This window comes from Magnolia sinica, chromosome 1 (assembly GCF_029962835.1).
Source record: "Magnolia sinica isolate HGM2019 chromosome 1, MsV1, whole genome shotgun sequence".
NCBI classification, from domain to species: domain Eukaryota; kingdom Viridiplantae; phylum Streptophyta; class Magnoliopsida; order Magnoliales; family Magnoliaceae; genus Magnolia; species Magnolia sinica.
The window spans coordinates 111,347,406-111,419,494 of NC_080573.1; the positions used below are offsets into that span (position 1 = coordinate 111,347,406).

At 41.5% G+C, this 72,089-nt stretch overlaps 2 protein-coding genes across 6 annotated transcripts in view; one reads left to right on the plus strand and one right to left on the minus strand.

Annotated features, from left to right (window-relative positions):
* The window catches only part of LOC131254046 (type IV inositol polyphosphate 5-phosphatase 3), a 25,090-nt gene extending 5,516 nt beyond the window's left edge, over positions 1–19,574 (plus strand). For 3 of the 4 annotated variants that reach the window (XM_058255089.1, XM_058255092.1, XM_058255099.1), the window contains exons 6-11: positions 5,418–6,264; positions 10,622–10,806; positions 14,085–14,193; positions 14,359–14,501; positions 18,245–18,479; positions 19,247–19,574. In XM_058255089.1, coding sequence (XP_058111072.1) covers positions 5,418–6,264; positions 10,622–10,806; positions 14,085–14,193; positions 14,359–14,501; positions 18,245–18,479; positions 19,247–19,270 — 1,543 coding nt within the window. In that variant the 3' untranslated portion in view covers positions 19,271–19,574. Of the gene's footprint in view, positions 1–5,417; positions 6,265–10,621; positions 10,807–14,084; positions 14,194–14,358; positions 14,502–18,244; positions 18,480–19,058; positions 19,175–19,246 lie in introns of all 4 variants that reach the window. The other variant, XR_009175470.1, reaches the window with a different exon arrangement.
* Positions 19,575–27,248: 7,674 nt separating this feature from the next.
* On the minus strand, positions 27,249–52,762 carry LOC131254075 (chlorophyllase-2). Of its 2 annotated transcripts, none has more exons than XM_058255105.1 (2): positions 52,454–52,762; positions 27,249–28,174 (listed from the first exon to the last, which is right to left on the minus strand). In XM_058255105.1, the coding sequence occupies exons 1-2, from the start codon at positions 52,697–52,699 to the stop codon at positions 27,446–27,448; spliced, it is 975 nt and encodes a 324-aa protein (XP_058111088.1). In that variant the 5' UTR covers positions 52,700–52,762; the 3' UTR covers positions 27,249–27,445. The 2 variants fall into 2 exon arrangements, with proteins under 2 accessions (XP_058111088.1, XP_058111089.1); XM_058255106.1 differs by lacking the exon at positions 27,249–28,174 and adding an exon at positions 47,011–47,785 and having other exon boundaries at positions 52,454–52,749.
* Positions 52,763–72,089: the final 19,327 nt, after the last annotated feature.

Consider the following 72,089-nt stretch of genomic DNA (forward strand, 5'->3'; position numbering starts at 1 on the left):
CAGCCTTTGTTTGGCTTTGATTCCAAAAATCAGGCAGATTTAAGTATTCAACACTCAGGTGGGCCACCCCAAAAAATGAGACCTAAAACCTCTAAATTCATGTGGTATGGTCCGCCTGAGCTTTAGAATACTGTGATTTTGGGCAATTATTTCATCCTGATGAGGCAGGTCAGATGAATGGATTGGATGGCATGTAAACGCCATGTTGGGCCTGACTCAGTTGGCACTCCATCCCAATTGTCACCTATGGTGTGGCCTACTTGAGTTTTGGACTATCACATTTTTGGGTCCAATGGTTAACATGAGACAGCACACATGATGGATGGGTGGATCTTATGGAAGTACCCCAATGTGGCTTTCGGTTTGCGAAAGTAACCCGGGTAGGTACCTAGTGCAAGGTACAGTAGCACAGTCTTTTATTATCCCTAAAATGTAAAAAAATAAATAAATAATAATAATAAATAAATAAATAACAAAAAAAAAAAAGAAAAAAAGCCATCGAGTAGGTTTAGAATAGTTAGACCAGTTGCTCAGATAGAGGACACTACTAGATTGTGAGTGTATGAGGCACCTCCAGTTTCTTCATCTTTCTTGCCCTTCTACTTTGATATCTGAATAGGTGGTACTGTATCAATTATGTTCATTTGGGCCTGTTTGCATGTGAGGCAGCACTGATTGAATCGGAAAGGGTAGCCTTATACCTTTCAGTTGAAGTGGGATTGGTAAAAAAGGGTACTAATCTGTTTCCGCTTTGCTCAGGACGTTTTTGTAGAAACTGAATATCTGACATTCGGATGGAGAAATTCTGAAAACTAGGATTCTTCCCTACTCCAAATAGGCCATCCATTGACTTTGGGTCCTCTCTACTCGTGTCGTTATAGCCTTGGGCTTCATTTTGTTGCAGCAGCAAAAACATTTATGCTCATTTTCTACCAGGGTTGTTCCTATTTAATTGTCATCAGTGATGGGACTAAAGGCATTTAGCTGGGAAATTTCTATTCAAACAGATTCATGTATGTGAAATTAGGAGAAGAGATCATGAGAGGAGAGTTGTGTTCTCTTCCCCTCTCTTTAATATTATATTCCCAAGAAAAGGTTACAGAGGTAGAGAAGATGTTTTACAAGAAGAGACATAAGGAGATAAAGATAAAAACTGGATTAGATCCTCTATTCCTAATCAACATATGGCACTCGACATGTGTACATTGTAGGTGTATACTAAGTTTTGTACACTAGCACTCCCTCTCAAGCTGGTTCAAGAATATCGTTCATGTCGTGCTTGATATTGTTGGTCTTAAGGCACACTGTTGATGTGGCTTTGGTGAATACATGACATAGGGATGGACGTGATGAGGTTGATCATTGTCTTCCTCAGGGGTTATCTACTCCGAATCCAAGGAGCTCTTTGGACTCCTCACAGAGCTTCCTCGAATCCACAATGGATAAAAGTAGAAATAATTTCTAATAAATTCGAAATAATTGATTGATGGTAAAAAACGAAATTACAATCCTTTAAATAATGAGCTCAAACCTAGGACGGAGTTTTAGACTCAAATTCCAATTCAAACACCCTAAAAACGTGACTTACTATAAATAGTATTACTATTTATAGATGGTCTCCATTCCTACTAGACTTCATGTTTTTCGGCCAAAAATGGTTAGTATCCAATTTGGCCTAACCACATTATTCTCCTAACTTTTCTAAGCCCTTTTCATGTTGGGCACGACTCCTACAACTCAAAGGATTAAAAGTTATACTCAAACTAAAACTTACTATTTATAGTAAAAACGAAAATAAAATAAACTTTTGACCGTCGATAACCCTTCGTAGCAGGTTGGTTGGCTACAATATCTTCTCCTACACCAAAATCATATATGATATGTCGAAAAACTCCTCCCGGTTGGCGAGATACGACTGTTTCAAGGTTCTGACTGTCCGGATCATTTCTGCCTCCGATCGGACCTTCTCTGGTCCATCTTTGCCATGAAAGTGTCTGCGACCCACTCTACATCAAGACATCTGCTAACTGATCTTGTAAACGAAGAAAGGGTGTATGCAGAAGCTTGGCAATTAATTTCTGTTGAATGAAATGAGAATCAACTTCAATGTGCTTTGTGCGTTTGCAGAAGACGGGGTTGGATGTAGTATGTATGGCTGCTTGATTATTGCTATGTAGTGAATCCCATATTCTGAAGGATGGCTTTCACTTTTAGAATTCACACGCTACATGAGCCATTGTGTGATATTTGGCTTCAATTGAGAAGCGAGCAACAACAAATTGCTTTTTACTTTTCCAAGTAACTATATTCCTCTTATAAACGTGCAATACCCTATAGTAGAGTGCCGATTAGAGGAGTTGTCAACCCATTCAACATCGTAAAAACCACTTATATTCAAATGATCATGATTTGAATAGAGAAGACCATGACCAGGCGCAACTTTCAGATAACAAAGAATTTGTAGACTGTTTCAAGATGATGATGACAATGTCGTTGCATAAATTGGCTTACAATTTTAACCACATAAGAGATCTTAGGACGAGTAAAGTTGAGATAAATTAGTCAACCCACTAGTCGATGATACATGCTTGGATTATCAATTTCGTCTAATTGTCTCTCATATAACTTATGATTTATTTAAATATGTATGTCAATTGGACGAGCACCAAGTAAACCAACCTTAAAGAGAAGATCCGACACATACTTACATTGGGATAAAAAGATTCCTTGTTTTAAGTGAGCCACCTCAATTCCAAGGAAGTACTTTAACAGCCCTAAATCCTTCATTTCGAATGACGAGGCCAGGAGTTTCTTAACATTGTTTATCTCAGTTGCGTTTGTGCTAGTTAGAATGATATCATCAACATATAAGACAAGAATTGTCGTATTGTCATTTATATTATATGTTTTACAAATATAGAATAATCAATGGTGCTTCCTTTTAAATTCAATGTTGGAAATTGTATTACCAAGCTTTGAAAACAAAGGCCGAGGCATTTGTTTTAGGCCGTACAAAGCTTTCCAAAGACGACAGACTATGCCAATATCTCCCTTAGGCCAAAAAATAGGAGGAAGGGCCATACATATTTCTTCGTGAAGATCACCGCGTAGAAACGTATTTTTTATGTCCTATTGATGCAGAGGCAAATTACCATTCATGGCGATAGACAAGGGGATGCAGACAGTTTTTAATTTGGCCACTGAGGCAAAAGTTTCGTTGTAATCTTCTATGTACTTTTGAGTGAAGCCCTTGACAACCAACTGTGCTTTATATCTGTTTATCAATCCATTAGCGTTGTATTTAACGGTGAACACCCATTTGCACCCAAAGATAGTTTGCCATGTGGAAGAGTGACTAACTCCCCAGTATTCTTTTCTCCAAGGGCCGACATCTCTTTTACTAGGACTGCTTTCCATTTAGGGACACCTAGAGCATTTGTAATCTTGGTTAGGATAGATACATATGATATAGATGGAAGGTATGACCAGTAAGAAGGAGAGAAATATTTGTATGAGACAGTTACCAATGATATGATGAGTACAAGACCAAGTTCCTTTGCAAAAGGCAATTGGGAGATCCACTTGTTCTAGTTTCAACATTGAAGAGTACCAGTGTCGAGAAGAGTAGGAAGTTTCTTCCTTGGAGAGTTTACCCTGAGTTTGTTGGTCGGAGTGGGGTTTGGCACTTCAATATGAGACTCGTCTATGGCAGGAAGTGGAAGAGTTGCAAGAGTATGTTTATTGTTTAGTGAATTAAAATAAAGTACGTTCTCCAAGAATGTGACATCCTTAGAAACGTATCTTTTCCAATTTACAGGACATTAATATTTGTACCCTTTCTAAGAGTTTGAATACCCTAAGAACACACATTTTATTGATTGTGGTCCTAGCTTGGTGTGGGATGGTCCAAGAATGTGGACAAAGCAAGTGCAATCAAACACTTCTAGAGGTAGGATAAACAAAGATGCACGAGGCTGTAAAACTTGTATTGTGTAGTTGCTTTTGAGACCATTGGTTGGAGTTCAATTGATTATATAGCTAGCAAGGAGAATGACTTCATCCCAATACATTTTTAGTACTAAGATGCATATTAGTAAAGATTGGGTTCCTAGCTTGGTGCGGGATGGTCCAAGAATGTGGACAAAGCAAGTGCAATCAAACACTTCTAGAGGTAGGATAAACAAAGATGCACGAGGCTGTAAAACTTGTATTGTGTGGTTGCTTTTGAGACCATTGGTTGGAGTTCAATTGATTATATAGGTAGCAAGGAGAATGGCTTCATCCCAATACATTTTTAGTACTAAGATGCATATTAGTAAAGATTGGGTGACCTCTATTAAGTGTCGATTTTTACACTTAGCCACTCCGTTTTATTAAAGCGTGTAAGGGCACGAGGTGTGAGATTCTATACCATGACCTACAAAATATTTTTGTAAGTCATGGTGTAAATGTTCTGTTTGTCTACTCAAGGATTTAACGGGTCTCTTTCATCATTTCATTTGCATTTATGTTATTACACTTGTGATTTACTTGCGGCATATGCTAAGATTAGCTGGGTCATAGTTTAAAAACTCGAAAAAAAAAAAAAAAAAACAACAACAACATGACTCGACTCAATATCCACTGGAAGACTCGATATTTAATAATTAAACTATGAATTTAATTACACTAATAATAGACACTTAAAATAGTATGAATATAAAAATATGTTGTTTAAAACATGAAAACAGTGTGTGGTCATCTGGTAGATGCTGTTTGCTAGCTTGGTTGAGGTCATGGGTTCAAATCACACTACCTGCACTTTCCTTTCAATTAAAAGGCTCTCAACTCAAGCAAATGACTCGGTCGAGTCATACCGAGTCGTGCTGACTCAACAAGTCAAGCTGAGTTTGGACGAAGTCAAAATCCTCAGCAACTTCCACAGGGATTCGGCACGATTTCTGTTTGAGTTTGAGTTGACTTGGCCAAGTTTCTGGTCGAGTTACTGAGTTTTAGAACTATGAGGTGGAGATGCATGAGATGACAATGTCACTTTGAGGCTGAGTGTCTCATGTATATTTTTTTCCATTAAGGGGCTGTTTGGGGTGGATGTCCTATGGTATTGCAACCAGTTCTATCCACAACATCTAAATCCTGTAGAAGACCAAAAAATGCTGCAAAAATGGGAGAAAAACACTCAGATAATGGCACTTTATTACAATAGTATTATCTTCGTGGCAGTAAGTATTAGAACATTCTAATATTTTGGCGGAAGGCAGGAAAACCATCACATCTCATGACCAAAGGGGTCATAAAATCCACAAAATTAGAAATATGAGAACATTCAGGGTTTTTTTCTGTTTTATATATGCTCATCAATATATATTTCACAAGCATTTCAATCAATACTTTAAAATTTTATATTTCTCTTATTGCAGTCTTCAGGAGATCGTTCCATTAAATGCCGGCAACATCTTCGGCGCTGAGGACAACCGACCAGTTCCAAAGTGGGAATATATTATCCGGGAAACATTAAATAAAATTCAACCTGTCAAGAAAAAGTTCAAATGTCACAGTGATCCTCCTTCTCCATCGAGGTTCAAGCCATCAGATGATGTTCCGGTTATTGAAGACGAGATATTGCTTGAAACTGATAGTGACAGTGATAGAGAAGTCCATCCGGTGGATGAAAAATTTTTTGGTTTTAATATGAACAACGATGGATCTCCCACAAACGGAAAGGAATCCAGATTCTGTGAGGAAGCCCACCGCTTGGGAGAGACTGATTCATGCCTACCGAAAGAAGTGGATATCGAGAAGCAATCTTCCGGGAAGAGTTTGAATAGGTTACATTGCCTTAGGTTGACGGACTACAATATGAATTCAGAAACATCAGTGGCCCAAACTAAGGCGTTAACCAGAATGCTTAGCGGGTCTGAAAGGATTGGTCTGGTATGGCCAGAGATGCCATTGAACTTGCTTTCTCAACGTGGACTAGATAGGATGAATTCCTTCAAGTCAGTTAACTCTTTCAAAGCATCTAAGTCTTTCAAGTTGTCGACTCGTGGTGATGATAATGGACAATCAGACATGATTTTGATACCGGATCTTGATCTAGAATCCGTTATGAATAGAAAAAGGAGATCAGCTTATGTAAGGGTTGTTAGTAAGAAAATGGTTGGAATTTTTCTGACTATATGGGTTCGTAGAAGCTTACGGAGGCACATCCAAAACTTGAAGGTATCTACTGTTGGTGTTGGTGTTATGGGCTATATTGGCAACAAGGTCAGTTCCTTCAATTTTCCATGATTAGGCATTGGTATCTTTTGCGACTTCATGAAGATGTTTGAATTTTTTTGAAATTTCTTCCATTGTAAATAGTGCTAATATCTTCTTCTTCCTCTTCTTTTTTGAAATTATATGCTCTCTTCTTCACATAGCATCTGATGATGCTCTTAGGGTCCATTTGGTTACTGAAAGAATTCCGTTCGGTCAGCCTTGTCTCAGCAGGGAATATTTCTTTGGTTCATCAACAATCATTATTCAGATAGTGGCACTAACTTCAATAAGACGTTTCCTCATTTCTTAATAGTGTGCAGATTCTAGGTTGTGTGGTAGGCTTGTCATCTTAGCCTGCCTTAGCGTCTACTCATTTTTTTTTTTTTTTGTTAGCACGTTAGTACACACACACCCCCACTGTTAGTCACACCCCACTTGGGAATTGATACCAAGGCCTTAGTGTTGATACAAGGTAATTCTAGGTTGTGTGGTAGGCTTGTCATCTTAGCATGCCCTAGCGTCTCTTCATTGACTAGCTTTTTTATGCTTGTCTTATGTTCTATGCTTGGGTGCCATTTTGATAATGTTTTTGCTTTTTTCCTTGGGCTATCCTTGTGCAATGGGGCTTACACCCTTATCATTAGATTTGGGCTTTGGCCCTTGTTGATAGTAATTGGCTTTAGGCCCTGCTTGGTTGGTAATAAAATTTTTCTTACCTTCCAAAAAAAAGAAAAAAAGAAAAAAAGGAAAGGAAATAAAAAGCGCTTAAATAACACCAAAGACAAGGCCATCTAGAAAGCTAGCCGTTAGCGTGGATTGGGCAATCTAGATGCTAAGTTGGTTTTAGCCCATTTTCCATAAACTTTGAGGAATACAAATCTTTTGTACACATGCATGGCACCCCTAAGCCGCACGTGTGAATGTCCCACAGGTGAGACTGCTCATCTTCAACCATCCACATTTGACCTTTAGGTGCCCACGTGTCCATACGCATGTGTACATACACTACATGTTGCCAACATGCATGCCCAAACATCATCAAGTAACCCACGCGTTACATATGCCATTATTGATTTGAGCTACATATGCTTGTCTAGAAAAATTGTTTGAAGAACAGTAGAAAATACAACAAAATAGTCCATTCATAGAAAGCCTGTTCAGACCACCTTGGTTGGACATGCGCTTAAAAAATTCTGTCTAATCACAACTTTGATGATAACCAAACGGGCCCTTATAGATGTGGACATTCTCGTCATGATAGCCTTGAGTTACATTTACAGCATCCATTGTATGAATTAGAAAAGTTTCCATCTTCCAATCTCCCTTTCACTTTTCTCTGATTAACCACAAATCAGAAATTTCCTGTTATGTGTTACAGAATGCTTATCAGCTAAGTAACATTTTACAGTGCAATTGATTGATCTAAAATTTGATGATATCTGGTCCAAGAATTCGATTTCATTTAGACCAGTTTGATGTGAATGAAGCCTTCTAGCAGTACATGTAGCTGCAGGCAACCGCACATACTCATACAAAAATGTTTTTGGATCCCTCTTGTTGTACTGCTTTATCATCTCCCCTGCTTTCTTTGCACCTATTAAGTGGGATTTTAAAAATGATATCGTAGAATGCATTTTATATAGCTGTTTGAATGTTTGTCAGCGACCATAGTATGCTCCAAGGAAATCAAATGATTCTTAGTCAACTACATGCATACATTTTCTGAGTGAACAGGAATCTTACTGGTTTTTGCATGTCCTCTCGTGTTTAGACTTTATAGAGTCTGATACTGAGGTGTCTGTCTCCATCATGCTTGTCCTTATTCAAGTGTCAAAAAAACAAGCCAGCTCCAAATGAGATTGAACAAGCTCTAATCTTAACAAAAATAAAAAAATAAAAAACATCTTCACTAATGCGAGAAGGTGCATGCTTCTTTCATGCCACCTTGCAAATGAATGAAATTAACACTTAAAAAGCTAACAGTTCAAAGGTAAGGATAAAGGAACGAATATAAATTTTTCTAGAGAAGTTAAAGAAACAACATGATAGGATGGTCAACACCCCCCTCATGTGTGTACTTCTAACGAGATATGAAGTATATTCCTGATTTTGATTCTGCAGCTCAGGCTGAAGGAAGCATCATAAATAGCTGGATATTTTCTTCGTCCTTATCTTCAAAATGATTTTTTCCCTAATTTTCCATGTAATAATTAGGTAACTTTGCCAGTTATTGTTTGAATTATCTTCGATATTATCGTTATCTCCAGCTTGGCGATACCGATAACACTGGTAGTATTAGAAATTCCAAGCATCAGCAATGTATTGCTAAGTACTACCAACGAATCAATGTCGCCAATATTTTCAATTGTGTAAATTCCAAGTGTCGCTTGTATTGCTAATGTATCTATATTGCCAATGTATCGCCAATATTTTCGATTGTGTAAATTTTAGGTGACGCTTGTATCACAAGTGTATCGGTGATATTTCAATAATATTGCCAACGTAGAAATATCACAGAAAGTTTGTTTATTTTTTTTTTTTTTTAAAAAATCTATTTCAAAATTTTTTTATGAGCGCATTGTTGTATGCAATTTTCAATTTGTCGTTGCTAATATTGATAATATCTCAATATTATCATTATCGCAATGCCCGTGATATCAAGACCACAATCTTTTGTTTCCTTTCCTGTTGTTGATGATTTCTTTGCAAAATATCACGAGTTGTCGATATTCTGCAATATCAATGGATGTTTGGATGGAAGGTTGGATGGATGATTGGATGGTTAAATGGGATGATGGTTAAGACTGTTTCTTATGACGACACATGCTTTTAAGCCCCCATTAAATGGAAATTTATTGTGTATACATTCTTTTTGCAAATTTTTTATTCCTAAATATGCAAATATACATATTTTAGCATCTCCTAAAGTTTCATTGAAAATTCTACCATTTTTCCTATGTTTTCTCGTATTTCTGGTTAACAGCGATATTATCGGTGATATCGATATTGTTTATGTATTCCCAACTAGCGAAACTTGTAGCAATACTGATACTTCAAACACTGGTGTACCTTCTTTTTTTTTTGGGGGGGGGTTAGCATGTTAGTACACACCCCACTGTTAGCCACCCCCACTAGGGAATCGATACCAAGACCTTAGTGTTGAAACGAGGGTATCTTCACTCTGTCTACCACTTGAGCTATGGATCGGGGTGTGGCAGTTAGTGTACCTTATACTATAGCAATGTCTCTCTTTCAATCAGAGAATGAGAAAAATAAGACCTAAAAATCAAAGGCATGGAGCTCATGAATGGTTTCATTGACTCCATTGGTAGGATCCAGATAGCAGTTTTATAGTAAAGTTTAACAAATATAACAAAAGGCTTATGACTTCACAGAGAAGTGGCTGAAACATGAATTTTCAGGGGCTGACAACAATATTGTTCCTCGAAAGTGCCCTTGGAACGTATTTCTTCATTACATTTGAAATCTTTCATTTATCTTCACTTAATAGGCAGCTCCTGTTATCATCTCTCTCTCTTTTCTTTTCTTCTTTTTTTTTTTTCCAAATTGGTCTTGGTTTCAGTCATTTTGCCAAGAAATTTGTCAATTCAACGATTGTTTTAAATAGTTTAGTTTCAACGGAAAATATAGCTTGAATGAAGCTTACAGTAAAGAAAACCCACCATATTCAACCACATGCAGCTCATCCTCATGGGAAGTGCTCATTCTCTTACAAATCAATCCTTCAGGTGCCTTGGTGAATGTACATACCTATGGGTATTATTTAGATATGTAGATTAGAATCTCCAAAAGTGATTTGGAAATGATGGTGAACCTTTCAATAGGCCCGGTGCTCTGACATGAAAAAAAATAATTTAATTGATACAGTTCAATCATTAAAAATGAGGAAGTAGAAGGGAGAAAACCAAAAGTCCCATGTACATAATGCTTGAAATCCAACATTTTCAAAACCGGCCCCCCTCATCCAATCTATGCTGCATCAGCCTCTTTTACAATAAAATAGAGAATATAATCAAAAGACCCATGTCCATAAGAAACATGACAGCATAAATGAATTTGTCTTATTAACATGTACCTCATTCATCTGATCATCCAATCTAATTCATATGTTTTCTTATGGGCCTGTTTGGTAGACACCTATTTTAGTAGGTCATAATCATTTTAGTTAAAAATATGATCTCTAATACATAATTTGGATTAACTATATGAGACAAACTCATCTTTAGGCGTCTACCAAAGAGGCCCTAAGTTTTTGCTTTGTTCTGCATTGGCTGTTATCAGTTGATGAATGCAGAATTTTCAATTTTGGAAAATATGTTGATAGCTTTTAAGTGCATCCCAGGGATCAGTATCTGTCAGCATGTCTATATATCAAACACTGTTTTGCTTTATCTGTACTCACCTAACATCGGGGGAGAAGGAGGGGGATGGACATCGAAGAAATGCTGATGTGCATGAAATACAACGGAGGACGCAATTCAAGACTGTTCCTGGTATCAGATTCCCTAAAACAATCCATGACCATGAGTAAGTAAAGAGGTTGCTTCTTTATCTTGTGATGGCTCATAGACGTGAAAAATCATAGTTAGTTTCTCGTTAAGATTCATTTGAAGTCTTTTCTTTCTATTCCCTGTACCATTTGTTCTATGATTTTTATTTATTTTTGGGTTATCTCTCCTGACTTTGCCAAATATAAAAAGAAATTTCCATGAGAATTCTTGTTAAAACAAGTGCATGAAGTATAATGAAAGCTGTGTAGGTGGTTGCTATGGTAAATAGTATCATGATAACTGACTTCTCATGGCTTCACTTCACTTCCTATTTTGCTTGAGTTGTGGCTATGATAAAATCCTGTCTAAGTTGCTCATTACAAAATTTTCTGTTTTGCTTTTGTTCAAATTGAAGAACTGTATGTTTGTGTTAAAAGCAAGATATATCCTGTTTTGTATTATTGAACATTAAAATAAAATAAAAAATAAAAAATAAAAAGATGCTGCGATGTGGGTCTTTTATGTAGGCATTTTTAGTCAAAATGAGAACTTCGGTGAGCAGATGAAACTAACTAGTGTATTGAACCATGAAAAACTCTCTCATGTAATCAAGAATATCTCCAATTGTTCAGAACAATTAATCTAGCTAGGAACAGTTGTCAATCTAGAGATAATCAATGCTACCAATCACTCATGAAAGGTGCACACAAACGAGCAGACAGTTACATTGTGTGCATAAACTTTATTTAGATACATGCGTGCATGCATGCAGGGCAAAGGAAATGCCTATGGATTGATGCATGTGCATATGATAATGTGCACAGTTACTCATACCACATTGATTAAAGTCATTTTTATGTAGGAGTGAGGAAACCCATGGTTTGTGTAAGAACCTTAAATGTGACACCAATAGACATCAAAGCCTTACAAAGAACTTCATACAAAGGAAAAGTTATTTATGTCTGCATACCTTTGGAAGTAGATCTATGCTATCCCCATAGGTTCATGTTATATAGTTGTCTACATGCCTTTGGCAAAAAGAACTCCAGATACCATGTGACCACATGCATTTGGGCTTTCTTGCTAGAAAATGTAAACATATTAGCCCCCAAAACAAGAAAGGGTACACAGACATGCAGGTTGTGCATGTGATTTAGAAGTTGCATCTTGCTTGCAAACTTAAAAGAAATTTCTTATGGAAAGGCAGGGGAATTAGCAAGACAAGAGAGGAATTGGGCTCTCCTCTCTAAGCGGTGGTGGCAATTTGGTTGCACTGAGGAGTTTGATTTGAATCAAATATGGCATCAAGGGGAGGTTGGGCACCATGGGACGTGAGAGGAGCTTAGTTGCACAATCCTTCTAATCAGTTGCTACTCCCGCTTCCTAGCTGTTTGTACTTGCTAACATTTTGAAATAGAGATGTTTCCCTGCTCCGGCACCAAAATATGTTGCTGCCTCGATTGATGCTTTTTACAACTATAGAGAGGCACCTAGGGGATTGGTGTTGTGGAAGAATGTCGGTAAGTTGGGAGAGCTAACAGACTAAGTGGGCTTAAAACCTTTATGGGGGGGATGAGGTTTAGGGTGGTGGAAGGTGAGAAGGTTATATTTTGGGAGGATACATGGTTAGGAAATGAATATTTGGTGCTTGCTTTTTCCTCTTATATATACAGTGGCAAGCTGAAAGGAGCTCCAGGAGTGTGCTAATTGGGGGAAAGCATGTATCAAATGTTATTTTTCGAAGGAACCTTAAAGAGGAGGAGATTGTGGAGTATATTAATCTTCATGCAAGGCTTGAAGATATTTTCATTAATAGAAATATGTAGGCAAAAAGGATCTAGAAGTGAGCTCCTAAGGGCGAGTTCTCTTGATCAACAAATTCTCAATTGGGATCAAGGCCAACAATGTGCATCACCAGCTCCTGAGCATTTCTTTCATGTGTTAAATAGGCAAAGGAATCAATCAATAATCTATCTATAGAGTGTGTGAGTGGCTTCTGAAATTTGTGGGCTTTTTTCTGTCCTTTTTAGGTGGGTTGGGTTCTCCAAGTGAAAAAATTCCGGCCTTCTAAAAGGCAGCAAGGAGGCCCTTTCAAGGAAAGAGGCAATGTACTTCAACAAATACTTCCTCATGCATATATCATGGGGCAAAGAACAGATAATAAAGGTATCGTTGTTACAAAGGGTCAGCCGCTACCCGATCTTGATTTGGTCACTTTCCCAACGTGCTTTTGACCCAGCTGAATTTGTTCACATGGCCTTGAGAATGCACACCTATTGCGAACCTTGCCACTGCATAGAGTAATAAGGAGATGAGATTCACCTATGGGACTGGGTATACTTACACAATGACTAGATTGGAATCAATTCATTGCTTGTACGTAATTGGTCTCGCAGCATGCGTGGATCAATTCACATGCCATGGATGATCAAGCATTCGTTGTCTGCATGATCATCAAGGGGAATCCATCTCTGATCAATCAATGATCCATCCCCACTACAATATAGGCTTACATTTGGGTACGGATCTGATCATGCCAATCTCTGTGAGCCTCATCCAAGTCATCTCATTAATCAAGATGGAGATCCATCTCATATGTACATGCATCTCAATATGAGTCACTCCTGTCATGCATACCTACACAATGGTCTACACTGTGCGAGAAGTGGACCAAACCTTTTAACTGACGAATATTGACCACATCTCTTCACGATGGGCAATTTGAATCTGTGTGCACATGTTATCCTAAAACGATCACATCCATACATATAAACTCAAATATTGGAAAATCTCAATATAATCCAATGAATAAATACGTACATGTGTTGATAACGGTATGATGGGCTGCACAAAGTCTAACAGTGAATACATCAAGAGAGCTTGACATTGAAGCTAGCTTGCATCTTTTAGCTGACGGGTGGAAGTTGAAGAGTTTTTTGCTCTCTCTCTCTCTCTCAAATTTATTAAGAAGCTCGCACAATGCGAGAAAAGAATCTTTGTATCATAGATTATTAGATGCTAGGTAACTTTCTGCTTTTCCTCTTTTTTGAGGGCTTTAGTAAATCGGTGGTTATCTCTATTAAAAAAAAGTCAAATGCTGGGTGACTGATTGTTCATAAACTTCATGGATGACAACCTGTGTTTTAGATTGTTATAATTGCACATGGGAATTCCTTCCCATTGTTGTAGTTCTATTGTCTTTAATACAAGTATCCATTACCCATTAAGAAATCATCCTATCAAATCATGTGACTTCTTTTTTAATTTCCAAGTTCCTATGGGAAATTTTACCTGAGTGCATTGCTCTCTTTTCAGGCGAATGATATGGTTAGGGGATTTGAATTACAGAATCAACTTATCATATGATAAAACACGAGAACTCATCTCCAAGAGAGCTTGGTCCAGCTTGAGTGAGAGTGACCAGGTGAGTTAACTTACCCCGTGCATTGCAAACACAAACCCATGGAAAGGAAACTAGAATACTTCCTGATGTTTCCTTTTTCAAGTGACTCTTGATCCACCTGATTAATTTCTGAATTCTGACGTTGATTGATGACTGTCCTGAAGATATTTTGCCATCTTGTGACAGCTGATACGAGAACTAAAGAAAGGTCGTGCCTTTGATGGGTGGTCAGAAGGTACTTTAACTTTCCCGCCAACATACAAATATGAGTTTAATTCGGAGAAGTACGTTGGGGAGGATCCAAAGGCCGGAAGGCGTACTCCAGCTTGGTATGTCTCTACTAGTCATTGCTTATCCATTTTGATTGGTTTATCTTTCTGATTCTTTGTTATCTCTGTTGTTGAATTTCATCTGTTCATTTGTTTGTCCATCCACTCATTGATTTGGAGTGGTGTGTGCCTGTTTGAGTCTGAATTTGGAGAACACCCATAAACTACAAATACTCGTATACTTAGAGAGAATGCCCATAAATGGAAGGTAGTTGATGTCATCAATGCGTGCAATGGTGATGTATGTGGGTTCCCATGCGTAGCCTATGAAACTATAATTAGCACACGTCTACACATACATCTAGGGCCTGTTTGGATAACACCAAATAAGTTACTTTTTAACTTGTTATGTGATTAAGTTATTTTTTTCACTTAAGTTAGTTTGGAAGAATCATTGTAAAAGTAACTTATGAGTTAAAAGTAACTTATCTCAATTAGTTTTTTTTTTTTTTTTTTTTTTTTTAGCTTTTTAACTTATTACTTTTCTACTTCTCTCTTTCACGGTCCATGTCAAAGGAGGCTCCACATGATGGACCGTCCACATCAAAGGTGGGCCTCACATGATGGATGACCCCTCTTAATGTAGGCCCACATAATGGATGGTCCACATTAAAGGTCGGCCCATAATGATAAACAACCCACATCCAAAGCAGGCTAGTATGATGGACAACCCACTTCAAAGGTGGGGGCCCACATGATTGACAGTCCACATCAAAGGTGAGCTCCACATGATGGGCAATGGACATTGAAGCTAGGCCCCACATGATGGATGGCCCACAACAAGGTGGCCCCACATGATGGATGGTCCACATCAAAGGTCAGCTCCTAATGATGATAACCCACATCCAAGGCAAGCCCTGCATGATGGGCAACCCACATTGAAGGTGGGGCCCACATGATGGGCAATTAATAACGGTGGACCCCACATGATGGATGGTCCACATCAAATGTTGGCCCTAATGATGAGTGGCCCATATCCAATGTAGGCCTCGCATGATGGATGGACCTCATTGGAGGTGGGGCCCACATGTGGTCCACGTCAAATGTGGGCTCTACATGATGGGCGGTGGATATTGAATGTGGGCCCCACATGATGGACAATAACATTGATGGTGGGCCCCACATGATGGATGACCAACATCAAAGGCGGGCCCTACATAATGAATAGTGCATATTAAAGGTCGAATCCTAATAATGAATGGCCCACATCCAAGGTGGGCCCCTCATGATGGACGGTTCACATCAAAGGTGAGGCATACACAATGAACAGTCCACGTCAAAGGTTAGCCCCACATGATGGACGATGGATGTGAGGAGGACCAAACAGACGTGAGGGATAATTACTTGTGATGTTGGAAACGAAGCATGCTTTTCTACTTTTTGGCTGATAAGTATTTGCTGAATAAGTAGAAACCAAGATAAGCTACTTATGGCATAAGTAGCTTATCTAAAGTAACTAACGATCCAAACGCCCCCTTAATGTTAGGAGGGGGAGTTGGTCCAATGCCAACGGAGGCTTGGAAGGTACTACACTTCCATCTCATTACCACACACGTGGAATACATGGATTAGATGGGACCCATTCATTCAGTAGGTCCAATAGTGAGCCATCGACCAAAAAATGAAATGAAAAATGTTTGGATGCTCCTAACCCTTTAATCAGCAATTGCTTGCACTCAGTGAGAAAAGGGTTCATTTATTTGATGGCAAGGATCATTTGATCAAGGCTTTTTCCATTAGTGGCCAACCAATGGTGTAAACTGGATGATGCATGATTTGGATCATTATACACGTATCACATGGACAGTACACAATGCAGAAGCAGGAAACTTCCATCCCTTAGGAAGCATTTGATATCTTTCCATTAAAATTTAAAAAAAATAAAATAATAATAATAATAATAATAAATAAAAAACTGCGAGCTATAATCAAATTTAAAAACACCATCTCTTGATAAAAAGAAAAAGAGAATACATGAATATGATATATATATATATATATATATATATATATATATATCTTAAAGAATATTTAAAATGATTTATGGGGTTTTCCATGATTGCATGCATAGACATGCGTACTTCTACCAAACATGCATGTGAACTTTGCTAGGGGAAGACATCTTTGGCTAAATATCTTGTGTAAACTACTTTTACTCTTACCTCTATGTCCATGTTTTTTTATGAATCTCGTAAGTCTTCCATCTGTTTGGTTAAGATGGTGACATTTTTTGCATTTGGACAATTAGAGTTACGTGTACATCTGTACTTCGTGCCATATATGGGCTGTTTGTATTTGGGCAAACTTGTGTTGACAAGGAGTCGGAGCAACTGTACATCATCCATGGTTTGTCGACCCCCTTGTGCATGGGAAGAATGCACTTTTGGACCAGTAGTCATGGATATATGACCATTAGACCATGGATCGGATATCTCTGGTGGAGAGTTGGAGCTACTTGCTAGTGACCTGTTAAGGTTTTAGTGCATATGAGGATCACACTTGCGCACATGCATGACAGGTTCTAGTCTGCCACTTGTGCAACCATCCAAGTTCAAGCATCCCACATGTGCATATGTGCCATCATCAATCTTCAAGCGCCTAAAAATGCATCACATGTCAATGTGCACATGTTAAGTGTGCACTTGCACATGTGTGAATATGCCACCAACTAATCTTTAAGTTCTCCACATGTGTCACAATCTATCCTATCCATTTTCCAAGGCAACAAACAAGCGATGGAACAACTGGTCAGCAACAACATGCCGCGACCAACTAGCCTGACAACATGTCGTTGATTGCTAGTTGTAACACAGCTTTGCCCAAATGCAAACAAGCCATAGGGACACAAAGTAGTGAAATAAAGGAGCAATTTCAATCCCTTTCTTTATCAGGCTTAAAGAAATTGAAACAATGAATGATGAAAGCCGACCTAGATAGCTGGGACACGACTATGATACTGATGATGGATGTACCCTGCCACTTTACTTAAAGATTATTTGTACAACGCATAGTTCTAAAACTCGATGACTCGGCTCGATACTCAGTCGAGCAACTCAATCCGAGTCTCTTGGAAGATAAGTTTGACTCGGGCGGGACTCGACAAGAGTCATCGAGTTGACTCGAAAACTTGGTTGACTTGACATGACTCAGTGTGGCCTGATCAAATCACTCAGCCAGTTATTTAGTTGTCTTTTTCTTTTTCAAAATAAAAAATAAGGCAGGAGAGTTGATCAAGCGATCTTCTCGAGAGCAAATAGACCCATTACAAGTGACTATTAGATGCATTTGTGTTTTGTTAGGGATTTTTTTTTATATTACCACTATTTCCAAATATATTAAATTTTTTACACAACCTCCATACTTGATAAAGTGTCGAGTGGAGTCGAGTGAAGACTAAATCGATTCTTTGAGTTGACCTGACCTGGCTGAATATCAACTCGAGTTGAGTTTTCAAGTTTTTGAACTATGGTATAACGATCCAACTTACCATTCATTTCTCAATGAAGGACTAAAAAGCATGATTATGAATATTAAAATTATGAAAATGACATCCGGATATTCAGTTATGGATAGAACTACCAAAAAAACATGCACAAAACTGGCATGTCTTACCCTTTAGAAAATGATCCCACATGACATCATGTTTCCATATTTTTATTCACTTGAATTTAATAAATGATCCCACATGACATTGTGTTTCCATTTTTTATTCACTTGAGTGGAAGTGCTTGTTGTCCGTTCAGGTGTGACCGCATTCTCTCGTTTGGAAAGGGGATTAGGCTATTGAAATATAAGAGGGTTGAGCAGAAGCTTTCAGATCATCGTCCTGTGGCTGCCACTTTCACAGCCGAGGTTGAGGTCTTCTGTCATAGGAAGCTTCAAAGAGCTCTAACATTCACAGACGCAGAGCTAGAAAATGGCGATGTTATATCGGAGATGGATATTGATGCCGGCATGAGCCGTTTGAGGCTTGGAGAGGTCTGTTTTCTGCCTATATAAGAATTACATAACTGCCATGTGGACCACTGGGTTAAAAATCAATCCTGACTGCTGGGTTGCTTGTTGTCCACCTGAATCCTGGCTTGCCGGCATGGCCATTTACAGGGAGCTTTTCTAATCCCACATGCACCTCTCTCTGCATCGGGCACTTTTGTCAGACATTCAAGCCATGCATCTGATGGGCCCCATGTTCAAAAAATAGGCTGGCGCACGTATGAAAAGAATGGACGGTTTGAAAGAATTTGATGACTGTCCACCTTCTATGTACACATGACCGGCTTGTTGAGTTGGCCTACCTGTTGCTTGGGCCAGGTCATCTATACGGTAGTGCCTAGTGCCCACCTAATACGTGGCTCAGATGTCCAATACATGTCGGGTTGGCATATGTCTGTAAGTAGAGAGATGCTGAGGCAATTTGCCCAAGGAAAGATCGAAGATGTGATTCCAGACAGAGATGCTGATAATGAGGCACACGTGTATGATCCAGGCTACTCATCATGTGGGGCCCACTGTGAAAACACACGTTGGCCCACCTGATTAGCGCTTTGCAATGTTTAGGCCAGGCGCCCTGCTGGATGAGTGGCCAGGATTTCACGGACACATGCCCGTGACTCACGTCTTCAATCTCTTCCCTCACGAGTGGCACTTCTCATGTCTAAATCAATGCCCGGCTAGTAAGACACACTTCTCTAAATCTCCCAACTGATAATAAACTAAGAACTCAATTATTTTCTGTTCCTGTGCAGGAACTCTCTGGGTGGGATCGTTAGGACGGTGCGGCCTGCTGGGCAAACCTGAAGATACACCAAGGGAGAAGCGGGGTGAGTCCCCACAACTATCTCAGTTCAATACATTTTTTGTTCGTGAGATCCAACGGAGGAAATCACCCATTACTTCAGGTCCATCCCTGATCGATGATGTATATTGTTTTTTGTAGAATTTGTATATTCAAAACTCCTGATTGATTTCTCAAGAATGTAATTGATAGATCCCCTTTCCACTACAAGATTGTCCTCTGAACCCAATCAAATACATCCAAACAAGAGACCTTATGGTTGGTTGATGGCTGTCTAATCGCCTGTAACTAATTTTTCTAATGAACTCAGAAGTTTGGTAAAATAAAACACAAAATTAAAAAAATATAATAATAAATAAAATCAGAGAATGAAAAGTTTGGGTTTAAATATGGTTTGGACTAAAAAATTGGCAGTGAAAAAAGGCCATATTTGTGAATATGAGTGTATTTATTATATATGAAAAGGTTAAAATAGAATACCATGAGTGAAATAATTAAATTTTCTATGTATGAACAATAATGTATATAGATACTTAGATGGTTCTCTTTGAGTCTCAACTCTTCCTTTCTCAAATAATCCACATATAAATCAGTCAATCTCTATTAAAAAACTTCCACCTTCTATTCAATTTTATAAATGGGTGGTGACTGGCAAAAATCAAGCAAGCCTGATTTTTTTTTTTTCTGGCTCTGGACCTAAACTGGGATTATGCATCTAATCATTTGAGTGCATTTGGCATACACATCACAGTGAGCCCTGCCAAAATTCAAGTCCTGCCTCTTCGACCATACGAAAAAAGAAAAAAGAAAAAAGAAAAAAAAAAAAGGAATTGCATCGAATGTTGCTCTTGATTTTGACAGGCTACCATGATGTTTATGTAAGATCCACTCTAACCATTTATTTAGTCTCATATTAGGCCTAGAGATTAAAAATATCAGGTTGATCTGTGATTTTGATGGGCCACACCAAAAGAAACAGTTGTGAGAGAGACGTGCACCCTTGATTTTTGGAGGGCCCACTGCGAGAAGTATATGAAATCCACTCCAACCATTAGATTTCACCCAAAAATTTAAGCCTTTGGCCAAAAATATTCCCCTTTGTGATTCGTTTGGGCCACACTAATGGAAATAGTTTGAAAGGTGCACACTGTTTCCAATCTTGTGGTCTACTTGAATCACACGTGGAGCTGATTTTTGGGAACTTGGCCTAACATGGGGTGATGTATCTGGTGGTTGGGGTGGATTTTACATAAACATCATGGCGACGAACTCATTTGCTGATACGAATTAGGTAGATTTTTTTTCATATTTATATTAGTTTTTTATTTTTAATTTCTTATACCTATATCTCAAAATCCAATAATTCCGTCAATGTGGGGCTTATGGTGTGTTGGTTAGGTTCTTAATAATTGGTATCAGAGCTAACACCACGTCCTGTGTGAGAAGGGCTACCTAGGATGTCGGCTATGGAGCGTGGTGGAATGTTACGATCTCAGCATTCCATTAATTCCAGGGCTTTTAGTGTATTGGTTAGATTCTTAACATCCAACCAACCTTTACTGCCATTGTAGCCCTTCCCCATACCCTCTCTCTCTCTCTCTCTCTCTCTCTCTCTCTCTCTCTCTCTCTCTCTCTCCCCGGTTCACACCCTCCTACACTAGCAATTTCCCACTAAACACGCCGTTAAAGTCCTTGCGAGAGAGCAAAGTGGTGGGAGGCTTAGGTGGGGCCCATTCACCCTTTCCATCATGTCATTTGCCTCATGCTAGGCCTAAGGCCCAAATTTCAGCCCCATCTATGATTCTGGTCGTCCACATGATTGGAAACAATGCATGGGGCAATGCTCACCCTCTAAACCGTTTTCTTCCACCGGCCCACCTGTGTTGGGAGCGTTGCACAAAAACCTTAGGATCTCGCCTCTTAAAAACACCAGAGTTATAGGATATAATAAAGTAATGAAATAAATCAAAGCACAAACCACACGACATAAGAGATTTTACGTGGAAAACTTTCGAAGAGGTAAAAACCACGAGACCTTGTCCAGAATAACAATTCACTATGAAGTTGAACGTTACAACCGATCACAAACACACACCGCTTGGATCAAACCTTATTCACTCACGTAGGAATGGATTAACAATAAGAGAATAACGAAAACAGAGAGATCTCACCGATCACAAGGACGTAGAAGCGCTGAGACGTCGATTGCGCAGTAGATCACCTCTACGAGCAGAATCTTCCCTTCCACAAGCTTCCTCTCTCTCTCTCTCTCTCTCTCTCTCTCTCTCTCTCTCTCTATTTTGGTCTTTTTCTCCCTTCCACTTTGATAGAATAACTTTAGGAAGTCTTAGCATACCCTAGAATAGCCCTAGGGACCCCTATTTATAGTTTAGGAAACTTCTTTCTGCACCTTTATGAAAATCGCCTCAAATTTACGCAGTCCGCATCAAATCCGGACTGAATATGCGTACTCCTCAACTAGTCCAGCCGGGTTCTCGACTGGTCGAGCGAACCCTCAACTGGTCGAGCAATAAAAAACCTGGTCGCTGGAGTTTGAGTCGAGCAGTCCTCGACCGGTCGAGCAGCGCTGTGAAACATCTGTTTTTTACAATCGGCTGCTCTATCTCTCCTCTGAACTAAGGAGGAAAATCCCATCAAATCTTTTCCTTTTCGACTCAGGAGTAATTCGTATTCTTCAAGCTAGTCAGGATTCTACAAACCTCAAACTTGCCTTTGAGTAATGCCTTGTTCATCATGTCTGACTTATTATCGTCCGTGTGGACTTTCTCAAGCTGTAACACCTTCCGTTTCAAGGTATCTCTGATCCAGTGATACCGAATCTTTATGTGCTTCGACTTGGAGTGCTGACTTGGATTTTTGCTCAAGTGTATAGCACTTTAACTATCGCAATAGACCACGTGCTGCTCCTGCTTCAAGCTAAGTTCCTGTTGGAACCTCTTCATCCAAAGTATCTCTTTACATGCCTCTATGACTACAATATACTCGGCTTCTGTCGTCGACAATGCTACGACCTTCCGTAGCTTGCTCTGCTAAGAGACCGCTTCCACTGCAAACGTGAACATGAACCCCGATGTAGACTTCTTGGAGTCTATGTCACCTGTCATATCTGCATCTATGTAACTTTCTAACATAGTTTTTCCGTCACCATAGCATAGGCTTAACCTAGATGAGCCTCTTAAATACCGCAATATTCACTTCATCGCTGCCCAATGTTCTTTGCCAGGATTGATAAGATACTGGTTGACATCACCAACCGTATATGCTATGTCTGGGCGCATACACACCATAACATATATCAAACTTCCTACCACTGATGCGTAGAGTATCTTCCTCATCTCATCTACCTCTGCCTTTGTCTTTGAACACTGTTTGTCGCTCAATTTGAAGTGACCATCCAGTAAAGTACTGACCAGCTTCGCTGCATTCATATTGAACCGCTATAGGACTTTCTCAATATATCGCTCTTATGACAACCAAAGCTTTCTGCTATTTCTGTCACGGGTTATTTCCATTCCTAGGATCTGTTTAACCAGTCTCAAGTCTTTCATTGCAAACGACTTGCCCAACTCCTGTTTTAGCTTGTCAATCTTCTTGATGTCTTTACCCATGATGAGCAAGTCATCAACGTATAAGAGCAGAATGAAGAAATCACCATCTGAGAACTTGTGCGTGAACACACGGTGGTCCGACTCCGTTCTGTCATATCTATGCTTTAACATGAACGAATCGAACTTCTTGTACCATTGCCTTCGAGCTTGTTTCAGCCCATACAAGCTATTCCTTAGCCTACACACCATATGCTCTTTGCACTTGACTTCGAATCTCTCTGGTTGGTGCATGTAGATCTCTTCTTCCAGGTCACCATGGAAAAAGACAGTTTTAACATGTAACTGCTCTATCTCCAGATTCATGCTAGTTGCCAACCCAAGCAACACCCGTATGGATGTCATCTTCACCACTGGTGAGAATATCTCCTCGAAATCTATACTTTTCATCTGACAAACCCTTTCATCACAAGTTTGGCCTTGAACCTTGTTTGTGAATTCTTTTGCTCAATTTTCTTTCTGAACACCCACTTGTTGCTTAGAGCTTTCTTGCCCTTAGGCAATTTCACCATATCATAGGTGTAGTTCTTATGTAAGGATTTCATCTCCTCTTGTATAGCTTTCAACCATTCCCCCTTATGCTCATCGGCTAGGGCATCAAAATAATCTTCTGGCTCTCTCCCATCAGTGAGCATAATGTACTCATGCAGCGAGTACTTCTTGGACGGATGTTTGTCCCTAGATGACTTCCTCACCTGTGGCTCAACAAGTGGATCAAGTGGGGGCTGCTCCCCCAATCCATTTTCTGTAGGAACTCCCTCATCCTCTATACCTTGTTGTACTCCTCCGTCATCAGGCACCACAGGAGGAATAACTGGATCCATGTCCTCTAGCTCACCTGAACTAGGCTGGATCTTCTCTAGCTTACAAATGTCTTGTATACATTGATATTAAAAAAAACCACATCTCTGCTCCTGACGAGCTTCTTCTCGGTTGGATCCCTTAATCTGTAGTCGAACTTTTCATCACCGTACCCCAAGAACACACATTGTCTGATCTTCGATCGAGCTTGGATCGCTCGTCCTTTGGTACGTGAACGGATGCCCTGCATTTAAACACCCTGAGAAGACTGTATGATGGATCTTGTCCAGTCCACACCTTCTCAGGTACTTCTCCATTCAATGGAGCCGATGGAGACCTGTTTATCAAATACACTGCCGTGTGCATTGCTTCTCCCCAGAACATCTTGGACAACTTTGCATGAGATAGCATGCATCTGATTCTCTTTACAATGATGCGATTCATTCGCTCAGCCACACCATTATGCTGGGGGGTCTTGGGAACCGTCTGTTCATACCATATACCCAGGGACTTACAATACTCATGAAAGTCACCAATGTATTCACCACCATTGTCAGTGCGAATGCACTTTAATGATCTAACTGTCTCTCTCTCGACCATAACATAAAATATTTTAAACACACCAAAGATCTCGTCCTTGGATTTCAAAGCATAAACCCAAACCCTCCTAGATGCATCATCTATAAAAGTGACAAAATACAATGCCCCACTCAAGGTTTTTGTTCTCATAGGACCACAAACATAAGAATAAACCAAATCTAATACATGCATGTTATTAACATGGAAAGCAGATTTAACAAATGAAACTTTATGTTGTTTCCCTAATAAACAGTCAATATAGGTTTTGAAAGGTATACATGTCACGTCTGCAAGGAGCCGCTTTTTTGCTAGTAGCTGAAGCCCTTTTTCATTCAGGTGGCCTAGACACCTGTGTCACATGTTAGTAGTTGAATCTTCCGCTGCGTTATAAAGGGTGCAACACTTCTTCCCTCTGACTACGATCAACGAACCATTGATGAGCTTCCAGCGTCCATCAACAAATCGGCTTTCATATCCATCATTATCCAACCTTCCCGTCGACATCAAGTTAAGGCGAAGGTCTGGAATGTGCCTCACATCCCTAAGAACTAATGTGCAGCCTACATTGGTCTTCACACAAATATCATCGATCCCTATTATCTTCGATATGCCAGAATTTTCCATCTTCACGATTCCAAAGTCATTTGACTTGTAGCTTGTGAAAAAATTTCTACGTGGAGTCGCATGAAACGAGGCTCTCGAGTCTATCACCCAGTTGGTGTCCTAACTCGTAGCCGTAAGACAAATGTCATGATCTGCTGAAAGAATAACTATTACGTTGTCATTTGAAGCGACCACAGTGGAGTCTGATTCATCTTCATTTTCCTTTCTTGTCATTTTTCTTCTTACGACATTCATGCTTATAATAGGTTTTCTTGCCACAATTTCAGCATTCAACATCCTTCCTGATACTCGACTTGCCTCTCGATTTATTTCGGACTTTCCCGCCCTTTTTGTTCTTTTCTCTCCCCCGATCTTGTGTTACAAGGGCCTCTTGTTGAGTAGACTCCTGAGACTTCCTCATTGTCTCTTCATTGAAGAGACAACTACTTACCTGTTCCATGGACACCTTTTCGTCTTGCACGAAGTTACTCAGAGACACCACTAATGTCTTCCAACTGTCAGACAATGAGCTAAGCAATAACAAAGCCTGTAGTTCATCATCCAGGACTATCTTCATGGCAGAGAGCTGGTTCAATATATTGTTGACCTCATTCATGTGCTCAGCCACAAAACCACTATCTTTGAACTTGAGATTCATAAGTCGTCTTCTCAGAAAAATCTTATTGTCGACTGTCTTCCTCTCATACAACCCTTACAATTTCAGTCATAGGCTAGCGAGTGAGGTCTCCGTAGACACATGGTGGAATGCGGAATCGTCCAACCATTATCTAATAAACCCTACCGTCTTCCGGTCCAAGTTCTTCTAATCATCATCTGACATATCCTTTGTCTTTGCTGATATGCCTAGAATTGGAGCATACAAGTCCTGCAATAAAGCAAGTCTTCTATCTTAGCCTTCCATATGGTACAGTTAGAACCATTGAAACTAATCATCATTGATGAGCCACTTTTCATAATTCAAAACTGATCTCACTCCGTTCAACCAATCTGAACGCTCTGCTACGACTTTGTTGGGAGCGTTGCACAAAAACCTTAGGATCTCGCCTCCCAAAAACAATAGAATTATGAGATATAATAAAGTAATGAAATAAATCAAACCACAAACCACACGACACGAGATTTTACGTGGAAAACCCTTGAAGAAGTAAAAGTCACAAGACCTAGTCCAGAACAACAATTCACTATGAAGTAGAACGTTACAACCAATCACAAGCACACACCGCTTGGATCAAACCTTCTTCACTCACGTAGGAGTGGATGAACAATAAGAGAATAATGAAAACAGAGAGATCTCACCAATCATGAGGACGTAAAAGTGCTGAGACGTCGACTACGCAGTAAATCATCTATACGAGCAGAATCTTCCCTTCCACAAGCTTCCTCTCTCTCTTGGTCTTTTTCTCCCTTCCACTTTGATGAAATAACTTTAAGAAGTCTTAGCATACTCTAGAATAGCCCTAGGGACCCCTATTTATAGTTTACAAAACTCCTTTCCGCACCTCTGCGAAGACCGCCTCAAATTTACACAATCCGCATCAAATCCAAACTGAATCTGTGTAACCTTCGACTAGTCGAGCCAGGTTCTCGATTGGTCGAGCAATAAAAAATCCGGTCGCTAGACTGTGAGTCGAGCAATCCTTGACCTGCTCGACCGGTCGAGCAGCGCGATGAAACATCTGTTTTTTACAACCGGCTGCTCTATCGCTCCTCTGAACTGAGGAGGAAAACTCCATCAACCTAAATCATAAATAGCCTGATTTTTTGGGCCTCGTGCCTGACATACATTTGATGGTAAATTGTGGTGTTGAACCAGATGGGACTCGATGAAGATTGAATCATCAATCTATGATCACAAGCCCATGCTAATTGAATGCAGATTAGGTGCAACCCTGGATCCTTGCTCATGCTTTGGTGGTACACTCACACACAAGGTCATGGGTTCAAGTACCCATTGCAGTGAAATCACACTACGGTGAGAGTGCAGATGTAAGGAAAAAAAAAAGCCCACTTAAGTTGTGGTCCCTGCTCATGCCTTAGTGGTAGACTCTCAGGAGTTTCAATTGTGGTGAAATCAGGTGGGCCACATAGCCATTCCAGAACACAGGTAGGCCCACTTGAGTCTTGTATAGGCCTGATTTTCTTATTTTTTATATTTTCTTTTTTGGAGCAAATGAGAGCATGAGGAGGCGCAGATGATGGGAGGATGGGATGTCGTGCAAACATCCCAGTGGGCCCCACAAATCGTGTTTTAAGTTTACCCTACAAAAAGCTTTGCAGTAGATCCTGCTTCATCAAGGGTAGAACACATACAAACATCTTAGATAACCAACACTAATATCGTACTAATATATAACAGAACAACAACAACAACTACCACAACATAGACATCAACGACAACGACAATAACTACTACAAGGAAACGACGACGACAACAACAAAGAGGAAGAAGAAAACCATAGTCCTGATATGCTGCACTACTAGTACTAGCATTAGTGGTATAAACACATCTTCATTTCAGTCTAATGCTGCTGCTGCAGCTTCTTCTTCTTCTTCCTTTCATTCTCGGCACTTTTAACAAAGCCGCTATTTCCACCGCCGCCACCACCGGCAGCACCGCTACCAGCACCGATCCCGATCCCTGCACCTCCACCGATTCCAGCACCACCGCCAATCACTGGCACTCCACCAATCGTAGTGCTGCCTCCAATTCCTGCACCACCTCCAACTCCAATCCCTCCACCTATTCCTCCCATACCACCACCACCGTTGTTGCTGCCGCTCCCTCCACCCATTCCATAACCACCACCCATTCCTCCTTCGCCACTGGGCCCACTTAATCCTCCGCCGTCCCCACCAAATCCATATCCAGCTCCTCCACCTACACCAGCGGCAACAAACCCTCCGCCACCTTCACCCATTCCTCCGCCCAGACCACCACCACCACTACCACCCATTCCTCCGCCTACCCCACCACTACCACCACCCATTCCTCCGCCAATTCCGCCGGCACCACCACCACCACCACCGACTCCGGCATGCTTTCTTCCTTTCTTCTCATGGTGCTTGCCGCCACCATCTGGGCCGCCTTCGCCAATCGCATCTCTAACCGCACCACTCCCGATATCCAACCCGACCCCAGGTTTCCCGCCACCGTAACTCAGCTCCTTACCGCCATTTTCCTCCTCAATACCGCTTATCGCAGCAGCAGCGCATACCAGAACTGCCCAAAGAGCCCAAAACCGCTTTCCCTGTCCCACTTCCATGTTTGAGATGAGAGAGTCGTATGCAGGCATGCATGCATGCAGCGGAGCTGCTGCCAATGCCTTTATAGAGACGGGCGACTCCATTTTTGAGTCCCCGCCGTTGGGGCCCATGTGCTGAAATGGTCTCGTGATTTGAACCGTTCATCTACAGTGGGTCTCGTCGGAGTTTAGAATCTGTAGAGTTATATATCATCTCCAGTGGGGCTCGGCCCACCATTTGGACGGTTTTGATTTTGGTTGCAGATGGGCCATTCATACAATGGTTGTGTGCATGCGTATGCATTTTGGGGTTATATCCAACGGTCCTATTTCGACAAATAAGTGTCAAAGAATCAGAGGTTAGAATTCTTAAACCAATCTGGTCCTGTGATTGTGGTTTGGTAACAGTGGGCCCCACAATCTAGACGGTTTACTTTGAGTTAATATATGCCACGTTTACAATTTCATGAGTGCCTGCGTATCAAGAATCATATGCAACCCGAGTATCATATAACAGCTCGTGAGCACAGTGTATGGAAACCTTCCCATACACCTAGTTGCTTTTGGATTCCTCGACATGCATTTCATCTATCAGGGCCGTCCATTATGTTCTGTCCCTCCTTTTCAACGGCTGTGCTAAAAATGCAGAAATCAGATGGTGACTGGACCTATTCCTACAGATGATCACGTCAATTATTCATACGGTTTGGATCAATCTATCATTTTATTATTTTTTGGAAGGCAGCCAATAAGTATGAGCTGGACCTAATGGACGGTCCAGATGGGTGATGTGGAGGTCAACTGATCCAAATGCAAGTTGATGCATGGTAAGGTTTCCATGCACTTAGACTACGAGGGAAACAGATTGGCTACTCCCCCTGACACCAGCCCCGTGGCTGATGGTCGGTGCTCTGTGGGCTCCATCATGATGTATGTGTTTCATCCATGCTGTCCATCTATTTTTACAGATCATTTTACGGTACGAGACCAAAAATGAGGTATATCCCAATCTCACTGGACCACATTACAGGAAACAGTGTTGAATGAGCATCGACCATTAAAAACATTTTGGGGGCCATAAAAGATTTGGACCAAGCTGATTTTTGTTTTTTCCCTTCATCTGAGCCTGTATGACCTACTCAACAGATTGGATATCAAATAAACAGTACAGTGGGCCTTAGGAGGATTTTAATGGTGGATATCCCATCACTATTGTTTTCATGTGGTGTGGACTACCTGAGATTTATATACTTCTAATTTTTGATACCAAGCCTAAAATGATCTTTTAAAATGGATGAACGGAATGGATGAAACATACACATCATGGTAGGGTCCACAGAGCACAGACCACCAGCCACGGGGCTGGTGGCAGGGGGAGTAGCCAGTCCGTTTCCGACTACGAGATCGGACCAGACTAACTTGATAGTTTACCGCTGTTTTCCGATGGTGGTGACCCATCTACAGTGGAATGGCTTACGTGTACACAATAAAGACCATACAAATCATGTGGTCACTGCGGATAGATCATGTCCCAAAACGACACTAATGCAATGATCCAAACCATCCCTTCAATGGCTGTATTGACGGTTAACTAACTAATGTGATTAGTGGGCCAAGTTCAATGGAAGCAATCAGAAAGTTAAGATCGTCCAATTAGTGAGATCTTCGACTTATGTATCATCCATAATAGAACCGATGATTTGGACGGTTCATAATTTTATATGTACATGCCACGTGTACGGTGGGAGACCCACCATCATTTAAGAACTGCCCCGAACAGGGAACCGGAGCGTGCAACACCCGAGCTCTGCGGCCCCACCGAGATGTTTGTGTGACATCCACTCCGTCCATCGGTTGCGAAACCTCGTCTAAGTACGTTTCATCAATAATCAGGCCGATCCAAAACTCAGGTGGGCCACCCCGCATTGAGATTGCCATCCAAGTCGTACATCGGACGAGCCCCACTAGGATGAATTTATAATAATATAGCAGAAATTAGCCTTATCCAAAACTAAGATGCGCTGCACTCAGTGAACTTAAAGAGTCTTTAGGGTGATTTTATATGTTTTTTTCGTGGTGTGACCCACCTAGACTTTGGATCGAGCTGAGTTTTATTTTGGACGGTGAACATGAGGTTTAAAATTGGATGGACGGATTGGGTGTCACACGCTCACAGAAGGACGCTTCCCACAAACAGGTGTTCTAGAGGATTCTGGGCCGTAAATAGTCAACCCAGGAAGTCTGACCCAGAGAGAGAGAAAGAAGCATGCATTGATTGCCGGTTCGGATGATTGGTTGCATGAAAGGACGTTTACGAGGAAATGAATTCTCAGTCTCAGGTATGACATTTGTCTTCCTTTTATACTCTGGAAAGGATTCTGAAAAACGAAGCTTTTGATGCTCGAGCAGAATACGACTGTTCATACTCACGCACAAACACTTTACACGTGGCACACACGTCTTCTAATCTAAACTTTTAAAATAGTAGGGCCCCAGTAGATGGTTCCTAAAACAAAATGACATCAAATGATCGTTGTAGCAGTCTGATTGATGGCGGACAACTGAAACTCTAAAATATTAAAATTATTCAACCGTCGAGATTCAAAAAATTAGCATCAAGTAATAATTTAAAATGGTTTTGTGATAATGGCCCACCTCATCCCGTAAATGGACGTTTGGACGGTTTTGATTTCGATTCATTTATTACACGTGTATGTCGGGAGAATGCATGAGTACGGATGGTCATACTCTGCCAGATGGAGTAAGAAGTGGGTTAGACCTAGAGAGTAAACATGCACGTAGTAATAGAGATATGTGACCGCCACGTGGCACAGGGAACGGTTGGGAACAGGGTTCAGGAGCTGCATTCATGGCTCGAAAATGATAGGACCAGGGCTAAATTACTCCACTGCGGGGCCCATCTGTCAATGGCCTCAATGACCGTTCAAACGAGCACATGGACGCGAGGAAGGATAACCTACACAATAAGCTTATTCTATAATTTTTATGTGGGCCCCACCACTATGTAGGGACAGAATCCACTCGTTCAAAAGGTGGGCCTCTACAATTTCACCTCGTATGTGAAAAATCAGTCCGATCCAACACTGAGGTGGACCACACCACAGGAACAGTTGGGAGGGGGTTGGTTACAGTTAAAACCTTCCCTCTTGTGTTTAGGGCCCAGCGTGTTTTGTTTATTCTATCCAATCCGTTTATAAGATGAATCCAACCAGGATGAATGGACCATGAAAATCAGGCCGATTTAAAACTCAGGTGGACCACACCAGAGGAGAAGCTGGGATAGGAACGCCCACCATCACAGCCTTCCACCTTGTGTTTAGGGCCACCGCGTTTTTCACATTCCATCCAATCCGTTCATGAGATGAGAGCCTCCAGGGTGATTGAACACCACAAAAATAGGCCAATATAAAACTCAGGTGGGCCACACCACGTGATTTAATGATTTTAGGAAATTATTTTTAGATAGTGTGGCCCACGTCAACTGTTTGTTAGCCTATGTTTCTATGCAAATAGAATACATGGATGCAGTGATGGACGGAGTGGATGTCACGCACGCATAATGAACGCATAATGGCAAGGTGGACATAAAAACTTGTATAAAAAGGCTATTCTATAATGGACGAGGATTGGATACTGACAGAATCGCTACTGAAGTGACGTCACCAAGTTATGTGGACCCCACTATGGTGCATGTGTTGTATCCACAAAGTCCATTCATTTGGAGATATTATTTTAAGGCATAACCCAGAAAACGAGGCAGATCCAAAGCTTTAGTGGACCCACCACAGAAAACAATGGGAAGATTAACGCCCACCGTTGAAACCTTCATAAGGCCCACCGTGATGATTTTTTGAAATCCAGCTGTTCATAAGTTAACAAAGACATTAAAGAAGGGAAAACACAAATATTAGCTTGATTGAAAACTTTTGTAGCCTTTAGAAGTTTTTAATGGTGGTGTCACTCTCTCCATTGATTTCTGTGGTGGGTCCACTGGAGCTTTGGATGTGACTCATTCTTTGGATATTACCGGACAATGATCCATTCATATGGATGAATGGCGTTGTGTAACGACCTTGGAATTTTTATGCTAATCTTTCCTTAAGTAGTTGTTTTTGGGGTAATTAGCGCTATAATCGATTGCTTGTGAAATTCTCATCAATCACTTTAAATTGTATCTGCATGGCTTGAAACTTGTAGATTAGTTAGCGCTACGTTACTCTGAAATCTGGGATCCATCGTTAAATCCAGTTGTTCTGGAAAATTTTTGGAAGATCTGGATCGGACCTGGACCGCGCGTCGAAAGTCCGATGGCGATGATCTTAGGCTGTTGCGGTCACCGGGTTGGGCTTGACCATCACCTCAAAAATCAAGTCCATCTGATGTTCTGGGTCGATTTGATTGAGTTCGGAATAAAGAGTATGAGAACGGTTGGAATTTAATAAGTTTTTATGAAATCTGAGTCGTGTCGCTTGCGCGACGATTTTAAGCTATCTGACCGTTGGATTCTGAACCAATTTCACCCTCTGATCAGGATAGGTGGCCCAGGCATATCCTAGTGCTTGTGGACCTGATCGAGATTCCGTGACCGTTGAATTGAGTGTGGTCCGCCACGGCTGATCTGAAGAGCCGGTCGGTATGAAAACTCAGCCTGACCTAGATCCATGGTCAATGAGCTTAAGTCCGACCTTTCGTGGTTATAGGCCCACCAGAAGTGCTTCGTTGGATCGTATGAGGCGGGTTTTGGTTATAACCTAGGTATACCTTGTCCCTGGGGTTATTTCCATCATTTTGAGGCCTATATATAGTCCTTAAACCCTAGCCCTCTTTTCCATACGAATTTTCTCTAACCCTAACTTGGAAAGAGAGTGGAAAAGAGAGAGAAAGTGAGAGAGATAAGTTGGTGAATCATCTTGGATTCTTCCTTGTTCTTCTTCACCTTTGAACCTTCACTTTGAATCGTTATTCTGACGGTTTTGAGTTCTTTTTTGGGTAAGTTAATCTAACCCTAACCTGTGTTAGAGCTTATATTAGACTTGGTGTTGTTGTATCTCATTTCTATCCTTGTTTTAGGGTATTCTTTCGCCGTTGACGAAGACAACTCGTCTAAATCAGTTCGGTGTTCTTTGCTTGCTTAAGGTGCGGACTTTAAGTGTATATGTTATGGTTTTCAAGGCTTTCAATGCCAGTGAATGATTTATTCTTGTTATGGATGAGATTCTGCATGCCAAATGTTGTGTGTACATTGCTTTCCTGTTATGCATGTGTTATATTGAGATTTGTGTATTCTATGTGTATGTATAAAGTACCGTATACGTATAAAATATGCACCTGTGGTTGCCATGATTATTTGTCATGTATGTATGCTAGATGCATGTATGACAACTCCTTGGTAAAGGGAATTGTCTAAATGCATGTATTTCAACATACGTCATGTGTGTTGTTCCATGTATGCTAAGTGTTTGTAGAAATGCATGAATGATCTAAAGTGTAATTTGTTACACTAATTGCGGGCGTTGAGAAGTGATTCTCAACACTCCTATTGATGCGCATGATTTTCCTTATGCAAGTTACATTCCATGTTATTTAAATTCAAGCATTCCTATGCTTACATTTATGTTAAGTTGATATTCTTCAAATGCGTATGTACCATGATTTAAGTTGTTGTTCCATTACTGTTTTACAATCCATATGAGTATCTGTAGTAGTGTAAGGTGTTTGGGACTATGCCTTAGTCCAGGAAATCGGTAATTGACACTATGTTCGTGGTTGAGATTGCTTTCGCCACGTAGGACGTATGAGACGAACCCGAGCCGTATTAGAGTTGTCGGCAGTGGTTTGGCCACGCAGAGTGTTTGCGCACTCTATGTCGCTCAACTCAATGTGCGCTCGTGCTAGTCGAGTTCGTCAAGTAACCTGATTATCCGATGTATGTTCACCATGTATGGACGCTATTGCTTGAATCTAGGATACCGAACTTACCAGTGAAATCCTATTAACTAAGGTACTCGATCCGCTAAGACTCATGAGCCGGACATGGTGGTATGGGACACCGTGATCGAGATGTCAGCCTACGCTGGGGTGACGAGCCTCCCCGTAGTGACCAGTGAGCAACTAAACTCGTGAGCCGATTATGGTGGTATGGGACACTATATTCGTGCTGTCGGCCTACATTGATTGGTGACGAGCCATTTGTAGTGACCTCGAGCATACCTGGATACCGCAAGGAGGTGACGAGCCAAATTGTGGTAGTAAAGGCATGAAAGGCGTGCATTGATTGGTGACGAGCCCTTTGCTACGACCTCAAATATATGATCGTATGAGATGTCTAGGATTGACGACCCTAGTATGGATTACTGTTTGGATGGTGATATGAGGAAGGTATCTTAGCTTCCCAGTCCTGCTGTGTGAAAACGGACTAATAATAACTTGGTAATCATATTCATGTACCGCATTTGCATGTGCTTTGTATATGTGGCGCACTTTGAGGCGATGTCATGCGTAACGTAAGATGAAGACGCTGAGGGTGTACGCGTGAGGGCACGCATCATGTTGCATACATCCTTGCATTAATAAGAGTACTTAGGATTTATTTAATTGTCCTGCTTTATCATTACTGTTTGATTGAACTGATAACATGTTAACCAGTGCCTTATTGTTCCACTGAGTTGTTCACTCACTCCCACGTTCTGGGGCAGTGTTCAACACCCACCAGACTCTGTCTTAGGCTCTGATGTTGCAGATGTGGATGCGACTTCTGAGGCAGAGCGGGAGCTGGATGATGATGAGGCTGCGTTCTCTTATATGCAGTTTTCAGACGGGTTCTACCGGGCCTTGGTCTGATGCGCGGGATCTCTGGGATTATTTTTGGGAATTGAAATGATGTAACTTGATACTTGTAATTTTGTTAAGTAACACTTTCATGCGACCTGGTTTGTATATGTACTTCAGGGATTTACACTTGTACACATATTTTTTTATAAGTCTTCCGCTTGCTTTATTCACTTCTCCCTGAATCATATCTGTGTTTTGGCTTAATCTATGCCATGTTTTATGTACTAATACAGTCAACATACATCCATCATTAATTATGTTGCATAAGTGATGTTTTGGAACTCGGGAGCTGAGTTATGCTCGACCCCCGAATTTCAGGGCGTTACAAGTTGGTATCAGAGAATGATCTGGATTAAACCGGACCTGGGTTATGGTCACACACCGCACGTTGTCGTCACTTTAGTGTATTTGAGTGCGGGTCTATCGTAGATTTTGTGTTTGTGCTCCGTCGCTTCTATCGGCGAAAGTTTCTTGAAAGCCTTCGCCGAGATCGAGTCTGTACTCTTACCTAATCACACACAGCGACCCGAAACCTTTCCCAGACCATCTATTAATGAATGTAGATGGTTTATCATCTTGTTTTAACCCTTAACCCCTCAAGAAATCTCTATTTTAATCAGATTTCTGCCAGAATGACCCGATAAGCGTCAAACTACGCAAGGGGCCGATCGGGGCATTTCCAGTGGGGCTCGGGGGGGACCCACACTTTTCTGAGCATGGGGGACCAGGAGGGCCTCGCCAAAACGGCGAGGCATCGCCAGAATGTCCAGAGACCGGCGATGCCATCGCCGGTTCGGCGAGGGATCGCCGGTCAGCGGGCCAGGCGGGCCGGGACGACGCGGGCCGATCATTTCTAGGCCTAGTGTGGCCCACCCCTCCACGGTTTCACCTTTAAACCTCTTTCTTTTTCCTGTTTCCTTCACAAAGCCCTCTTCCAAGCTCTCCCTTTCTTCAAAACCCTCTCCAAATCCTCTCAAATCTCTCCCAAATCTTCTTCTTCTTCCATTTTTCGTGCAAACCCATCACCCCATCTCCAAGTCTTCCTTCCCGTTGCTGATTTCTTTTTCTTTCCTTCTCATTTGAGCTATTCCATCCTCTTTTTGGCTAATAGTTGTATGGAAGCTTCACCATCTTCCTATTGCTCTCTTTCTCTCATTTCTCATGGCCCTCTTTGAGATTGTGACGGCCATCTTTTCCATTTCTTCCCTTCTTTCCTTGATGGGGAAGAAGAGAGCGCCTGTGGATGAAGCCGGGCCGAGCCGCCCAACCTGTGCACGGAGGCCGAGAGGAGCCGCCGCGAGCACGTCCGCCACGCGTAAATTCCAGATGAAGCGGGACCTCGATCCTCGAGCTCCCGTTAGTAGGACTTTGTTGGCGGAGTTGTCGCATGGAGTCTATGAAGGCCGTAGAGTCCTTTTTGAGGCTCATGTTGATCCGCGGCTCTTTGGTGAGTTTTTCTTGTTGGAGCGCCTAGAAGGGGCTGGTTGGGGTCCCTTGTTCGAAGGCGAGTATCGCGCGAATGCTAGCACTGTTCGAGCTTTCTATGCAAACATTCTTGAGCTTTCGCTGGAGCCTCTGCAGTTCAAGATTCCTTGTGGTAGCGGTCGTGTGGGTATCGTCGATGTTGCTTTGATATCCCGCCTCCTGAAGGTGCCACTTGGTGAAGTGCATGCCAGCGAGAAGAATGTGGACAGTGTGCGCGAGAGGGATCGTCGCACCCGATCCTTGTGTGGTCGTGGCAGGCGTTTGAGGCGCGCTTCCACGAGAAGTATTTCCCGGTCACGTACCAACATGAGAAGGAGAGTGAGTTCCTTCGCCTCCGCCAGGGAGGGTTGTCGGTTACGGAGTATGAGAACCGGTTTACTGAGTTGGGGCGGTATGTTCCTTTGATCCTGGGTGATCAGCCGATGAGGATGCGACGTTTCTCTGAGGGACTGAGACCTGAAATCCGATCGAAGATTTGCTGTGCTAGCATTTCTTCTTATGCGGAGCTGGTGAGCATGTCCTTGCGAGCAGAGCAGGATGGAGATAGAGCGTCCCGCATGCGAGCACCGATGGTTCCTAGGCCGCGACCGGACTTTCAGAGTGCACCTTTCCTTGGCAAGAAACTGCTAGCAGATTCTCCTCCTAGGCGTTCAGCGCCGCCTGCTCAGCAGATGAGAGCTGATCTTCGATGTTCCTATTATGGGAAGGTGGGGCACTTGGACCGTTTTTGCTTCTCCCGTATGCCAGCCGGTGGTTTTACTCCACCGCAGAGGGTTAGCCGTCCGATGCCTCAGGTTATTTTCCCTCCACCTCTTCGATCAGCGCCAGCTCATCCATCCTTCAGACCTGCAGTTCCTAGCTTCAGGCCACCTCAGCGGCCCATGGTTCCTCCGCCGAATCGTCAGCAGCAGGCTCGTGTTCATGCACTTTCAGCTGAAGCGCCTATGTCTGACTTAGTGCCAAGGTCCTTTGAGGTGACAGCGCACATTGAAGGTATTCCCATTTCTGTGTTAGTGGATACTAGATCCACTACTTCTCTTATATCTTATGCGGCAGTTAGGCGTTTGGGTTTGAGATCTGTTCCTATGCAAGGAGTGACGCTTACTACCGCTACTGGGATTTTCTCTGCTTTGGACAAGCGTTGTATGGATTGTTTGGTCGATCTGGGAAGTGGATCGATCCGTGTTGATTTGCTAATCGCACCACTTTATCACTATGATGTTATTATGGGTATGGATTGGCTCACGAGGATGCGAGCTGAGATTGATTGTGAAGCTAGATCAGTGACGATCCATGGACCTAAGGGCGAGACTGTTACTTTCCCAGTACAAGTCAGTTACCCTCTTCGTATTGATTTTTATTCTTCTCTGTTGGAGAGTTCAGCCGACTCGGCGTTGGTTAGTACGCCGGTAGTTCAGGAGTTTGAAGATGTGTTTGAGTCGATTCCTGGATTACCTCCTTAGCGTGAGATTGATTTTGCTATCGATCTTATGCCTGGTGCGGCGCCCATTTCTTTACCCACCTATCGTATGCCTCCGAGTGAAATGAAGGAGTTGAGGAAGCAGATAGATGGTTTGCTGGAATTGGATTTTATTCGGCCTAGTGTGTCTCCTTGGGGAGCACCTGTTTTGTTTGTGAAGAAGAAGGATGGTTCCTTGCGATTGTGTATTGATTATCGCAGGCTGAATCTGGTAACTGTGAAGAATAAGTACCCTTTGCCCAGGATTGATGATCTATTTGATCAGTTGAAGGGGGCACGGTACTTTTCGAAGGTTGATCTGCAGTCAGAGTATCATCAGTTGCGCGTCAAGGATGGGGACGTGCAGAAGACCGCTTTCAGGACTAGTTTCAGTCATTATAAGTTCCTTGTGATGTCGTTCGGTCTGACGAACGCACCGGCCGTGTTCATGGATCTGATGAACAGGGTGTTTCGGCCATTCCTGTTCCGATTCGTCATTGTCTTTATCGATGACATCTTAGTTTATTCGGCGAGCCGGGCAGAGCACGAGGAGCACTTAAGAGCGATTTTGGATACTCTTAGGAAGCATCAGCTTTTCGCACAGTTCAAGAAGTATGATTTCTGGAAAGAGGAAGTCAAGTTCCTGGGACATGTGGTGTCCAAGGAAGGAATAGTCGTCGACCTTGCCAAGGTAGCTGCAGTGCAGGACTGGAAGCAGCCTGGTTCAGTTACTGAGGTAAGGAGTTTTCTGGGTCTTGTGGGCTATTATCAACGCTTTATTCAGGACTTCTCGAAGATTGCCAGACCATTGTCGCAGCTGACACGGAAAGATTTGAAGTTTGCTTGGAATGAGCAGGCGGAGTTAGCTTTTCAGGAGCTGAAGGATAAGTTGACGTCCGCCCATGTGCTAGTATTACCAGAGCAAGGGGTTAAGTATATTATATATACTGATGCCTCTCGCATTGGTCTGGGTTGTGTCCTTATGTAGAAGGACATGGTGATTGCTTATGCTTCGCGTCAGTTGAGGAAACATGAAGAGAATTACCCTACGCACGACCTGGAGTTAGCAGCTGTCATCTTCGCATTAAAACTTTGGAGACATTACCTCTATGGTGAGGAGTTCGAGCTCTTTTGCGACCACAAGAGCCTTAAGTATATCTTCACGCAGCGTGATTTGAATATGAGGCAGCGCAGATGGATGGAAACATTGAAGGACTTCAAGTTCGATGTTTCTTACCATCCGGGCAAGGCGAACCTTGTGGCAGATGCGTTGAGTCGCAAGAAGGCTATTGAGTTTGCGGCTCCGCTGATGATAGCAGAGTGGGATATGTTGGAGTTCGTGCGCGATTTTGAGCAAAAGCTTACGGTGGTTGAGCCGTATGAGGTTATCGCACACATTCGTGTACAGCCCCTTATCGACGAGAGGATCGTTGCAGCTCAGGCAGATGATGAGCTTTTGGTGAAGATGAGGCAGCGGGTTGGTACAGATGAGAGCTCCGACTGGAGTGTTAGTTCTGATGGGGGCCTACGTTTTCGTGGCCGGTTATGTGTTCCTGACATCCCTGACTTGAGACGTGAGGTTCTCGAGTTAGCCCATAGTTCTAAACTTGCGATGCATCCAGGTAGCACGAAGATGTATCAGGATATGAAGAGGTCTTATTGGTGGGACAATATGAAGGTCTAGATTGCTGAATTTGTTTCTCGTTATCTCACGTGCCAGCAGGTCAAGGCAGAGCATCGCCGACCTCCTGGGTTGTTGCAGCCCATGCCCATAGCTGAATGGACGTGGGATTTCATCTCTATGGATTTTATTTCTGGGTTGCCGAGGACGAGGAAGGGATTTGACTCTATTTGGGTGATCATCGATCCATTAACGAAGTCGGCGCATTTCTTACCGATCAGAGTCACTTACTCTGCAGACAAGTTGGCTAGGTTGTATATCAAGGAGATAGTGCGTCGACATGGAGTTCCCCTGGAGATCGTGTCTGATAGAGACACGCGTTTTACATCTATCTTCTGGACTCGTATCCAGGAAGCAATGGGTGTGAAACTGAAGTTCAGCACCGCGTTTCATCCGCAAACAGATGGGCAGACGGAGCGCGTGAATCAAGTCCTGGAGGATATGTTGCGAGCTTGTGTTTTGGATTTCAAGGACAGTTGGGATGATTGTCTTCAGTATGTAGAGTTCGCGTATAATAATAGTTTCCAGGCGAGTATCGGCATGGCTCCCTATGAGGCGTTGTATGGTCGCCCGTGCAGAGCACCACATTGCTGGGCAGAAATTGGTGAGCGTAGTTTGCTTGGCCCGAGTTGGTGCAGGTGACTTGAGAAGGTCGACATCATTCGACGTCGACTTCCGACAGCGCATAGAGTTATGCTGATACGAGGCGTCGACCGCTTGAGTTTGAGGTGGGAGACCATGTTTTTCTGAAGGTCTCTCCTATGAAGGGAGTTCTGCGATTCGGTAAGAAGGGGAAGCTGACGCCGAGATTTATTGGTCCATTTCAAGTTCTGGATCAAGTGGGAGCGGTAGCGTACCGCCTTACTTTGCCCATACCTCTTGCGGGCGTGCATAACGTATTTCATGTTTCTATGCTGAAGAAGTACGTTCCTGATCCTTCGCATATTATCAGTTGGGAGCAAGTGCAGTTGAGTGAGGATGCCACTTATGTACTGCGACTGACACGTATTCTGGATAGGAAGGAGCATGTATTGCGTAGCAAGGTTATCCCTCTTGTGAAGGTGCTATGGACGCATCATGGTGTGGAAGAGGCTACTTGGGAATCTGAAGCTGAGGTCAGAAAGACCTACCCTCTGATCCTTGAGGCTTATATGAAGGTATGAATTTCGAGGACGAAATTTTCTTTAAGGGGGGTAGATTGTAATGACCTTGGAATTTTTGTGCTAATATTTCCTTAAGTAGTTGTTTTTGGGGTAATTAGATCTATACTCGATTGCTTGTGAAATTCGCATCAATCACTTTAAATTGTATCTGCATGGCTTGAAACTTGTAAATTAGTTAGTGCTACGTTACTCTGAAATCTGGGATCCATCACTAAATCCAGTTATTCTGGGAAATTTTTGGAAGATCTGGATCGGACCTGGACCGCGCGTCGAAAGTCCGATGGTGATGATCTTAGGCTGTTGCGGTCACCGGGTTGGGCTTGACCATCACCTCAAAAATCAAGTCCATCTGATGTTCTGGGTCGATTTGATTGAGTTCGGAGTAAAGAGTGTGAGAACGGTTGGAATTTAATAAGTTTTTATGAAATCTGAGTCGTGTCGCTTGCGCGACGATTTTAAGCTATCTGACCGTTGGATTCTGACTCAATTTCACCCTCTGATCAGGATAGGTGGCCCAGGCATATCCTAGTGCTTGTGGACCTGATCGAGATTCCGTGACCGTTGAATTGAGTGTGGTCCGCCACGGCTGATCTGAAGAGCCAGTCGGTATGAAAACTCAGCCTGACCTAGATCCATAGTCAATGAGCTTAAGTCCGACCTTTCGTGGTTATAGGCCCACCAGAAGTGCTTCGTTGGATCGTATGAGGCGGGTTTTGGTTATAACCTAGGTATACCTTGTCCCTGAGGTTATTTCCATCATTTTGAGGCCTATATATAGTCCTTAAACCCTAGCCCTCTTTTCCATACGAATTTTCTCTAACCCTAACTTGGAAAGAGAGTGGAAAAGAGAGAAAAAGTGAGAGAGATAAGTTGGTGAATCATCTTGGATTCTTCCTTGTTCTTCTTCACCTTTGAACCTTCACTTTGAATCGTTATTCTGACGGTTTTGAGTTCTTTTTGGGGTAAGTTAATCTAACCCTAACCTGTGTTAGAGCTTAGATTAGACTTGGTGTTGTTGTATCTCATTTCTATCCTTGTTTTAGGGTATTCTTTCGCCGTTGACGAAGACAACTCGTCTAAATCGGTTCGGTGGTTCTTTCTTCGTGTAAGGTGCGGACTTTAAGTGTATATAGGTTATGGTTTTCAAGGCTTTCAATGCCAGTTAGTGATTTATTCTTATTATGGATGAGATTTCACATGCCAAATGTTGTGTTTACATTGCTTTCCTGATATGCATGCGTTATATTGAGATTTGTGTATTCTATATGTATTTATAAAGTACCGTATACGTATAAAATATGCACCTGTGGTTGCCATGATTATTTGTCATGTATGTATGCTAGATGCATGTATGACAACTCCTTGGTAAAGGGAATTGTCTAAATGCATGTATTTCAACATACGTCATGTGTGTTGTTCCATGTATGCTAAGTGTTTGTAGAAATGCATGAATGATCTAAAGTGTAATTTGTTACACTAATTGCGGGCGTTGAGAAGTGATTCTCAACACTCCTATTGATGCACATGATTTTCCTTATGCAAGTTACATTCCATGTTATTTAAATTCAAGCATTCCTATGCTTACATTTATGTTAAGTTGATATTCTTCAAATGCGTATGTACCATGATTTAAGTTGTTGTTCCATTACTGTTTTACAATCCATATGAGTATCTGTAGTAGTGTAAGGTGTTTGGGACTATGCCTTAGTCCAGGAAATCGGTAATTGACACTATGTTCGTGGTTGAGATTGCTTTCGCCACGTAGGATGTATGAGACGAACCCGAGCCGTATTAGAGTTGTCGGCAGTGGTTTGGCCACGCGGAGTGTTTGCGCACTTTATGTCGCTCAACTCAACATGCGCTCATGCTAGTCGAGTTCGTCAAGTAACCCAATTATCCGATGTATGTTCACCATGTATGGACGCTATTGCTTGAATCTAGGATACCGAACTTACCAGTGAAATCCTATTAACTATGGTACTTGATCCGCTAAGACTCATGAGCCGGACATGGTGGTATGGGACACCGTGGTCGAGCTGTCGGCCTACGCTGGGGTGACGAGCCTCCCCGTAGTGACCAGTGAGCAACTAAACTCGTGAGCCGATTATGGTGGTATGGGACACTATATTCGTGCTGTCGGCCTACATTGATTGGTGACGAGCCATTTGTAGTGACCTCGAGCATACCTGGATACCGCAAGGAGGTGACGAGCCAAATTGTGGTAGTAAAGGCATGAAAGGCGTGCATTGATTGGTGACGAGCCCTTTGCTACGACCTCAAATATATGATAGTATGAGATGTCTAGGATTGACGACCCTAGTATGGATTACTGTTTGGATGGTGATATGAGGAAGGTATCTTAGCTTCCCAATCCTACTGTGTGAAAACGGACTAATAACAACTTGGTAATCATATTCATGCACCGCATTTGCATGTGCTTTGTAGATGTGGCGCACTTTGAGGCGATGTCATGCGTAACGTAAGATGAAGACGCTGAGGGTGTACGCGTGAGGGCACGTATCATGTTGCATACATCCTTGCATTAATAAGAGTACTTAGGATTTATTTAATTGTCCTGCTTTATCATTACTGTTTGATTGAACTGATAACATGTTAACCAGTACCTTATTGTTCCACTGAGTTGATCACTCACTCCCACGTTCTGGGGCAGTGTTCAACACCCACCAGACTCTGTCTTAGGCTCTGATGTTGCAGATGTGGATGCGACTTCTGAGGCAGAGCGGGAGCTGGATGATGATGAGGCTGCGTTCTCTTATATGCAGTTTTCAGACGGGTTTTAGCGGGCCTTGGTCTAATGCGAGGGATCTCTGGGATTATTTTTGAGAATTGAAATGATGTAACTTGATACTTGTAATTTTGTTAAGTAACACTTTCATGCGACCTGGTTTGTATATGTACTTCAGGGATTTACACTTGTACACATATTTTTCTATAAGTCTTCCGCTTGCTTTATTCACTTCTCCCTAAATCATATCTGTGTTTTGGCTTAATCTATTCCATGTTTTATGTACTAATACTGTCAACATACATCCATCATTAATTATGTTGCATAAGTGATGTTTTGGAACTCGGGAGCTGAGTTATGCTCGACCCTTGAATTTCAGGGCATTACACGTTGATACAAAACATACATTATGGTGGGCCCCACGGAACTTGGTGACGTCACTTTAGTAGCAGTCTTGCTACTCAACCTGTCAATAGCCAATCCACGCCCTTATATAATAGGTGTGTTTTGGGAAAGTGTGAAATAGTTGACCACAGCCTTATCCATCATATAAGCTAAGTTCATTCATTATCATGAGACATCTAATTAAGTATTTTGGTTACAACATTTCTTCTCAGATTTGCAGGTATTGGACCATATCCTGAAACCATTAAGATTTTTTTTTCTGATAATTCAACTATAATTTACTTTTCTAGTAACAAGAAGCATTCATCAAGGTCGAGATATATCGACATCAAGTATTTTATTGTGAAAAAAAAAAAACCAAAAGAGTTTAGAATCATTTAGTGTATGTGGAATTCATCGGCACTAAGCAGATAATTGTGGATCCGCTTACTGAAGGGCTTCCGACCATCACCCCATTTCAAGAGCACGTAACATCCATGGGGTGGATTAATCCCACAGATGTATTCAGTTAGTGGGAGTTGAGCGCGTTTTATTTTCATAGATATTGTAGAGATCTCATTTATAAAGTTTGGATGATTCTGATATAAAATAAATTTCTGTTTCTCTTTAAATGTGCATGATTTGTTATGAGTAATAAAAATTAAAGTTGTGTCTCGTTAGAGACATTTGAAAGCTTCAGGATCTCTTAAGAATAGGCACATCATTACACTACATGTGTAATCTTTTTATCACACTTCCTAGTTTCTGATCTATGTCATTAAAATTGGTAGTTTTTGTGACCGTACTTAATCTTACTTGGCTTGAATTAAATGTTGTAATGGCTATCGCGATCCGACACTAGTGGTCTTGATGGACCAGATTGTAATAGCATTGCTCGTATTATCCAACAATTATATTGGTTAACCATCTGGATGTTTATTCAAAATATTTTCAAAGATTAATCATTGGTGTTGAATTTGATCAATGTAACTCAAGTGAAAAAATATAAGAATTCTATAAGGTGGCCCTTATTGATCAACGGTCTAGATTGTCATAAGTGTTGAATAGTGTGATTGGGAGTATAAGTGGACCCCACTCGATTGTGATACATCTAAAATTGTGTAAGAGGTGGTGCACTACAATTGTGATACACAATATTTTAGTTGAGTTGGGATTAACAAATTCATATGGAGCCATAGGGAGAGGAGTTTTGATGGATTCCAAACTCCTAAACACTCTATTTTATATAAATAAAGCCGGGTCCCAATCCTACATACAACAGAAGCTTCGTTCTCATTCCAATGCTTTTCTAAAGGTGTAAGGTACGGAAAGACCATGGCATAAATCCTATAGCAATTGCGTCTCAACAAATTACACCGTCTAATTCAAGAGCCTGCTTCTGTTCTGCTTTGAGTACTTACAATTTATATAAAAACCGTGAAGATAAAGAGCCTGCTTCTGTTCTGCTATGAGTAGACCATTCAAGAGCTCATCATGATGTCATGATTTTAATGTAACAAATAATCATTTTCTTCATATTTTTGCCTTTAAATGCACAAATAACAACACACGAACTGCGTCCGTACTAGCATTTTGCACGCAGGTATTTTAATAGCAGCTTCGGCTATAGTTTCTAAAACTCCGTCCATTTCATAAAGTATTCCATCTGATTTAGCAACAGAGATAGAATACATGGATGCCTGATACATGGATACCTTCCTCGAATCCTGTAATGGGTTTCTCACACTCACTTATGCATGTCCACACCCATCCATGCGTGTGCATGAAATTTTTGTTGGAATTACAGAATTTATTTTTAACCATTCTTATGATTATTCTAGCAATGTTTTAATAATCACAATCCCAAGTAGGTCGTGTTATATGTGTGTGATGTGAAAATCTAATGATACCTATGTTGATGATCTAGAACTTGTATTTTCGCCTTTTGCCACCTACTTAAATTTTCTGCAATCGTGCCTCAGTTTATATATTCACTTTTAGCAGCCCACCTAAATTTTGGGACGCCTTGATTACTTGGTGGGGCCCAATTGATGAATGAATTGGATGACATATACAACACAGTGAGTGAAACCTACATTTCATTGGGTTAGATGACAGTGTGGAACCCACATTCCATCCTAAAGTTTCTGTGGTGGTCACCCCAGCTCCTCCTCAAAGTCCCTCATAGCTCACCTTGGTGTGGCCCACCTGAGCTATGGATCAGGCAAGATTTTGGCCGGACATTGGGTGCCATTCGAGCTCGGCTTTGGACCGACTTCAATCTATTAGCTGGTCAGTGTTTATGCTACTCAACCTTGAACTAGATCCCTTGTAATTTCAAGTTCTTTTTAAGTGGTTTTCCTCCTCTTTTTTCTTTTTTAATCATATGGCCCGCATGATGGTTGGGTCAGGATGATTTTTGGGATATCTCATTTTCATCACACAGCAACCATGTTAGACCAGTTGGATGCTATACATACACCACGGTGGACCTCACACCTCTACCGGTTGCATTTACAACTAATTGTTTTTTTTTTTATGACACCAGATGGCCCTGTGTCATTTTAAGGCGATACTATGATGCACACAATCACCCACAAACCACGTGCATTGGGTAATCACGAAGAAGAAGGGAATCTCATTACAACTAGTCATAGGTGACCTCCTCCTACTAATACCATCATAACTTAGTGTCTTATATGAAATATATGCAGGAACTTACTAAAATATTTTCATGAAAATACCAAGTTCTTCCCATCACAAAACTCTCTCATTTTCATGCTAGCAAATCAATGTTCCTCTCACGCTCTTGCATCCAACGGGGTTGCCCCATCATGAAATACGATGGCCCAAAAACCATGCCGCCCAATCATGTGGGCCACATGATAAAAAGCAATGGATAACCACCCAAAAACCTTCAAACTCATGTGGTAGAACACTTGGTGGTTGGATTGTTACAATTTCTGGGGCATCTTATGTCCATTATGGGACACCCATGTTAGACTGGTTAGATCCCATACATACACCACGGTGGGCTCCACACCCCCAACAAGTTGTAGATGAGACTTTCCCTGTCAAGACCATCAAAACTTAATTTCAAACATATCTAGCAATTTACTAAAGATCTTCCCATCTAAAACATAAAAAACGTTTGTAGAGACCTCTCTTATTTTCACACTAGAAAATCAATGTTCCTAAGCACAACAGGTGCAACCTCAGGCTCTTCTTTGAGAGTTGTTAGATCTCCAAAATCACCTTCCAAATAAGCTTTCATGAATGCAACCACAACCCCTCCCACAAATCTCCTCATGGGTTTCCTTTCTTTCCCATTCTTACATAAGCAATAGGAAGTTCTCCCCCTTAGACCCTTAGTCTCATCATCCAACATATCCACATGACCATAGTCCTTAGCTACAAAGTACCATGCTGGGGCACAACACTCATTGAAAAAATCCTCATGGTTCACTCCTTTGGGTGCACATGGAGGGAATAGAGGGTTCTTTTTCAGCTCCCCAAGACCCGAACCGACCACCAAAACCGCCATGTTTAGATCAAAGGAGTGGGGCATGTAGGTGAGGACCGGCGGAGGGGTTTGCTTCCCTTTGTCCATTCCATCAACTGGGTCTATGCCTATCAAGGCTGAGAATTTAAGTGAAGTGTTTGCATGACCTAATGCCAATGCAAATGCAACCTTGCCACCACGGCTATGGCCCGCCAGTGCTAGCTTGTGTAGGTTCGGTCGCACTTGAGTGGGGAGCACACAGGGTAGTCCGTCTGATAGCCAGTCTGTCGTAGCAGCGACGGACTTGATCTCGTTGCTACTGTCTGGTCCCGCCACTTGGTACAGCTGTGTAAATACAATAAAATGGATGTGATGGATGTACACTAATAATAATAATAATAATAACAAGACTGCATGTGTATTGTCTATCTATCCCACACCTTCAATCGACCCCATGATTCAAGATGGTGTATGGGCTCAAGATAGTGTTTAAAATTCAGACTCCTAGGTTAGTTTAGCAGCATTTTGGAAATGGCACTGGTGATTCATCATCCTCACATTTGACACTGATGTGCAACCATCCAAGCCATCCAAATTGTGGGTCCCATAGTAGATGAAACATATCTCTAAAATCATGTTAACTGAGCAACTCTAACCACTCAATCTATCAAGTGGGAGGTTAAAAGGAAAATATTAAGTGATCAAATATTGAAGGGAAAAATCCTATGTTTAACTTTATAAGAAATAAAAATCCTTGTTCATGTTGGGTATTTTACTTGCATGGTTTTCTTCTTTTCTAAGAAAAATGTGCAACCGTATCTCTATCCGGTCATATCATCTAAACTTTATCCCAACTAATTGGGGTTAGCTACATGAATCTTTTTCCACCTTCCGCTCTATTAAGGGGTAAGTTCAGATAGACTATAGGTTATTACGTCCTTTCTTACAACCTCCACCATGTCTTTTTGTGCCCTCTTCTTTTCTCGTCGAGCCATCAGCCTGCACCAACTCACTTCTAAGTAAAGCTAAGCAGAGACGAAGAACATGAAGAGAAGTAGAGATCATGAAAACCTTTTTATTTATTTCCTCCTTCCATTTTCTTTAATGTTTCATCTCCAACATACGGACCTCTAGTGTGTGTGTGTGTGTGTGTGTGTGTGGGTGTGTGTGTGGGTGTGGGTGTGTGTGTGTGCGTGGGTGTGCGTGGGTGTGCGTGTGTGCATGTGCGTGTGTATGCGTGTGTGCGTGTGTGTGTGTGTGAGCAATGTTTTGGCCATTATCAGTGTGAATCAAGATATCAAACAATGTTTTGGCCATTATCAGTGTGAATCAAGATATCAAACAATGTTTTGGCCATTATGATTGTTATCAACCAATACCTTCGATTTTTATTTTTATTTTTTTGAAAGAAAATACTAATATGATTGTTAAAAAACCAAGAACTCAGACTCAGCTCGGGCGACCAATGAGTCAAGACTTGGACAAGTCAACCCAGTGACTCGACATAGCCACGCGAAAATTTTGACTTGGTCTAATGTTCTTTTAGTTTCTAACAATACTGGCAACAGCTCCTTGAATCCTCACCCTCAAGATGTTTGAATGGTTACATGGACCAAGGAAAGGAGAGGAATATTGGTCATCTAATTAGAAAAGGAATGGACCAATGGCACAAATGGAGTTAGCCCCAAATGCACATCAAATGGCAAAATGTTTTTTACAAATGAGAAGGTAAATGTGTTTTGATTGGAAGATCAAGAAGTTTAATAGTTTGTGATTTTTAAGCCAAGGGCCCACCTGATGAACAATTTAGATCTAACTCCATGCCTATATACTTGCATTAAGGAAAATTCCCCATGTTTGTCAAGCATATAGAAGCTTGGCCCTGTTAGAGGAAAGAATATTTACTATAGATAGCTGGTTAGATGGACTCATGTATATTTACTATATTTACTCTTACCTCTTTTACATATTCCTATTATTATCATTGAAATAAATAAGTTACCGTTCTACAATATAGTCTCTTGTGGTTTAACAAGTCCTTTGATTTTTCCACTAGAAAGATGACTAATATTGTGCTACAAAGGATTATTTTTAATACACGGGAGGCAGACGTGGGCTTTAATGAAATTCCTTGCATGTGAATTCATGCTGAAAACATAGGTGTCAGGAATAAGATCATCAATTCGAGAACCAACATATACCACTATTTCAATATTAAAAGGAAAATTAATTAAAAGTTAACCCATTGAATAATAAAGGTTCACAACATATGAGTAGATTTTGAATAGTTGAAGAACTGTAGTATGGTGTTGAATCTCAATTCTTTTACTGATCTAGCTTTGGAGGTTTCCATAAAAAAAAAAAAAAAGTAGTCGTGGCCTTATGAAGAAAAAGAAGATAATGATTTGGAAACAGAGGTGTGTTCAAATGGTCTTCTATACCAGCACAAGGTGGGGTGGTACTGAGCTGCTGTGGGATCCACCTTAGCTGTGCATCTGATCCACCCCGTCCATTAGATTTGCCCTTCAATGTAATGGAGTCAAAAACCGGCCCAAACAGAAACTATGGAGTCAATAACCAGCCCAAACAGAAACTTAGCTTGGCCACACCAGAAGGAACATTTTGTAGGGGTTTCCCAACTGTTTGTGGGGCCCACCGTGTTGTGCATATGCCTCTAATCCATTCATTAGTGGGCCACACTAGGATGAAGGGACACCAAAATGGGCCAAATGAGGGCCACACCATGCGAATTTATAGGTCGTAGGCATGATTTCACATTGCTTCCTGTGTTGTGGCCCACCTAAGTTTCAAATTAGCCTAACTTTTGGTTTCACGGTGAAAATGAAGGCGAAAAAAGGATGGATAAGATGGATCAAATACATAAAATCATGCTGCTTTTTAGATAATCACAAGAGTTATTTTTTTTCAAGAATTATCCAATGAGGTTTGCTTGAATATATTCTTAACTTTTTTTTTTTTTTTTAGTTTGTTAGTACACCCACTGTCAGTTCACACTTCACTGTTAGCCACCCCCACTAGGGATCGATACCAAGACCTCAGTGTTGAAACGAGATATCTTTCACTCGGTCTACCAATTGAGCTATGGATCAGCGTGTGAATACATTCAAACTAAAGGGCGTGTTTGATTTTTCAATTGCAATGGCAATGCAAAGTAAATGAGCCATTATTATCAGTTTTAGGTGTTTGTTTAAACAAGAATTACAGCTAGGAAATAAAAAGTCAAATGCACTTATAAAAGAAAGAGTAAAATTAATTATAATCATTTCATTTTTATGTTATAAAACTAACCTTTTTACGGTGATTTGTGGGTGAAACAAACAATCATAATAAACTCATCATTGCAAACAAATGTAAGTAATGCCACTACACAATTACCATAGTAAGTAATCATTTACTCATTTCCAACCATTTATCTTTATAATTAGAAAACCAAACACTCTTTATTGTAGTTAGATACACTGGATAATTATTTTTTGAATCTGTGTCATCTTTCAATGATCTAAAGCATTAATGCAATGGGTGTCACTTTGTATGGTGGAAAGTCAATAAATAAAAGCTCTTAATTAGATTATTTTAACCTTTTATAATTTGGCTCTTTTGCTTTGAACATGAGTGGTCATCATAAGCCTTGTATAATCAATGTGTTGAAATATTTAATATGAGAGTTTTCTTTTTTTTCTTTTTTCTTTTTCTATCATCCTTGAGGGACTTTGGAGCCCTATCAAATAAACGGCTATAGTACCGATGCAATGGGTCGGGCTGTATTCAAGCAAACCTAAGGTAACGAGAGGCCAAAGTGATAGTTTTCCATCATTTTCTAAGATGTGAAGCTCATCCAACCTACAGGTGGCATAATACACAACAATCCAATCCCCAAAACAATCAAAGTCGCAGGGCGTGAAGCATAGACCAAAAGATCAGAACCATCGAACAACTCTAAACATCAAAATCCACAGGCATCAAATGGACGGTCCAAATTCATTAATCAAGATCGGATGGATGCATTGTTTAATCAATATGAATTTCTTTTCTTCCTATGATCCATCTACAGTGGGGCCCATGACTTGGACGGCTCCTATTCCTGAACAAGTATGCAACATATACTGCAATAGAGACTATAACTTAAAATATGGTGGCAAACTCTCACCATTCACCACAACTTTTTTTTTTAATTATTTTTGAAGTGGTGTGATACTCTGGCAGAGTATGACGCACACTCAGAAATTGTAAACGTGGCATGCATTAACGTAAAATGAACCGTTCAGTTTGTGTAGCCACTAGAGAGGAGTCATGGTCCCAAAATCTCTGATTTGTTGGGCAATCCTGACCTCTGATTTATGGATAAATGTTTTTGAAATAGTACCACTGTATATTTTAAATTTATAACCGTCCGATATTTAGGCAGTCAAATAATCATAATTATTTTTTACATGGTACATCTAGACCACGACCCATAATCTGGACCGTTTAATTTAAATTAGTTATATGCAACGTACGGAATATATAAGTGCCGGCGTATCATCCACCACACTCTGAGAGAGTATGAAAGGGAGTTCTATGATACTCAGGCGCGTATGAAGCTTGATACGCGGGCACTCAGAAATTGTAAACGTGGGACGTATTAACCCAATTTAAACCGACTAAACTGTGGAAACCAGCTGTCTCGAATTCATGGTCTAAAATCTTAACCTCTGATTCGTGGAACAGAACATGGGATTTCTTTCATTTTAACCGTCCAATAAATGTCCACCAATTCAATAGTCCGACCATAAAATAAGCCTGATTTTTTGTTCATGATACGTCTAAACTGAGAACAGTAAATTGGATTGTTTAACTTGATTTTCTTGTATGACACATGTAATTAAAATTTAAAAAAAAAAAAAAAAAAAAATCATTCATAAGTGCCCACGCATCATCCATCACACTCTGCCAGAGTATAAAAGAGAGAAATTCGAGGAGGAGAGATTAGGGGTTGGAAATTACGAAACTGACCTGAGGTGCGAGTACGATGAAGCCATGAGAGGCAACGTGTCGAAGAAGCTGCGAGTAGAAGTTGTTGAAGAAGAGATAGCCGTGTAAGAATACCAACACCGGATATTCTCCTTCTTCAGATGGCGTCGCAATCAAGAGAGGCTTAGGAGGAGGTGGATAATCTGAAGATGTCTTTGCTTCGATTCTCAGCTCCGACACCACATGCTTCCCGTCTTCAAATACACCACGCGCCATGCTTTCTACCATAACGAACCACTCGCTATAGTAGTTGCGATCGCCTCTCTCTCTCTCTCTCTTAAAGGAACTTTCAAATGGGTGGCACACGTGTAGAAATTCCAGCCGCTTATTCAGGGGGAAAAGGGGAACCCTTCATCGATAACGAGGTGCGATCATATGGAATCGGATTGCGTACTGAGTTACTCAGTACGCTCTTTTCGTACTGAGTAAACTCAGTTGGGCCCACCGCGAATGCGTGTGGTTTATCCACCCCGTCCATTCGTTTTTCCAGATCATTTTATGGGTTTAACCCAAAATAGATACATATACAACGCTCAAGTCGACCAAACCACTGGAAAAAGTGGAAGTATTGATTTCAACCCTTGAAAACTTTCTAAGGCCCTCAGTGATGTTTATTTGTCATCCAACCTGTTCATAAGATAATAAAGACATGGATGAAGGGAAAACACAAATATCAGCTTGATCTAAAACTTCCGTTGACCCCAAGAAATTTTCAACGGTAGATGTTCAATTCACACTGTTTCCGGTGGTGTGTCCATTTGAGGTTTTGCATATACTCCATTTTTTGGATGAGACCCTAAAATTATGTGTTAAACGAGATGGACGGAGTGGACATAATGTATAAATGACACTGGGGCCCACAGAGTTTACTCAGTACGCTGGATATAATGTATAAATGACACTGGGCCCAAGGAGTTTACTCAGTACGCTCACCGTACTGAGTTACTGAGTACACAATCCGCTTCCCGAACATATGGTACCTGTCACACTACAACTTCTGGTCGTACCAGCTGTTGTGGGACCCACGTCAACTGTATATCTGATCCACCCCGTCCATTGTGTTCTTTCCCTCATGCTCACCGTTAAAACGAGCTCGATCCGATCCAAAATTCAGGTGGGCCACAGCGCGTCATACCTAAGATCTCTAAATCCACATGGTATGCCCGACATAGGTTTTGGAATTTCCTGATTTTTGGTGTGGTCCTTCATCCTAGCAGGTTGTATCTGGTGAATGGATTAGATGGCATATACAGTTGGTTGGACATCCCTTCCCAACTCTTCCTTCTGGTGTGCCCCACCTGAGTTTCTGTTTAAGGTTGGTTTTTGGATCCACGGCCTAACATAGAAGAGGCATCTAATGAACGTGGTGGATCTTATGCATAGATAACGTGGGCCCCACAACAGCGGGGTACTATGGCAAGTTACGGTGGTACAAGTACATATAAGTGCACCTCAGGCTATATAACCAGGAAACGGATTGGCTACTCCCCCGGGCTGGTGGTCGGTGCTCTGTGGGCCCCACCATAATGTATGTATTTCATCCATTCCGTTCATCCATCTTTAAAGATCATTTTAGGCTTAATCCTAAATAATGAGGGGATATGTATCTCGGGTAGACCACACCACACGAAAAAAATAGTGATTGGATATCTACCATTAAAATACTCCTAAGGCCCACTGTACTGTTTATTTGACATCCAATCTGTTGATTAGGTCATAAAGGCCCAGATGAAGGGAGAAAAAAAAATATCAGCTTGATCCAAAACTTTTATGGCCCCCAAAATATTTTTAATGGTCGACACTCATTAAACACTGTTTCCTGTAATGTGGTCCAATTGAGATTGGGATATATCTCATTTTTGGTCTCATACCGTAAAATGATCTGTAAAAATAGATGGACGGAATGGATGAAACACCTACATCATGTCGGGCCCCACAGAGCATGGACCATCAGCCATTGCCTGATGTCTGGGGGAGTAGCCAATCCTGTTCCATACAACCATTGCATAGGTCATACGTGCAAGAGCAAATAACGGATGGTTTGAAAGTAGTTGCAGGGCTTTATGGACCGTCCATTTTTTATACGTGTGTAGCCTACTTCATGGTTGAACAGATTGATTTCTGGCCACCGATCTACACGATGGGTCCCACCTGGCAGACGGTTCGGATGTCATGCACACTTGCTAGGTTTGCACATTTGGCTGCGTGTAGGGTTACAGACCCCTTCACGTTGTATATATCCACTGGGTCATAGATGTGTGTGATAGTTTAACACCATCGTGGAAGTGGTGATGACTCTTACTTTTCACACGTGCCACTTATGTAAGACTATCCGAACCATCCAAATGGGGGAACACGTTTAGCATATCTATAGAATCACAATGATCAGGAATTCCTAACCATCCATCTGATGAATATCATATTGTGACCGGCCCTGATTCCAAGGGAAAAATAAATGTTCTCTATCATGTTATCCCTGCAATGATTTGGATAAGGTCCATAAGAGATTTAGACGGTCTGGATTTCTTTTAAACTATGCCATTTGCACGATGGAATAGTCACCACCGTTTTGTTAAAAGGTGATGAGCTATCCGAGAGATTTCTAACGGTGCTTTCTTCTGCAGGAAGATAAGGGTCGTGTTACTTTTCTAGCCACTCCTGACGCAGTGGCCGTTTTGCATTTTCTCGGGGTCGGTAACGGTAAAAGTGGAATCTACGTCCTCGACCCAAGTCTTTGTGAAGTATGCTCGGCTTTACAGTTCTGAGGAGTGGGGCCCAATGAAAGGTAATCCAGACCGTTGGTCTGTTACATACCAGCGTGGATTAATTATTTGTCAATAATCTCCTTAGTAGGACGATTTTACCTTTAGATTTGTGCCCTATAAGTAGACGGTTAAGAGGGGAAATACAACAGCATTTCTCATTCAGCGAAGAAATCTCTAAGTTGAAAACTTGTACGGAGCCACATAAATTTTGGATAAGCTGATATTTGTGTTTCCCTTCATTTAGGTCCGTCTGACCGTATAAACAGGTTGGATGGTAAATAAACACAGTGGTGGCCCGAGAGTTTCAACGGTGGCGTAGTTATCATCACCGTTTCCTGTGGTGTGGTAAACTTGAGGTTAAAGGAAGCTGATTGCCCTGGATTAGATCTGCGTGGGGCATTGTTATCTAATGCCTTAAATCTTTATATAAATAGGGTTGGTTGATGCCATCTGAATACTCGATGCCATCAAGCATACATAGATGTCATTGACAAATGTTTGATCCCAATGAAAAAATTTTAAAACTTTCTAATTGATTGTTGGACAATTTTGGAGGTGTTACTTGACGGCATCAAAGGATGCTTTGACGTCATCAACAAGTATTCAATGCATATCATCTCATCGAAGACGTGCACATAAATTGTGAAAGTGTACAATTTGTTTTCTATTTCAATTGAGGTAGTATATATATCGGGTGTAATCAGGATTAAGGTAAAGATTGGGGCTTTATAAGTTGTTCTTAAGGCTTTAAGGGTATAACTAGGAATTCTAAGGAGATTCAAGGGATTGTTTGAATCAGTAAAAGATCATTGATCTCTTGTAATATTGCTTTCATGGTGTATTACTCATTGCTTTGTGTTATGGTTATTTCTCACGGGGGTTTTTTCATGTAAAATTTAGATTATTTTTTGTTTGAGGTTGTTTGTGCAATTGCAATTACTTTGCTTGATTCTGCTCTGTGTGCTTCTGCAAGTCCCAACAAGTGATATCAAAGCTAATGTTGGGAAGCAAATCGAATATGAATGCAAGGTATCAATGGCATCTAACATGAAGTTTGATATAGAGAAGTATTCCGGTAAAAATAATATGAATTATGAAAAGTTAAGATGAATGACATCCTATTTTAGTAAGGATTGGAAGATGCACTCCTTGAAAAGCGATTCGAAACCATAAAAGAAGAAGAATGGAACAAGTTAGATAAAATAAAAAAATATAATATCTTAATCCAGTTGTGTCTAACGGATGAGGTCATTTATAATGTTATGAGAGAGAAAATTGCACCAGATACATGAGTGAAACTAGAAAATATCTATGCGAAGAAGTCTCTTGAGAATCGCTTGTATCTGAAGGTAGAGTTGTCCAATCTAAAGATGACAGAGGGGGCTGACATTGAGTCCCACATCAGTAACTTCAATAGGCTCATTTGTAAATTGTTGGATGTGGATGATATGATGAAAGATAAAAATCAAGCATGTATTCTGTTGAATTTTCTTCTAGAATCGTATAAGTCATTTAAAGGCTTTTTGTGCACCAGTAGATAGCCGTTAGCGTTGAGTCCATTATCTCAGTCCTTCAGTCGAAGGCAATAAGAAAGAAAAGCGGTGACATGAGTGCTTCTACAGATGCACTGGTTACAAAGGGGAGAAATTTTGAGCGGCATAGTGGATCTCCACGATCGATATCCAAATCCAAGACCAAGGACAAAGGCAAGCTGAAGTGTTGGAATTGCAGTATGACAAACCACATGAATAAGGATTGGCAGAATCCTAAGTCGATGAAGGAGAAATCAGAGCATTCTTCCAAAGAGGCCAATATTGCAAAATCCACTGATGAGGCGAGTGGTAGTGCCATACTGACCGCATCAAACTCCGAGTATTTTAGTGATGAATGAATTTTGGATACGGGGGCTTCATATTACAAGACTCTTTATAGGAGTCGGTTCACCGGTTAGAGTGAGTGTGATGGTGGTCAGGTGTGTATGGGCAATAACAATGCATGTAATGTGGTTGATGTTGGATCGGTGCGCATCAATATGTTTAATGGCATGGAGTGTATCTTAATCGAAGCGAGACACGTTCATGAGTTAAGGAAGAGTCTGATATCTCTAGGTGTACTCGAAGCACATTTTAGTATATACGAGCGTTTTGCATATATGGTAAATAGTCAGGGTTGTCTTTTAAGTTTGGCAAAACATGTTTGTAAGGGGAGTTCTGGATTACGTGCACTCTCATGTATAGGGGTCGTCACTCGTAGTTTCTGATGGAGGGTCATCATGATTTGTTACATTTATTAACGACTATTTCAAAAAGGTATGGATTTATTTTATGAAAAGTAAATCTGAGGTTTTCACCAACTTTAAACAGTAGAAGGCGATAGTAGAAAAACAATTAGGACGAAAGGTTAAAGTGTCGAGGACAAATAACGGTGGGAAATTCACTTATAGGGATTTCAATTGGTTTTGTGATGATGGAGGGATCGTGAGGCACAACACGATGCATCATACACTAGAGGAAAATGGTGTGGCTGAGCAGATGAATCGGACTCTCTTGGAAAAGGCTTAATGCATAATGAGTAATGTTAGGTTTATTAAGGAAATGTGGACTGGGGTCATTAACATGGCTTACTACTTTGAATTGGTCCACTTCCATAGCTATAAACTGTAAAATTTCAGAGAAGATATGGAGTGGTCAGCAAGTTGACTACTTGAGGCTACGATGCTTACTCTTATATACCGTCAGTTGAGAAATATAAGCTAGACCAAATGGCTAAAAAGTACATCTTTGTCGTCTATGGTGGTGGTGTGAAGGGTTATATGCTATATGACCGGGTCATATGGAAAATCATCCTTAGTCGTGATGTCAAATTCGACAAATGATCATTGTTTCATAAGAATGAAAACAAGGAAGTAAAAAAGTCAGTTGTGAATATTTATATAGACAGAGATGAGACACAAGCTGATACTGAGACACAAACAAAGGTATAGGAGTAGGTAAAGCAGCCACCTATGAGAAGAAATTCACTAAGGGATCGTAGGTTACCAGCAAGATACAAGGACGACTCGAATATTGCATTTTTCCTCGTTACGAATGAGGGAAATTCGTCTACTTTTCAAGAGTCTCTTAACGACTAAATGCCAAAAAATAGAAAGCAGCAATGCATGACGAGATAAACTCCCTGTGAGACATGTCATGCCCCAAACTCGAAAACCGGGCTCACAAAATTCTCGATCGCCGAATCTGGCGCTGACAGCCTCCATGGTACCCCATTCTCGGCTCCCAACGCTCATTCGTCAGGTTCCGATCCTGGGATGCTACGAGGAGGATTTTCAACGTCAGTTTGATTTATAAGAAGCATAACCAAAGGCATAACCCACAAACAACAACCAAAAACTCCATCACATTTCCACTATGATCAAAAAACTTTATAAGTACAATGAGCATAAAGGGAAATACAATGATAATGGACAAAAAGCTCCAAGATGATCTGCAAAGCGCTCCTGCCTCAGCGCTGCTGCGGTCCAACGTCACCTGCACGCAACGGTCGTGCATAAGCTTATGGAAAGCTTAGAGGGCGGTGAAAGTGTGTGCGCAAGATAGTAGTTATGCAGTATCAGAGTAATGCGGAATATGTTGATGAATCCATGAATGTCATGAGCCGTACCAAGGCTATACGATGTGAGGCATGGATGATGTCGGCCATACCAAGGCCATACGGTGCGAAATGCAACTCAAGCATGCGAATCTTCATCTAAGTCTATATATCAATACAGCTCAACTCTGAAATATCACCGGGGTCTAGTACACTCCAACCAGATTGCCACCCCATTGCCCGCAATAAGGTGAGTAGAAAAGACCTCACTATCCACCTGCCAATATCGAGCTTGGCTCGTCGATAGCGGACCCATTCCTCGAGCTGGTCAAACTCAGCTTAGCTTTGCCCCGTTCTCTCGGGCGGGTAAGGCCACACCCCCTTCCAACCGACTATGACACAGTGGAAAGCACGACCATCTGGTAATAGGCACTTGGCACTCATGCATCCACTCGGTCTAGACGTTTGAGCAACCTCTTGGTACCATAAGGGTTTAGGGACTTTCACCTAGGGATATCTATAACACCTCATGTAGAACAAGATTTTCAGTATCCAATCCTACCAACCACGATATGCCTGTGGCGGCTATGGCCTTGATGTCGCTAGGGCGTATAGTATACATGTCACACAATGCGAGATGCATGAATCACGCAATCCAGTCATACAGCAATCATGCTTGTACTACGCGCTCATGTGGGCATCTCCCTCTACCAGGGAGTCCCATAACAATTTACCCAATGGCATGCGCTATGATCAATCACTCGTCTCATCACAAACATGCAGATGATGCATATGGGCATGTATTAAGATGTCATATTGTCACATACTCATAATCGATATCGATAACCGGCGTCGGCCTTGGCAATTAGCACCGATAATCAGCATCGGTAATCGGCGTCTATAATCAGGGTCGATAATCGGCGTCGGCCTCGACAATCAGCACCGATACTCAGCATCGGTAATCGGCACCGATAATCAGGGTCGATAATCGGCGTCGGCCTCGACAATCGGCACCGATAATCAGCATCGGTAACCGGCACCGATAATCAGGGTCGATAATTAGCGTCGGCCTCGATAATCGGCACCAATAATCAGGGTCAACAATCGGCGTTGGCTGTGGTTATGAAGTCATTCGTCTACAGTGAATGGGGCCCACTTATTTGGGTTAACTCATGAAGAGAATGGGCCTAACAAGTCCTAAGGGAGGTCACAATGAGGACATCTAACCATCATTGCCCATCAATGTGGACGTCAAACCAACATTGCTCCCAAGGGGGGTGGCCTACATACGGCTAAACATATAGTGGGCCCATGGCCTCACGTACAATCATAATGGGCCTCTTTTACGTCACATAGGCCTCGTCATATGGACTAACATACATCACATCGGGCCTCGAATACACAACAGGTGGGCCTCGCACCTGGGCCTCAAATACATCATATGGACCTCATCGCACGGGCCTCAAAATTAGGCCTCGTATATCAAGTGGACCTCATGTATATCAAATTGGGCCGCACCCACGGGCCTCATGTACATCAAATCGAGCCGCACCAACGGCCTCATGTATATCAAGTTGGGCCCACCCTTATGTGTTTTTGAGATCCGACCCATTCATAAGTTAACATAGAGATGGATGAAATGAAAACAATATCAACTTAATTGGAAATTTCTATGGCCCTTAGAAGTTGAACGGTGGATGTCACGGTTCACTATTAAATGGTAGGGTCCACTTGAACTTTGGATCTAACTCACTCATTTTTTTCATGCCATAAGATGATCTCACAAGTGGTTGGACAGTATAGATACGACACATACGTCACGGTGGGCCCCACCACCCAAACAGTGGCCGTGAAGATACAACACATACACCCTGGTGGGGCCTACACGTGGAATAGTAGAGGGTCCCATAGAACTGGACGGTGTGGATTGTACCCACATGTACAACGGGTCTCACGGACCTAGTTAATGCCAAGGGTGCATACACAGCTGCTGGACGTGCAGCCTCAGTTGCTCTAAAAAGGAGCAAAGGTGGGTCCCATGCAGGGCCCACCCAATATACGTATGAAGTATATAAGATAATATATATTTAATGTATATATCCATGGCTACTGCTAATGCAGCTTTATGCTTTTAAAAAGGCATGTATATATATAAAATATATAATACCTTATATAGGTATAACTGCTGTTGTGCAGTTATGCACATGAAAGGAGAGGTGGGTTCCACGTAGGGCCCACCACCTTATATATATATATATATATATATATATATATATAACATATTAAATATATAATATATGTATATGTGCTGACGTCCAGGCCGTGGCCTGGACAGTCTCATGCATCAAGGAGGGCCCCACACATGGGGTGGGTCCCACCGTCCAAAGATGGTGGACGGCTAGGATACCACACATACACCATGGTGTGGCCCAACAGAGTGGATGGACGGTGTGGGTGGGTCCCATGGACCCCACCGTCCGCTCACACCACTGTTAGTCACCGTACTAGGGAACGGTACCAAGACATCATTGTTGATGGAAGGTATCTTTCCCTCAGTCTGCTAGTTGAACTAGGGCCTGGCCCCACGTTGTAACGAGATATCTTTCACTAGTCTGCCACCTGAGCTATGGATCTGGGTGGGTTAACACGTCAAGGGGGGGGCCCCACACATGGGGTGGAGGATGTGGATGGGTCCCATGGACCCATGCCAGTAAACACTTCCCTGGCTAGCACACCCAATGTCAGTGCACACACCTCCACTGTTCGCACACCCACATCAGTCCACACTCACTGTCAGTTAACGCTTCATTGCTATCCACCTCCGCTAACAGACGGTGTGGCATGCCTCATCAAGGTGGGTCCCCTAAGGATGGTTGGGATGGCATATAAACATCATGGTGCGTCCCACATGGATGGGGCCCACCGGTAGATGGCATGGATGAAATACACACATCGTAGGTGGCCAAGATCATAGAAAGAGAGAGGGAGAGAGAGAGAGACATCAGCAATATTGGAGTGGCCCCGCCACTATGGGCCCCTCTTGAACATAAGCATACATCAAGGTGGGTCCCATTACATGTGGCCCTTTAATCACAAAAAAAATGTAAATGCGGGATCAAGGTCACCCACCGGCTTTTTCTTGCACCCTAGGCTTCCTTAGCTCCTTAGCTTTGATTCCAACGGAGGAGATGACGTTTGGATGATTGAGATGAGAGATGAAAGGGTAGGAAAGGTGGGCCACACTTGTAGCTTGGAAGAGATGGGAAGAGGCTTGGACGTGTGGTGTTTTTTTTTGGGTTTGCTTGAAATGAGATTTGAAAATGAATGAGAGAGGGCTGTAAAGAGAGAGGAGTGATGGGTAATGGATGTGGTGGTGATGGATGTGTAAGGAACTTTTTGACTTTTGTGGTAAATGGTGTAAGAGAAGTACCTTTTTGACTTTAGAGGTTGCTTGGGGAAGGGTAAAAGGTGATGTGTACTTGAAATGTACTTGACATGATGGGATTGATTGATTGATTGAGGTAACATCTCATAGAGATTCTCTCGTAATTCGCACTCGCGGCGTTTTTCTCTTACCGAACACTAGCCCACATCTCCTGGCCAGAGTATCGGATCGACGCGCGAGTCACGGCATCAGAACAACGGCGACGGTGCGGTCGCCAGAGTACAAGTCTCGGGTTGAGTCGACTCAGGTTGACGGCCTGTGACGCAGGGTCGAGCGCAAATGCCAATTAAGGGTCGAAGGTTGCTGGAATTTGATCGGGAAGACCGTGGAAGCGTACGGTACGGTACGGTCTAGGATACAGGTCTCACAAGACATGAGAGCTGGTGGAGCTTCTTGTTGGTCGTAAAGAGATCGGGTGTAAGTGGATATTTAAGAATAAACAGGATAGGTACAAGGCAAGGTTGGTAGCAAAGGGATATACTCAGAGAGAAGGTGTTGACTTTACTAAGATCTTCGCGCCTTTAGTGAAACAAGTATCTATTAGATTCATGTTAACGTTAGTTGCCCAATATGATTCGAGTTAGAACAAGTGGATGTGAAAACTGCTTTCCTACATGCAAAATTGGAAGAGCAGATTTACATGAAGCAACCACAAGATTTCGAAATACAAAGGGCAGATAATAATGTTTACATGTTGATGAGGCCATTGTACGGCATGAAATAGTTGCCTAGGTAGTGGTACAAGAAATTTGATTCTTTCATGATGAGTTAGAGGTTTGCCAAGAGTGAGTATGATCATTATGTCTATTATAAGATAGAATTATGAAAAATTCATTATCTTGGTACGTATGTTGATGACATGCTTATCGCCAGTCATAGCATGTCTAAGATCGACATTCTGAAGGCTCAGCTACCAAGTACTACAAAGAGGGTTCTCGGCATTGACATACACAGGAATACGAAGAGGTGCAAGTTTTGGTTATCTCAGGAAGAATACCTTGAGACGGTATTAGTGAAGTTTGGGATAGACAAGGCAAAGTCAGTCACTATTCCCCACGTGGCTCATTTTAGGCTATCTTCTGAATAGTGTCTTGAAAAAGATAAAGAAAAGCAAATTATGTCTCATATGCCTTATTCGAGCGTAGTTGACAGCTTGATGTATGTCATGGTTTGTACAAGACTGGATATTTCACAAGTGGTGTGTGTCATTAGCAGATATATGTCTAACCACGACAAGCAACACTGGGAGGTATCTGGTGTGAGGCTGAGCATTTCAATATATGTGGGTGTGTGTGCGCGCGTGTGGAAATGGTACTATAAGTAGAGGTGGGCATCGAGCCGAGTCGAGTCGAGGTGGGACAAGCCCGGCTCGGCTTGTCCATGCTGTACTCGAGTTCGAGCTCGAGTTTGAGCTCGAGCTCGGCCTCGAGCTCAGCATTGAAGCTTGGCTTGTTTGCTAAAGCTGTCGAGTTGAGTTCGAGTCGATCTAGTGGTTCGAGTCGAGTCTAGTTTACCTCGAGTCGAGCTAGTGGTTCGAGTCGAGTCGAGTTTACCTTGAGTCGAGCTCGAGCTTGTTGGGTGAGAGAGTAATGGATTCTGTTCTTGATCCTCTTCCATTGATGAAAAATTCAAAAATCTTAGGAGAATCAAAGCAAAAGCCGATGAAAAAACCAAACATAGCTTCAAATCAGATGAGGAAACCTGTAAAAATCAATATGTTCTTGATCTTCTTCCACCAGCAGAAATCCAAGTACTAAAAAAGAAACAAAGTAAAACACAGATCAGAAATCCAAGTAAAGAGCTCTAGTCAATCAGATCATTAGATTTCCTTGAAGCTTTAACAAATCTGAGAAGAACCCATCTCAGATTTCTTGGGTTTCTCACCCAAGAAGTAGATCTCAAGAGATTGAAATCATACTATTATGGAGCTGAAATGAAAACTGGTGGTGGTGGTCCAGGTGGGTGTGCAGCTGATAGTTGGTAGAGAAAGAGAATAAAGGGAAAGGGGGTGCGTGCGGTCAGGTATAGACTCTAGGGTTTTTTTTTTTTTTAAAGTTAAAACTTAAAACTTATATTAATATAATAATATATATATATATATATAATATAATATTTAATATATTTATTAATCGAGCCAAGTCGAGCTCGAGTTCGAGTCAAGTCAAGTTGAAATGCCCTCTGGTCGAACTCGGCTTGAACTCAACTCGAGCTTCAAATAATTAGCTTGACTCGGCCCAAATCGACCATTCAAGCCAAGTCAATCCGAGTTGACTCGAGCCGAGTCAAGCGAGTTTTCAAGTTAGCTCGACTCGTGAACAACCCTAACTATGAGGTCAATCTCATGGGAAGGTCGAGTTGTGTGGGCCCCACCGTGATGTATGTTGAACATCAATACCATGCATTTGATGGGTTCCCTTTAGGTTACGGGGTATTCCAAAAATCAGCCGTATAAGAAACTCAGGTGGGTCATACCATCTAAAACCATGTGAAGACATGGCCAAAACATATAAAAGCACTTGGTGGGGCTCACCTGAGTTTTGGATGAGGTCTGAAACTTGGTCTGACCCCTCATCCAAGTGAGACACAAACAATGGATGGTCTAGATTTGTGAACCACGTCTTAGTGGGCCAATAAATGATTATGAATGTTTTAATGGGAGGGTAACCTCTCTCAACTGTTGTATGTGATGTGGCCCACCCAAGTCATAGATTGACTTGATTTTTAAGCCTGTGCCCCACCATGGAATGGTGCATCTGACTAATGGGGTAGATGTTCGACACACATCATCACCGTCCAATAAACATCCACCAATCTGATTGCTATGTAATCGAATAAGTATAATTTGTTGGTTCACGGTATATCTAAACTAGGACCCACAATTTGTGAAGCTCAATTTAAATTACTTAAATGCGACGTGAATACACTGCATTGCCTGAGCATTTAGGGTTTTTTTTTTCCCCTGAAGAATACGAAGCCCCCAACGTTATTTGAAAATTAAAATTCAGTGAGTCAACTAGGAACTGGGCTGAATTGAGTTGGAATGCTAAAAACCTGGCCAAATCGCATCATGGATCCTGGAAAAAACCTGTCTGAGTTTTTGAAAACTCAGTTCGAGTTTTCCTTTAACTCTACCAATCCACCAAATCATAAAAATTCTATATCCACATCAATGTCTACAAATTTGTTAAAATCGATATTTATCTTCGGGTACAAATAAATGAGTTTTTCTTCCTTTTTTTTATTAGTCTTTTTAAGATTTTATTCGCCCCCCACCCCCGCTAGGGATCGATACCAAGACCTCAAGCGTTGAAACGAGGTATCTCCACTCAGTCTGCCAGTCGAGTTATGGATCTGGGTGTGAGATGCACAGATTTTCATGTATGTATGTGGACCTCAAAAGTCACGCCAGTCCTCTCCATCTTACCCCCACCGATTGGGGAATTGGACAGTATCCGTTAACGACAATTGGGTGGTTAGAGAAGTCCCACGTGGTTGACATTTTTTTATTTTTTTATTTTTTATTTTGTTTAAAGCTCGCTAACCAGTGCTATAGTGCTTTGTATTTATTTAACAGATTTACTTTTAGCCATGGCCCATCAATCGTATGGCCCAACAAGATCGATTCGATGTGTACAAGTTTTGATTAGCTGGAAAATAGATCTTAACAAATATAAGAGTTTGTAGCAAGCTAGAAAATACCCCATTTTAAAGGTGAGAAATTACAAGATACAGTGGCTTTAGTGCCTAGTCCATCATACAACCATTCTTTTCTACCAACATTTCAAATGTGTGTAATTATCCAATCCGGCACGAAAATCAGGCCGATGAGAGGCTGGATATCGACTGGGACAACATCAAAAGCAATGTACAACCATCAGTGTGACAGTGTATTGGTGCAGTCCACCCACTCACTATGACAAATATACCCAATATTTTAATTCTTGCAATATTCTCGTTAATCCAATGATAATATCATGCAATGTTTTCAACATCTCTGTTGTTTTTAATTTATAAACGGCTTTGCTGCAAAATATTGTGATTTAAAATCAAAATTCATCTAAACAATTAAAATAAATCATTTCATACCTATAATCATTTATTGATTTATAATAATAATATTTTTAAAATATTATTTTCAAACATAAAATTTTGATAATCTCCTAAAGTCCCGGGCCAAGAAATTGTCAAGAATATTCGTGGTATGAGTGGATGGGCATGATTTTGATATCAGGTAATAATCATGATTTTGATATCCAACACACGACTTGTTGGTGGGAAAATAGTGGCTGTTCTGTCAAATGCTTTATAAATAATAGCATGAAAACTCTTTTTTTAAAAAAATTGGAAATGAAGAAAAAGGTGCACAATGGTAATTTGGGCCAATCTACATTCTGCTCAATCCAAATACAGTAAATTCCAACAATGTGATTAAAAATAAATATGATTATTTGAGGATGCATTTTATGAAATAGCAAGACAGATTGTGTCTACCTTCTATCTAGGTGGGCCATTCATTTGGTAGGGACACCTGTCTCACAAGCAATCATCTGCTGTAATACTCGACAATCCTAGTCATTTTGTGAAAATGGGCAGTTACAACCAGTGGTTGACGTTTCACAACGAGCCAACCAGACGCTTGGGGTAATCTCTGATGGGGAAGGTACGCCTATAACACCCGCTCCATGGCAGGCTCCACCATTTCAAATGATTGGATAACCTGCAATCTTTTTGGGGGACTTTTTTTTTTTTTTTTGAATCACTAATAGTGATTAATGAGATTGGAAGTTGGTTATAGGGAGAGACTGCGACTTTAAAGCCTAACAAACATAAGAAGAACCCTGAAAACTAAACTCAATATCGGTTGACTCAAATACTTGGCTTGACATTTAAATTTTTAGTTAAGATGTATTAAAATTAATAATAGATATTTGAAATCAAATGAGTAAAGATACTTGACTCGATATCCAGATGGGTAGAGTTAGTGTATTTTAAGTTGGCAACAGTGCTTTCACTCATTCCAAGGAGTCACCTGTTTGAATCTACTTTCCTATTTTTATTAATAAGGCATTCAATAGTTAGTGACTCAGTGTGAGCTCAAAATCTCGTCAAAGTCGAGTTGGCTTGGCCGAGTTTCAAGTTGAGTTACTGAGTTTTAGATCTATGCTCTATCCGATAATTAATTTCATCCATCTTAGAGAGGTTTTATGCAAAATTTGAATCCAAGATCCTAAGATCATCAAGATTTAATTGTTTATATTCATTTGTGAGGTGCAACATCTTGGTTAATCCTAGACATCCAATCATTAATCAAGAAAGATAGCCCTAGATGCCCGCTCATTGCAGATCTTGACAACGGAGTGTAGGTGATTTTGCTCACTTTCTTGTATTACTTTCCATTTAAGTGTCTATTGGTTTGTAGTTCATCCTCCAGTCTAGACGTCTCAAAGGTTTTGAGCCATCCAATCAATGGCTCAAGAAACCCTAAACGAATGACTTTTGTGTAGCCAACATGGTGGGAACAAGAGTTGAGGCACACATTTAAGCCCTTGACAAGGGCTTTAATTAGTTAAGACAATGCCTTAAAAATGCTAAGGGTGTGTTTGGTTGCACCAAATTTCAAGAAATTTTATTTTAATTCAATAATATGATGCTGCTTTGTAAGTACATTGTTTGGTTTCATCAAAATATTTTTATTTATCATTTTGAAAAAGATCAATTCTGTGGCATTTTCAACTTCTGATCATATTTTTTTTTTTTTTTTTTAAAGTAGAAGAAGAAGAAGAATCCTTTATGAGATTGTGTTATATAATCACACAACTAGTTCTCTTTTAGTCAAACAATTGTTGGACCACATGATGGACAGTCCAAGTTCATGTGAGTCATACTTTCATTCATACTAATAGATGGCCAACAAGATCTTTGTTATTGATTGGTCTGATTGAGCCAGTATTGAAGTTGACAGCCCAATTGGACTGATGTCGAAGATGAGAGAGCTGATTTGAATGATACAAAAGATGAGCACTCCGATTGGACCGATGTCAAAGTTGAATGGTCAGATCAATCGAAAATTGAAGATCAATGGTCCCGTTGAATTGTTGAAGATGAATGTTCTAATTGTGTTGAAATTGGAGGGGAGAGGAAGTGGATTGCATACTGAGTAACACTCAAGCTAAGCTTACTGAGTAAGCTGTGGGGCCCACCATGATTTATGTATTTTTTTTATTCCACTCCGTCCATCCATTTTACCAAGATAATTTTTGGGCTATAGCCCAAAAATGAAGCATATCCAAAGCTTAAGTGGACCACACCAAAGGAAACAGTATGAATTGAAGGTCTAAGGTCTACGGTTGAAAATTCTTGGGGGCCATAGAAGTTTTGTATCAAGCTGATATTTGTGTTCCCTTCATCCATGTCTGTGTCATCCTACGAACAGGTTGGATGACAAACAAACATCACTGTGGACCCTAGGAAGGTTTCAACAGTGAAAAATCATTATTCCCACTGTTGCTGTGGTATGGTCCACTTGGGCTTTGGATATGGATATGCTTATAAGTTTGGGCTCAACTGTGGATAAACCACATACATTCATGGCGGACCCAACAGAGTTTACTTATTACGATAAAAGCAGCGACACTCAAAATCGACAGCATAATTGGAGCGATATTGAATATGAATGGCCCAACTAGAACGATACTAAAGATGAAAAGGTCGACTTGACCAATATTAGAAAGGAATGGTTACTGCAGTCACCTGACTTGGGATAAAACCAAAAGAGCGGCCAGGAACCTTTGGCCATTCAGGTTTTTTTTTTAAATAAAAAATAAAAATTGGGTAGTGGGGTATATTTACCCACTGTTCTGTTTCTTATCAATCTCAAATTGAAGATTGATAGCCAGGTTAGACCAATATTGAAGAAGATGAACAATCTGATTGTGAAAATCTAGAGATGAATGGTCAAATTGGGTCGATACTAAAAATCAACAACTTGATTCAACGTCTGAAAAACCTGAGTGGCTCAATTTGAACGATACTAAAGATGAACGGTTCAAAATCAAAGACAAACAGTCCAATCACTTCAAACTTGATCCAAGACAAACAGTCCAATCACTTCAAACTTGATCTAAGGCAAACAGTACAATCACTTCAAACTTGAAGATCAACAGTCTTATCAGACCAACATTGAAGATGAATGGTCGAAATGTTCTGAAATTAGAGATTAATAGTCAAATTGGGTTGATACTGAAAATCACTGGACCGGTTGGACTGATGTTGAAGCAGAATGACTTGATTTGAGCGATACCAAGGATGAGCGGTCTGATTGGACCAATATCAAAGATGAATAGTCCGATCCCCCCAAAATTAAAGATCAACGGTCCGATTGGAGTGATATTGAAGATGACCAGTCCAATTATGCTAAAATTAGAGATGAATTGTCAAATTGAGCAAATATTGATAATCAAAAGCAAGTTCGGACTGATGTTGAGGTTGTGTGGCCTAAATGATACTAATGTCGAACTGTCCAATTGGATCAATATAAAAAATGAACAGTCTAATTTGACCCAAATTGAAGATGAATGGTCCAACTATGTAGGGGATTGGGGGCAATATTCTTAACCATGTAAGAAAAGACTATTGGAATTCTTTGGCCTAGTATGGGTACAGGATTCCTTTTTGGCAGAAGCTTTAAGTGATTAATCTAGCTAAAGAAATTGGCTTTGTGGTCTATGCTAATAGAAGGGGATTGAAAATTGTCATTAGATGGCTAGTGTCGAGAAGAGAATGGATTTACATGAGAATAGACCAAGCGGCTATGAGCGTGGCTGAAGATGGGGAAGAAGCTAGGACAGGGAGGAGAAGGGGTGGGGGTTGTAGTCTGGAGAGGGAACAGGCATTTCAAGAAGAAGAGAGGATAGGAAAAGGAGAGGGGTGTGGAGCTTGTAGTCCAGAGAAGAGGGGGATTTTGAGAAGACGAGGATAGAGATCTATGATAAGGAGAGGAGAGGGAGTGGGGGCCATAGCTAAGGCATGGAATGTAGAGCCAGGAAGGGAGAAGAGGGGACGGAGATCAGAGTATTATCATCAAGGGTCCTGTAGGGGATGGGATAGAAGGAGAGAGTGGAGAGGGGAAGTGGGTATTGGTTGCTCAGAGACAGAAAACCATTGGAGCTGGAAGGAAGGGTCCTTCGTCTGGGTCTTGTTGAAGTTCCCGACTCAGTTTGTGGAAAACTTCCTAGAGAAGTTGTTGGGCTTGCATATTTCAAGGGTCTTCAGAGATCGGGGAAGCTAAAGGAGGTCATCCCCTGGTTCAGAGGTTCTTCCTCCATTCACGGCTTTCATTTTTGTGAATGGAACAGGCAAAGGAGGTCTCGCAAGCGGTGGTTGAACTGAATGGCACAAGTTTCAGCCCAAATGTGTTAAATAAAGCAGCCACCAGGAAGGTAGAGAGGAAAGTGAAGGGTAGACTTGTCTTGGGAAGGGGTATGCTAGAGAGGGTGACAACAATGAGAAAGGAAGCGAGCCAGTAGGAGAAGAGGGGAGCCAACGATTGGGATGTTGTAGTAGGGGAGTAGGCAATTGACGTGGGTATGAAGGAGGTGAAGGACAAGTTGTTGGTCCGAGAAAGATGGATGTGGAAGGAGGGAGACAAGCACGAAACCAGAGATGAGATTTCACCCCCAAAGTTGTGGAAAACGCCTAGGATATGCTAAAGTGGAGTCTTAATGGCAAAGATGATGATCGGATCTTTGATCGATGAAGTGAGGGTTTAGGTAGCTGCATGTTGCAAAGTGGAACAAGGTGACTGTGTTATCAAGCATCTTAATGAGAGGGTGGTTCGAATCTCTTCGAGGCTGAATGTGAATCTAGATAGGGTTTTGAAATTGGGAAGACATTTGGTTCCAGGTGTGGGAGCTGCCCCTAGATTTGTGGTTCTTAGATGCCTTCATTGCAGTGGGATCGTGCCACAATAAGGCCTTGCTATTGATCCAGCAACAAAGAGTGGCAAGGAGATAAGGGCAACGAGTATTCTCATGAGGAAAAAGAGGTCTATGAAATTTTCAGATGTCCACTGTTGTCAAGGATGAGAGTTCTTCGGTGTGGGTGGTTAGAGAGAAGGTGGGGGTGAGAGGGTAGTGGCGAAGAGGGTTGGCGAAGGAGTGCTGCCGGGTTGCTGGAAAGTAGAAGGAGATTAGTGGTCGGGGAGATAGAGAACGTGATCGATGGTCCAGCGGAGCACCATGAGAAGGCCAACTACCTGTGAGGCACTGCTTGGCCAGCAAGAGTTAGGTGGTGGAGGAGGCACAGTCACAATGACACATGGAATGGATATTGTAAGTAGAGAAATGGTGGTGGAGGCCAACTCGTACGTAGAAGGGCTTGCCACATGGCCTGGCATATGTTAGATCGAGAGGAGAGGTGACGACAAAGGGGGGTAAATGTAGGATCAGGGAGGTGAAGCGGGGGACAAATGGAGGGAGAGAGCGAGAGGATGTGTCAGGTTCAGGCTTAAGAGGCATGGTAGACGATCCCGTGGCTGGAGTGTCAGCCACTTGGGGTGGGAGTGGTGGCTCGAAGGGGCAGATGGTGTGTCAAGGCTTGCTTCACTTACACGTCATGTGCGGTGAATGCGAAGCAGTTCTCTCACCTAGGCTTGTTGTGTCACGTGTGATCTCTCCGGGGTGTGGCACTCATGTTGTGCATAACTTATGTTTGCAAGTGTAGCTGCCTCTACTCTTATTTAAATTTGAAATTGAGGCCCTTTTGTTTATTGTTTTTGCTATTTAAGTGGAAAAGAGAAGAGAGTCTGAGAGAAGGGATGGCC

What these genes read in the sequence shown, in the direction of transcription:
- LOC131254075 (XM_058255105.1), bottom strand. Translation starts at nt 52,699, where the DNA reads ATGGTAGAAAGCATGGCGCGTGGTGTATTTGAAGACGGGAAGCATGTG. An exon ending in TCATCGTACTCGCACCTCAG is followed by an intron (nt 28,175 to 52,453) that starts GTCAGTTTCGTA and finishes GAAGTGGGACAG; the next exon opens with GGAAAGCGGTTTTGGGCTCT.